General features: G+C 36.5%; 1 protein-coding gene across 1 annotated transcript; it reads left to right on the top strand.

Moving 5' to 3' along the window:
• Nucleotides 1-19,911: 19,911 nt before the first annotated feature.
• LOC145981159 (uncharacterized) lies at nt 19,912-55,598 on the top strand. Its single transcript, XM_083114288.1, has 4 exons — nt 19,912-20,007; nt 31,732-32,156; nt 51,272-52,296; nt 55,462-55,598. The coding sequence occupies exons 2-4, from the start codon at nt 31,762-31,764 to the stop codon at nt 55,596-55,598; spliced, it is 1,557 nt and encodes a 518-aa protein (XP_082970414.1). The 5' UTR covers nt 19,912-20,007; nt 31,732-31,761.
• Nucleotides 55,599-72,089: the final 16,491 nt, after the last annotated feature.

Here is a 72,089-nt window from a genome sequence, read left to right as displayed (position 1 = left end):
CGCTACAATGAAGATGAATAACTAACTACAAGCAGTATTCGAAGTCAGGGTGCAGAAGTACACCCCCCCCCCCACACACACACACACACAACCACCAACTGCACAGTCTAAGTATCACCCAACCTGCCATGATAAGAGACGAACTTTTTCTTCTGTCCCATCTCATTTCGAAATCATTCACTTGTCCCATCTCCTTTTATGAGACGAGACAGAACATGCCTCATCTCGTGAGCAACACTAACATTAACAATAGAAGCATCCCCCTAGCTGACCCCAAAGTCTCGAGCAAACATCCTCCCATGTTACTTTTTGAGGGCTGTACCGTCGAAATGAGGAGTCCAAAAAAAAAAATGAAAGTTTTTTTTTTGTATTTATAATGATAAGCCTTTGCATACGTTGTTAATTCTATATTTTTCTAGACTTGAGACGAGAACGAGAATTGCCCTCCCAAACCGAGACAGATGTTTATAAATTGAGACGAGACTGTCAATGAGACATTTACAAATAAACACGAGACACACATTTACAACTCTCAACGAGAACGAGACCAAGGCTGCCATGTCTCGTCTCGATAGGATCCTTAGTGGAACCAACCAATTAATATGTTCAGGGTGAGGCGGCTTTTTCGCAGTACAAAATTCAAAATAATTATATCGTACCATTTCAGTATGGGATATTGTTATACACATGGGCGTATATATAGTTCACGGGGGGGGAGGGATGGATCAACTTTTGGTATGACTAGGGTTGCTTTATTCTGTAAGTGAAAATCCAGGACACTGCTGGCCGGAAGCTTGTTGGGGATGTGGTGAATCGGGACTTGTTTATCCCGTTTTGCCACATTCTTCCACCCACCCTGTATAGAGGAATTAGACCGATGCGTGGGATAGTCAGTTCGCGGAGAAACTTCGTTTGTTTTCCCAAGAAACCTGGGGGCGATGAGACTGCCACCTAGCGACCTTCTCGGGGTAGAAGTTTTTTCCTTGTTGGGCAAACCAGTGTTCTCCCCGGGCCGATTCCGATAACAGCAACTCCACCAACGATGTTCCACGGCATGATAGCTGGCTGAGTCAAAGTGGCGTGACTCAGCTCTTATCTTCCGGTACACCTGTGAGCCTTGACTAGAACGTGGAAACCTTGCGGATATGGAGTTAAGTATTATTACAAGAATGGTTTATTTTATCGCGTTACCTTAATAGACATTTTTTTTTCAATCTTTCATCTCCTTTTTTTTTTACTTAAAAAATTTTGTGGGAAAAGATCGTAATAATTTCCTATCGCCGGGGTCTAATTCCTCCAAAGTATATATGTAGTCAAAAGAAGGAATGGTCATGGACTTAGTTTTGGTAGCGTAAGTGATGTAAGAGATAGTGGGAATCCGAAGTAAAAATGAATCGATGACGTGGATCATCATAGTAAAAAATGTTTTTGTGAAAATCTGTCAAGAAGGGGGGGTAATTGGTAACTGCTTTTTTCTGGTAAGAAACGACTTATTTAAATGAGAACACGTTGTTAATACTGTTGTAAGAAATTAAATACTCTGCACTTGTTAAAAAATAAAAAGTATTTTGAGAAAATATGTAATCTTACTATTCATGTAATTACGCAAAGCGCTGGGCGCTCTTTAAGATAAGTTCACCCTTTCCAGTATAATTTCTTGCGTAGCAGATTTATTATATATATATTTTTTTTTTTTTGGCAAGGGCCACAAAAAAGGGGAGTTGTATTTTTTGTTGCTCATATACACGTCAGTTCGTCGGGAGTGGGACTAGACGAGCCCGCTATAAAACTCCGGACCAGCTGGCGGTATATGCGAGATCTTGGGGCGACGCACTATTTAATACCAAAAAAAAGTAAAACTGGGATTAGTAGTTTTGACTTGTGCCCATTTTGATTGTCAGATCCTTTTGGTTTTCTCCCTACAGCACAGCAGCCACTCGTGATTGAGAAAGTTAATATATATATATTGTAAGTATTTTCTTTTGTGGAGGGCGTGTTGTTTATTTCTATTACAGGGAGATAGCCAGGGAAAAAAAGCACGTACTTCCAAATAAATAATTAAACAATGGGTTGTGACGGATTGTTCCAAACAACATCGAAATTGAGCAAGACGTCACAAACTATATGGTAGCAGGCACGGCCACGTTTCCCGAGGTGCTTTCGCTCCAGTGTTGGACTTCCGCCTTTGACCAACTGCGTTTAGTTCTGCTAAACAGGTTTGCAATGAATTTTTGGGGGGGAATTGAATTTATTAGTGATTTGTTGCTAACCTAAAGTATTGCCTTGCCGAATTGCAGAATTTTCCTATACCCACTATCTTTGATTATTAATATAATTTTTTTCAGGGTTTTAAATTGTTTAAATTTCAGTTCATTTCGTTGCCTTTTTATTATTATGGCTCATATTTTTGAATCCAGTACCTTTAGTTTTCAGATGCCCACTACCTTGGCTGGTACCAAGCTTTTTAGTAGATCTTTAGATACCATACCTCAAAGTCCAATTGTTGAGACGCCCCCTCCTGCCCCTTCACCGGTGGCCTTTCAGAGTTCGCCACTGCAGCAATCACCGCATTTACTTAATCCTAAACTTAGTCCCTTTTTAGGTTTTGTTAAACAGCCCTTGTCTAACGGTGACCTTTCGGAAGTGCAACACCAACTACGTTACAATACAGTTTTGTATTTACTGCAGGATTTAAAGTACATTGATGGTATGGATTTTCGTCAATTGTTTCATTTCCTTTTGACTGTTGAAAAAGTAATAAAATTAAATATTTTTGATACGGAATCCATCCTTTTAGAATGTCTACCTCATACTTCGGGCATATTACGATCCTGTTGGTTGGATTTCCTTCAAAACAAGTATCCTTGGCCAATTTTTAAATGCGCTCTTTGGCAGCGCCTGGTCACACGCAATGCCTTGCAAGACTTAATTACAGCTTATGTCTCGAGAAATCAACAACAAGCGGAAAGCTTATATTCTTATATTCTTGAGATCATTGAAGCTACTAGAGTTTTGGAATTGGCTTGGAGCGAAAAACGCCTTCTTGAGGAAATATTAAATAATTTGTCTACAGATACTCGCTCATGCCTTCTAGGACAACAGAAACCTACCTCTTTAAAAGCATTTCTAGATATTGCTCGTAATATTTGGGCTATTGAATTAAATGAAGGAATTCTTGGAGCCGGTTTATCAAACCCAAAACCCCCCAATAAAGCAGCTTATTCAAAATGTAAAATTAAACAAAAAAGGTCTATTGCTTACTCTCCCCCCAGTAAATTGTTTGAACACGCCCCTACTACTTGCCTCAATATTGAATTCAATTCCACAAATTCGGGATTTTCTTTTCCTACAATTGTTGATGACCGTAATCCTAATGTGAGTTCTGATATTTCCTTTAATAATACCTTCCCTTTAGAGAAAAAAGGTGCTGAAGGCACTGATTCACTACCCCGCCGTTCTCGTTTTTCTTCGGACCCTTTGGTCCCCTTTTGCCTTGTAGTTATTTCAGACGTATGTGGTCGCTTTGTTCGTACCTTATTGGATACCGGGAGCTCCATTTCTTTAATGTCACGGGCATTTTTCGAGACTTTGAGTTCTAGTTTACCCCAGCCTACACCTAGTTTTCTTATTTTACGAGATGTTCGTAATGGCCTTTTGACACTAAAAGAAAAAGTGCTTGCCCCCCTTAAAATCGATTTCTTGTCCTGGAAATGGGTTGTTTGGATTGCTGATGATCTCCCTTTTCATTTAATTTTGGGAAGTGATTTTTTGGTGTCTCATAATGTTTCAATTTCATTTTCCGGTAATTTAATTTTGTTCCCCTACTGGAATGAGGGCGTTCCATTTTGTACTTCGGTGCATCCTACTTCACAGAATGCTATCACTGTTAATGAATCTTGTTCTTTGCAATTAGATGTTTTTAGTGTTAGATTAAATAAACTATTTGCATTGTTTGATGATGTGGTTGCAGACCGAGTGGGTAAATGTCGTCTTGGTCCAGTTTATATCCCTCTTAAGTCTGATATACCTATCTCGTCCTTATCAATTAAATCCGAATCAACTTACGCTTATGCGTGAAGCCATAGATGACTTGATTCGTGAGAATATTGTGGAACCTTCTCGGTCGGCTTACGCTTCCCCGTGTTTTTTTGGTTGATAAACAGGATGGATCCAAACGTTTGGTTTGCAATTATAAAGCTCTTAATAACTTGATCTCTTATGACGCATTTCCTCTTCCGCGCATTGAATTGCTTTTACAACATTTGCAAAATGCGTCCATTTTTTCTGTTTTGGATCTCAACAAATCGTTCCATCAGTTGGAACTGGATGAAGCTAGTAGGGATGTTACTGCGTTTTGTACCCCGTGGGGTCTTTATCGCTACACCAGGGTTCCATTTTGGATCAATTTGGGTACCCAGTTGCTGGGTAGAGCTTTGGATGAAGTGCTAGGTAAATTTAAATATCAATTTCTAGTTACATATGCGGACGACGTCCTTATCTTTTCCCCTGATAAGGAGTCTCATTTGCAACATCTAACCCTTGTTCTCCAGGCCTTTCGAGAGGCTGGCTTAACAGTTAACCCCTCCAAGAGTGTTTGGATGTCACCACGTATTAAATATTTGGGATATATTATTCAGCAGGGACAACTTGTGAGGGATCCAGACCGCGTTGCGGCCATCCAAGAGTTACCGCCTCCAAAATCAGTCAAAGGAACAATGAAAGTACTTGGTTTACTGGGTTACTTCAGTAAATTTATTCCTGCATATTCTGATCTTACAGCTTTCTTATCTGATAAGCGAAAAAAGGATGTCCATTTTGTTTGGACTGAAGAAGATAATATTAAGTTCCAGCGTTTAAAACAGAGTTTCTTCGACCATACTGTTCTTGCCTTGCCAGATTTTTCTAAGGATTTTGTTTTGCAGTGTGACGCTTCTGGGCTTGCGTTAGGTGCTGTGTTGCACCAAAGGGAATCGGATGGATCCTTGCGTCCTATAGCCTTTGCGTCCAGGAAGCGTACCCCTTTGGAACGCCGCCAATCCATCTATAAGGCGGAATGTAGCGCTATTGTTTTTGAGTTTAAAAAGTTTGAAACCTACCTTACATATAAACCATTTATTCTTCAGACTGATAACCAGGCTTTATCCTGGTTATTGCAACATCCAGACCAGTATGGCAAGTTTGGACGTTGGATATTGTACCTTTCGCGTTTTACCTTTCAGACTCAGCATATTTCTTCCAAACAAAACCCAGTGGCGGATTGTCTGTCCAGGATACATTCCCCTGAAGAATTTCAATTATGTTACTCGAATTTAAGCAGTTCTTCTCATCTGGTTTGTTCTGCTCCCAAATTAGCACTTATTCCTTTCTCTACATCAGATATAGTTGATCTTCAACTTCATGATCCTGTGTTAAAGTGGATTAGAGATGATCTCTTGGCGGGTCAGCAAGTGAAACACTATGCTATTTATAAGAATTTGTTAGTATGGAAGCCCCCTCGAGTTAATCATGCTTGTATTGTTCTTCCTAAAATGTTACAGCACATTATATGTCGTTATTATCATGATTTTCCATTAGGTGGAGCTCATCTTGGTATAGCCAAAACTATGCGTAAAATTATGTCTCTCTTTTGGTGGGAAGGAGCATAGGCTGATATTCGCAACTATGTTAAATCTTGTAATCTTTGTCAACGTGCCAAGTTGGCAGTGGGAAAACCTTCGGGTTATTTATCTTCAGAGATTATCCGTCACCCTTGGAGAAGGCTTTACATTGATCTTGTGGGCCCCTTGGTGCGTTCTGCAAAAGGCAACGTTTATATACTAGTAGTAGTCGATAGTTTTTCAAAATGGGTGTCCCTATCTCCCCTACGTGCTGCTACTTCTGCAAAAGTTATTGAGAAATTACGTACCTTATTTCATTAATTTGGAAGTCCTTGTGAATTAGTTTCTGACAACGCGTCTTACTTCCGTTCTAGTATTTTTAATACATTTCTTTTTGAACAGTCTGTAAAGCACATATACACTAGTGTTCATTATCCAAATCCCTCACTTGCTGAACGGTTCATCCGCAATTTAAAGTCTTCCCTTATCTGTTATCATTCGGCTGATTATCGAAAGTGGGATACAACTCTCCAACAAATTGCCTTTGCCTTTAATAATGCCGTCCATGAAAGCACTAAAACTTCGCCGGCTAAAATCTTGTTTGGAAGGGATCTTGAGGGACCGCTTGGTTTCCATTGGGAACTCCATGGTGAGGATGATTTAGGCGCTAATCCTACTCAAGATAGAGCTACCCTTTGGGCTGAAGTTTTTCAAAATTTAGTTAAGCCTTGGCATAAAAGGAAAGCCAGATATGATCCTCAACGTCAATCTGTTAAATTTAAAGCGGGTGATCTGGTTTTATACAAGGTCTTTCCAAAAAGTAATGCCTTAAATCATGTTGCTGCTAAGTTAATGGAACGATGGGCTGGTCCCGCAAAGATTCTAAATTTTTTAGGGCCAGTTACTGCCCTCTTAGTTGACCCAGAAACTGAGGTCTATCTTCGGAAAATGCATATTATGCACCTCAAGGCTTATCATTCTCGGGAGGAGAATGTTTTGGATGATGTTCTTTCCGAAGCTGGTTCAGATGTGGCTGCTTGTCTTTTCAATTTACCCTTTTCTGAGGATAATTCTCCCATGGAGCGAAAATTTTATAGCGCTCCGCCATCGGATGAAAGGAAAATGAATTCAAATACACATAGGTTAATGGCGACGACTTCAAATAATCAATTGGGTTCAGGCACCAATTTTAGAGGTGGTAATTATAATGTAATTGGTATGTCTAGGCGTAATGTTCAGTGCCGTCGCTGTTCGAAATGGGGACATCAGGCTACTTGTAGAGTTCGTATGCCTAATGAACCACCCCAAAATGTTCGACGATAAGAGCTGTTTTGGTTAACTTTTATGTCTTGCTCTGTAGAATCTTGTCATTTCTATCTGTTCAATATTGTTTTCCAGAATGTATGTTTTTTCTGTCTGTTCTATCTCTTTTCTTCCTTCTTCCCTTTTCTAATTAGTAATTTTGGTTATTTTATTTTTTGCATGTACATTTCCTGGAGAATTTGATTTGTTGATGTGGCTTACCAACCGGTTGTCAGTGACCAGTGCCACTAGATTCTGCATGCTACGCTGCGCCTTCTATTTTCCACCTGCTTCTCGTCGCTGTTATGGATTTTTCTTCAGTACATCTGTACGCCCCTGGTTCCTGGTATACTGCATGGATATTGCATGTTTGGATCTGGACTGGATTTTTGGATCTCCGACTGCAACTATACCTTGGTGTTCATGGATTGCACCAAACAGATGAATTTTTTGGGAATTCAGGTATGTCTTGAGGAACGCCTGTGGTTTTTTTGTGTGAATTTTGGCTCGTACTCTCCTTGGAGTCACACAAGTGAATATTTAGTGCTTCGATCGTGGTGGTGATCCACCTTATCCTGTGTTTTTGGGCAGTACTACTTATACAAAATTTTTGCCCTGGTTCTTGTATGAAGAATTTTCGCATCTTCGTCGTTGCGATCTTCAGTATGGTGTTTTGGAAAGTGTATTATTGTCTTGTTTCCTTCGACATGGTTTGGTCGAAGCTTGACTAGATATCCAGCACCCTTCATGTTCTTCTGAGTGTTGCTCTACGTTGTTTTATTCGCAAGATGACGCTGGACTTCCATATTTATTTACCTTTGCTGCGGGATGCGCGAAGATGATGGAAAGGCAGATAGACTGATAATTTATTCATCCTTCGATGGATTCACCATGGTGTGGAATTCTTGGGACTTGTATGCCATGCCGACCCTGTGGGAATGTTTGGTGGTCACCGCTGGATAGTTATGGGATGTCATTCATGCAGAAACTTTACGGTGCACTGGACACTTATTTTCTTTTTCAGGTGGATCGTGCTACTTTGATGATATATAATATATATGAATGGCTTATTGCAGAAAGGGACCTGAGTCACATTTTTGAGGTATCGGAGTCACAACTTTTTCATCTCCTCTGTCTCTAGCAGCATACTGCAGGAGGGCGCATTGAGGGTTGCAAAATTAACTATTCATTATGCTAAAAATTTGAGCCAACAACAGCACATTTCTTTCTTACACTCTCAATATTATACGATTTTTCTTGTTTTTCTCAGAATTGTGCAAAAGTGACTCAGGTCCCTTTCTGCAATAAGCCATTCATATATATGTGAACCTAGGTATTTTTTTGCCACAATTTGTTGTTCTCCTTTGGAGTTTTTCCTTTTGTTATTGCTGCAGGACTATTATTTTAATCAAAGTATATATTATGCATGTAATCTTTGTTATTATCATCATGTTTTCGTCCAAGTGTCAGTTTTCAGCCTCATTATGTGTTTACAAGGCCTTGCTTCATTTTCATTCATCGTATTTATTGGCATATTATTGTGCTCATTTAGCTCTATTTCTGTCTTGGTATTTTTGGTCTCACCTACCTTATATTAATGGTTCCACTTATGCCTATTTTCATATTTATTGGATATGTATTCCATTATTTATTGTATCTTGTTTCATATTATTTTTTAATTGGGCTAATCGGGATCTAACAAAATATTGGAAAAAACAAAAAAATTAACAAAAAAAAGCTTTTTTGAGGATACATGCTATATAGATATGGGTTTATACGCCTTTTTTGGCTTTCCTTGGTACAAGTGTATTGTTTGCTATTTGGTGCCTGAGTTTTTTTTTCGAAGGTGGGGGAGGTTGTGGTGAATCGGGACTTGTTTATCCCGTTTCGCCACATTCTTCCACCCACCCTGTATAGAGGAATTAGACCGATGCGTGGGATAGTCAGTTCGCGGAGAAACTTCGTTTGTTTTCCCAAGAAACCTGGGGGCGATGAGACTGCCACCTAGCGACCTTCTCGGGGTAGAAGTTTTTTCCTTGTTGGGCAAACCAGTGTTCTCCCCGGGCCGATTCCGATAACAGCAACTCCACCAAAGATGTTCCACGGCATGATAGCTGGCTGAGTCAAAGTGGCGTGACTCAGCTCTTATCTTCCGGTACACCTGTGAGCCTTGACTAGAACGTGGAAACCTTGCGGATATGGAGTTAAGTATTATTACAAGAATGGTTTATTTTATCGCGTTACCTTAATAGACATTTTTTTTTCAATCTTTCATCTCCTTTTTTTTTTACTTAAAAAATTTTGTGGGAAAAGATCGTAATAATTTCCTATCGCCGGGGTCTAATTCCTCCAAAGTATATATGTAGTCAAAAGAAGGAATGGTCATGGACTTAGTTTTGGTAGCGTAAGTGATGTAAGAGATAGTGGGAATCCGAAGTAAAAATGAATCGATGACGTGGATCATCATAGTAAAAAATGTTTTTGTGAAAATCTGTCAAGAAGGGGGGGTAATTGGTAACTGCTTTTTTCTGGTAAGAAACGACTTATTTAAATGAGAACACGTTGTTAATACTGTTGTAAGAAATTAAATACTCTGCACTTGTTAAAAAATAAAAAGTATTTTGAGAAAATATGTAATCTTACTATTCATGTAATTACGCAAAGCGCTGGGCGCTCTTTAAGATAAGTTCACCCTTTCCAGTATAATTTCTTGCGTAGCAGATTTATTATATATATATTTTTTTTTTTTTGGCAAGGGCCACAAAAAAGGGGAGTTGTATTTTTTGTTGCTCATATACACGTCAGTTCGTCGGGAGTGGGACTAGACGAGCCCGCTATAAAACTCCGGACCAGCTGGCGGTATATGCGAGATCTTGGGGCGACGCACTATTTAATACCAAAAAAAAGTAAAACTGGGATTAGTAGTTTTGACTTGTGCCCATTTTGATTGTCAGATCCTTTTGGTTTTCTCCCTACAGCACAGCAGCCACTCGTGATTGAGAAAGTTAATATATATATATTGTAAGTATTTTCTTTTGTGGAGGGCGTGTTGTTTATTTCTATTACAGGGAGATAGCCAGGGAAAAAAAGCACGTACTTCCAAATAAATAATTAAACAATGGGTTGTGACGGATTGTTCCAAACAACATCGAAATTGAGCAAGACATCACAGGGAGCATGGAGGGAGGGGATGTTGGACCGACAAACTTGTGTGTTTGTAGTCATGAAGTATTGATACCTTTCTGTTCATCTTGTGTCACTACGTTTTTAAGAACCAAATTTCTTTACTATGATTCGAGGGGAAAAAATAACTGAGGCGACAGTCTCAATGCAGTTTCTTATCGCAGAAATTCCGAAACTATCAGGAAATTGCAGATATTGGTCTGCAGTCCCATCTGGTGTGTGGAATTACGAAATTTCCTTCCCATCCGTATCCCGTCCCATACATCTCTAATTTAAGAGAATGAAATAAGTCCGAAGGAGTTTTTTATGAACAAGCAGATAGAACAAGGAAACTGGTAATTTTAGTGAACCAAAAAAAGAGGGGGGTTGAACCCATTGAATCCCCCTTAAATACGCCCATGGTTATACACATTATTTCCTTGTAATAATTATACATAAACTAAGTATAGATATGTACTGTGCAACTAATGTAATCTTCTCAGTGTATTTTCTCTTATCTGCACAAAAATATTTGATCATAATTTGCGCAACAGAAATGGAGCACAAACTGAAATTGCTTTACGGAAAAGAAAGTTAAATAGGCTTTATAAATAAAGTGAAGAATGTGAAAATTCCTATTTTGCACTACATAGGTTACGGTAAATATCGATAAATATAAGTTTTAAAAATATATTTGAGTGTCTGGTGAGCAACCAATTTTATAAGCAATATTTTACGCATGGCCTGAGAACACACACGCAGCTGAACCCTTTCATTTATCTTGCACGTGAGCAGCACGGATATTTCATAGAAGAATGATCATTACAAAGCATAGCTTTCCTTTTTCCTATCGCTCCTTCTTCCATTATTTAAATCGGTACAGATTTGTAAAACTGCTGCACGTGTTCGCTCAACGTGGGCTACCCATCCGGAACTGGACGCTCGAAGCAGACGACAAACGAGCTCTCCCTAAGGTGTGACGTAGTAACATGGCGGCGGCGTGTTTTCAGTGCAACTCTAACCTCGCAACTTTGTAAGTCTCGTTTCTGCCTTAAACTGGATGCAGAGAAACGCGAGAACTTGCAGGGGTCATTTTTCCAGGGTGTAGTTTTTAAAATTGTTGTAAAAAAAATTGAGTGGAAATGTCCATTGGTAAGTACGAACCACAAAATATCCGATTTTAAAGTGTCTCCGATATAATGAACTGATACCATGCATTTTTACCTTGTTGAAAAGTTTTGATTTTTTTCTTCTTCTTCCTTTATGTTTCATTATTGGGAGGAATATTGTACAAATTTCACTTTCCACTAAAATATAAGGTCTGTTGATCACTACCCCCCCCCCTTGCTCTTGAAGGTCTGGTCATAACAGGGCTTTTTTTCATCTTCCATGTTTACAACCCTGGCAGGATTTCTGTGTACACCTACCTATTTCCAACATTGCAAAGAATGCAATTGCTCTTGATTTTAAAAGGAAAAATGAATATTGAAGAGAATGGTAACACAACTTACATAGAATATATGAATGTAATTGTGCACACAAAAATATATAAGGAATATGGAATTATACTATTTATATTATCATGTATGAAGTATTCACTATATGCTATTATTGTGCCTAAATGATCATTAATCGGTTCTGTATATATATTGCATTCTTCCATGTTGTATAAGTCACATAGTTACTTTTACATCTTATTTTTACACTAAAAACAATCTTTGCTTATTATTGTCCTCGCATTAAATATTGTATGTAATTTCACTCCAATAGCGTATTCTTCCTCTATTTAGATTTCCTTCATGCAGAAGTTCTTCAAATCATTGCTGTAATTCTTGTCTATAATTGTATCAATATTTTATTAGTGTATTTGGTTTTCCTTCATGTAGTAGTTCTTAAAATCATTACTGTAATCCTTGTCTAAAATTGTATTAATATTTTATTACTGTATGTATTGTTATATGACGATTTCCATACCTATGGACATAGGTCAACGGAAGTAAAGAATATGAATATGAATATGAATAGTTAGCACGTACATCAATTTATCCATGGCTAATGCTGGAATGAAATGGAAAAAGAACAGCTGTGGAGTACATATTACACAGGTTTGTTGCACCAAGTTCCGATTGCTTAAATAAAAATTTAGCATAACACACAGGAATTTTTTACATGATTTGATTTCTAATTATGTCCGGTACGACATACTTCAGAGTGTTAGTAAATACTTACTCTGTATTTCCTGAATAATGATTTCTTCCTTACATATAGTCCAATATGATTCTTCATTTGTGAGCAGTCATTCATTTCCTGTTATCTTAGATATGGACTGTTGCTGCCATGTAGCTACTTCAAGTGCGTGTGTTGCCAAGGGGTTTATCTCTAAATGCTTTTAGGTTAATTTTACAGAGCAATTAGGATAAACAACACCCTGAATGATTTAAACAACTGAACACATATCTAGACTCAAGCACAGAATCCTATTCCACCATCCCATAAAAATGACCGAAAACTAGTGTCCTAGTCAAATGGAAACCAAGAACATCTTCTCACGTAAGCTAAATTTTAAATTTTTATATTCGAAAATTCTCCTGTAAATAATACATAGTAAAGCTTTTAACGGTCTTAATTAGTTTCTCCAAACTTCGAAATTACCTTCGCAAACCTTTCCAGTATTCTAATTCAATTTCGAATATTCAACTTTCAAAAAATCATTAAACATTCACAACAGTTACCGATTTGCTTACAATGCCACATCATCTCTATTTCCCTCTGCAATTTCTAAGAACAGAAAACACAATTCAGTAGTAAAAATTACAGCTTCCATAATTCACTAATCTGATGTCTAATTTCGACATAATTAATGCTTCCTGCGGCTTCAAACCAACACATTACGATCTATAACCTTTAATCAATATATTTGCATATTTTTTAAACATCGTCCACATACATAAGTCAGGCCTCTGTTTATCATTCTCTCTAATAAAATACCATTATGGTAAATTTCTCGTATCGGACAAATGGCTTAAATTTGCTAGTTCATTTAATTTGAATATTCGTACTTATGTATTCTGCATTGAGAAACATTGCTGAAGGTGGCATTTCGCTTATTTCATGGAAATAAGCTCTATTTGCGACATATCGAGTAAGTTTTCTTCGTTTCTTTTTGCCTTTTTGCAAAATGGCAGTCACGGTAAGGTTAGGTTAGGTTGGGTCACGTTTAGGTTAGAATAGTTAAAAATTGGTATCGAAAAAAATATGTTTAGCCCCACACACCATTGACGCATAGCCCCACGAACAATTGACGCATAGCCACACGAACCATTGACACATAGACCCACAAGCCATTTGTGGAAACGTACCCAATGGTAGATTTCGCTCCGGTACACTTTTCTAAACCCTCGATTTTTCGCACATTTCAAATATTCTCGTTACAAAAATTAGTTCTTCATAATAAACGATGTTTCTAAATAGCATGGAAAGTAATCTAAAAAGATCTATGTGCTACGAAACTTACATTTTTTATGAAATTCAAATTCCTTGCGTAACGTCAAAAAGGTTTTTCAGAACTTTGTAATGGCGAATGATCATAGACATACTACTACAAGATGTTACAGTTGCGGGTTAAAAATGGTTGACAGTATGGTGGCACTGGAAGGTCGTTTCCTTGCGACCACCGACGGCAGCACCGTTGGGGAAAGAACAGAGGATGAATGCTATGCGCAAGAACTCGCACATTGCTCAAAATGACAAAACACTATCGTGTGCCGTACCATTCGCTCTCCATGCAAATTGACTAAACGTAGAAGTGGTGGAAATTAATTGTATGCAATGCTTTCGTTTAATCACAAACTTTTCGCATGAAAATTGATTTCTATCACAAAAATAAAAGTATACGAAAATTATATGAAAAAAGTTCTATTACCAAAACTTCCTGAAATTGCATTCTTACTTTAAGCGGAAATATATAATTTCCTCTAAAGGCATTTTTAAAAACATTCATCATACGAAAATGACCGTCTTAAAATAGGTGACTTTCTTTTCTTGGGTGGAGAAATGGAATGAAATAAGTATACAAGAATTCAGAACGATTCATGTCATGCTAATCCATATTTGCAAAAATATTTTTTTTCCTGGTTGATCCTATACAGGATTGTATTGCAAGATTTTACATCGATCAATAAAAAATATTTTGTTTGCTACATATTAAAACTGAAAAAATGACTGCGTACAGCAACTACAGCCCACCGCTCAGGAGAAGATCCCTGATGGAAGTCAAGTGACGTAGCGGCAGGTGACTCAACTATTAGGGTTGGGGGAGTGCACCCTGGGTCAGAAACAAGCGCTGTGGTCTCGCTGTAAGCTTTAAGGCTTGATTCACATCTACGCTCAAATCACTGTCCGCGCACGGTCAGGGGGTATCCACATTAGTGGCAAAGGTATATCATCGTCAATCTGGTGTTGATTTCTTGACGGAGTACACCGATTTTTCTATGTTTTAAAATAAAGAGCCTGCCGATTGTACTAACTACAATCTTTAAGATATTTTCAACGACGGAATTGGCTGTTACAGTACTGGCGTTCGAAGCAAATTGCAAAGAGAAAAAGTTGCGAAAGCGGAGAACGTTTATTTGCACTTACAATGTGCAAAGCTACAAATGTCAACAATGGTTTGGCATGAGAATTCTCGGAATGATTGTTTCATATCGTCACTGTTGATCATTTCTTTTATTCGAACGTTTCCGACACAACAGGCTAAATAATGTACAACTACCATAACTCTTACAACACCATGAAAAACACGAAAAATCCCAAAGAAATCACAAACACCCGTGCAGAAGCACTTCCACAACGACAATGACCGCAGTGGAAGACTTCCTTCTACCCCTAAAATCTGCAAATAGACCAGTCTTCCCCCGTCCCTCTGCACGCCTCTCCCCTCATTTGGGGATCTTCTCGTGAGCGGCGAGCTGTACACTCCATTCGATAATAAAAATTTCAATACTGTCAGGGATCAGTTCACATACCTTATGGCACTGATTAGAAATAGGTTAGTCTGCACAGAAAAAATATAATAATTACCAAGAGAATGCTCGGAAGTTTTCTCAAAAATCAAATACATAAAAAGTAATAGGTTGAATGCTACGAAAAAGTTCAGCCTTTAAAACAAATGTACTGTAATCACACTGACCATTAAGATGAAGTGAAATTTAATACCTTATTATAGCAAGTGCACCAGCACCTACTATACACATATGCTTTTTACACTGAAAGAAAAGTATGAAAACATATTTTTGAAAATGAATAGTTGTTCCCTGAAGATTTATTTCAGCATTTAAAGCAACTGAAAGAATGAAAACCCGTAATATTGAAAATTAATATTTCTACTTTAAAAATACACAGAAAATATTAACAAAAATAATATCTACAATATCTCTTACATAAAACAGCTTATTTAAAAACCAAATACTCATCATTTACTAAATAGCTGAACATGAATGAAGAAATGTTGATTTATTTCCCTCCACGATGAACTTTGTGCCAGCTGATACGAGACTTAAACAGAGAAGTGCCATATTTATTACACTTCCCACGTCCAAGTCCCATACCGGACTTTGCATTTGCATCTCTTCTATCTTGATGTGTGCATAAAATATGCACAACGGTGGATAATTCCTAGAAATTAAATAAATGCTCTACAGTGCCGTACGGTGGGATTAATTTTCTTGCATTTTCATGTTCAAATACTATTAAAAAAATATGTACTGGGAACTGCCCAATGGGTAACATAGTTATTTCAGTAGCCAACATGCTAGAGTGCTCACTACATAAATGAGAGTACACTTTGCAAAAATAAAGTTGACCGAAGCTATGGCAAACAAAAATAATGTACTTAATGTACTCACTTTAAGAAATGCATGACTTCTTTATCAACTTTGGCTGCTTTATCCTAGGGACATACGAGCACCATTACAAAATGAAAAATTCATATTGGACCTTGCTACTCCATACCTCCTTTCTGTAGTTATTACGCATAGTTTTATAACATGAGCAACTAGTATTTAATGAAGTACAACATAAACAGTGTGCAGCAGAGACTAATTACTTTCATACATCTCACTGGACTTGATTAATCTGTTATATCAGTAACTACTGTACTGTGTGTATTATGATACATGCATGTTACTGAACACAAAAATGTTCATCTTAAAATAGATAAATTGTGGAAATTATCACACTCTGAAGTGTTTTTTTTTTTCCAGAGAAAGGTTTCCCCGAACTGAAAAGTTATTCCCACAGTTGTTTGCAGTACTGAAAGCACCTTTTCATTCTCTTGTATAGCTCCTAAAAAAAAACTTCACACAATGGGAACCATGATTTTCAGTAATTATTCTCAATGTACAATTTGCACACGTGACGAACACGATAGTAGGTATTTTTCGGTAAAGAAGGTTGGAAAACACTGATATTGGAAAACAAAAGAAGCGATATCATTCACAAAGTAAGTTATATCGCACCGTTACGTGCATTCGATAGCACTTAGATAAATGCATTTTATTTTCAGTAGAAAAAGTGTTTGTTTTTGTGTAAAAAGCATAACAGCACCTTGAACTATGTTCCGCAATACACAATTGGTAGGTACGAACCATGCAAAACACAAAATATCTGATTTTAATGTGTCTCCGATCTATGAAACTGGTACCTTTATTATTAAGTACAGATGCTATTATATTTCACACATTGTCAATTTTTTGCAAGTTAAATCACTCAACTAACCATAGAGCTTAACACAAATTAAAAATGCTGATTATTGATTATTATTACCACTTTTTAGAGAGAGCAGTGATATCACATGGTATAGATGATTATTTTTTGAGACATAGAACCTAACAAGCAATGCAAAACAAAATCTTACAAGAGAACGTGAATGTTTTATAAAATAATTCCCACATTGTGAAGAATCATAAATTTAGGTGAAAATAGCACAAAAACTTGGTGAAAACAGTAACTGAAAATATGCTACTTTCAATACAAAGTTGCATTTACCTCAAATGATCCTTAAGGATTAGCTACATACAAATAAATAAAGGCTGAGACTATTTTCACCAGGTGGTGAGAATAGCATGTAGGGTTATTTTCACTAGCAAAATAGGTATAATTTAACAATACAGGGAATGGTAACATTATCGTATGGGTAAAACGGATTCCTTCAAATTTACAGGAGAAAGTACTTACGGAAATCATTTTCTTGAGCGTTTTGGAAGTTCCTGAATGTAGATTTGATCCATTTTAATGTGAATGCGTTTTGTTTTCTGCGAAAATCTCTGTCCGACACGCTGTTTCTGCTCCCGCCATTTGCTTTTTGCATGAGAGTGCAATGTTCCGTGTGTTAAGACGATGCAACCCCGTAGCCAGTGTTTCAGCCTCTCCGTATTTTCACTAGAACCACCTGTCGAGTTCGGAACAAGCCATTTTTCCCCGAATGGGTGTCACTTATCGCACAACATTGTAGCAACATTGTGTTCGGACGTCACAGGAGAGAGCTGTTTTTACAATTTTTCTTTGTATTTATGCTAATGGAACCTAACCTAACCACGTAGGCATTCCTCGTCTGACGTCAATATTCAAGGTTGCAAGATTGTTGTGCGTAAAGGAAGAGAATTAACGAATTACGAAAGAAAGATGGTCCCGACCCGAATGGGGGGTCACTTATCGCACAACACTGTAGCAACATTGTGTTCTGACGTCACAGGAAAGATCTTTTTCATGTTAGGCAATACAAGCTAAAGCGTCTCTTAGCGAAAATAATAATTTTTCTTTGTATCTATTCTAATGGAACCTAACCCAACAGGCCTAACCTAACCACGTAGGCATTCCTCGTCTGACATCAATATTCAAGGTTGCAAGATGGTTGTGCGGAAAGGAAGAGCATTAACAAATTTCGAAAGAAAGATGGTACCGACCCGAATGGGTGTCACTTATCGCACAACACTCTAGCAACATTGCGTTCTGACGTCTCATGAGAGACCTTTTTCATGTTAGACAATACAAAGGTAACGCGTCTCTTAGCGAAAATATTATTTTTTCTTTGTATTTATGCTGATGGAACCTAACCTAACCTAACCACGTAGGCATTCCTCGTCTGACGTCAATATTCAAGGTTGCAAGAGTGTTGTGCGTAAAGGAAGAGCATTAACGAATTGCGAAAGAAAGATGGTTCCGAATTGCTGTGTATGGACAATGAACGTGGTAAATCGCAAGGTTATTTTACAAGTTCTACACGTAAATGCGACGTATTAGCATAATTTCAAATAGGGGCATGAAAATAGATATTTTCCGGTGAACGAGGTTGCACCACTGCATAAATCAACAAAACACTCTCAGAACGCCCCCTAAACCAGTATGCTATCACGGCCATAATGTGTTACAGATTCGAAACAACAAGTAACAGTAAGTACTCGTAAATAGAGAAAATAAACATTATCTTAGTTAGAAATGCATTATTTCGCCTTAAGAAATGTTCCACAACACGTTAGCAATGTAAAGAAGTCCGAAATATATGATTCGTAGGTGTTTCACCCATACGATAATATCCAATTTGTTTAAAATTTGGGATACTTACTAATTTGGGCCTCGTAATCACGAATCTGCACTTAAAATTTGGCGCTTATTTGGGAGCAGGTGAATCCGGCCAATTTCTAACATGCTTTTAACAGGGACTCTATAGATATAGGCGGGGCCGCGATAGCGGTTGGGGGCGGTAGGTCAATTACCCCAGGGGCGGAGCCCGGAATCGGCGGGAAATTTGGAAATCGAGGGTGTGGAAATAAGAACTTAATTTAGATTATTTTGCTATTTCCACGTGTGAGCGCCAAATTTTGACTGCAGATTCGTGATTAGGGGGCCAAAATTAGTGAGTATGCCGAATTTCAAACAAAATGGAGAAATTCCCGGTATTGTAAAATCGCTCCGCAAAATAATTACCGGAATCATAACATATGTAGGTTAGGATCGTTAGGTTTAATCATCTGATTATTTCCGTGTGTGTTTATAATTATAAAAGTAAGAGAACCAAACTAAACCATTCACGCAAGCAAATATGAGAGGAATTTAGTTATTGCAGAAGCATAACATCAGAGATTAAGTTATACACATGGAACTTGGCCCTTACAGAACAGTATATAATATTATTACAATTTCATTAAAATTCCTGAGTTTTTATTTTACACAACAAATGATACACAATTGCAATCAGAAAGTTCGATTTCGATACTGAATGCAAGCCTGTACTGATGTATGAAATGAACGGAATTTGGTTCGCGTTTGGCGATACTTCCTTATCACTTTTGAAAAAAAGCTTTGATACGTATTACGCAGTGATTTCATACAATGTTAAATTACGATTTCATTAACTACATTAGGCAACACTTATCGCATCCCCAAAATAATATTCTGATGACAAGAATCAGACGACACAATTTCAAAATTTAAACAGACTGGTCATCCCATAGACATGGTGCATTCATGTCACAGGCGCAAGTCTGAAGATTTCGGATGATCGATTTATGTCACAGGCGCACGTCTGATTTTTTTCTTTTTCTTCTTATGTTTGACTTGTGCAATAGGAACATTTGCGATTGCGATATGGTATTTGTGTGATATAATGGCGAATTGGACATTTCAGACATTGGATGTCATTTATGGGACTTCAGAAATTGGATTTTTTTTTTTTTTGGCAACTGCACGCCGTAAAGGGGAGAGTTGTTTTTCTAAATGACTTGTGGGATGGGATAATTTGCGACTTCTAGTTTTTATGATGGGAAGGGAGTGGAGGTTGGTATTCTGTGGAAAAGGACAACAAGGAGTTTCAACGTAGGAGTTACTTCATTTTTGGAATTACAAATTGAACTTCGACCCACAATTCAATACCTGGCTTTGGTAAAAAGAGGTAAGTTACCTTCTTTGGTTTAATTTTAGCCTTCGTTTTTTGTATCTTCATGTGTCAATGCGGAAAACAGTGAGAAATAGTGTTTGGGGCAGGTGACTGGCCAATTTCTAACATGCCTTTTAAAAGGGATTCTATAGATAAAGGTGGGTAGCCGGAGCGAAGCGGAGGCGGGGCCGCGGTAGCGGAAGGGGGCGGTAAGTCAATTACCCCAGGGGCGGTGCCCGGAACCGGTGGTAAATTTCGACAATTACAAACGACAAAATGGCAACTTTAAACGGCTGTACAGTTGTAAATACTTCTTTCCGCGCTCTAATTTTTTTTAATTCACAAATAGGATCACATAATCTTCATAATGAAATTTTTTTTTTTCAAAATTCGAGGGTGTAGATAAGGTTACCCGACCCCCATCCTGCATTCCGGAACACTTATTTAGGTGAAATAATTTAATTTGTTAGGAAAGTAATGTATATTTCTTACATTTACGAGTACTTACTGTGCTTGTTTATTTCCACACACAACATGGCGATAGCTTACCGTTGATCGTTCCTTGAGCCAGAAAAACCATTGACGTTAGCCCAAAAATTCACGATAGCCCCACAAACCATCACGGGGACAAGGTATGCCTACTAGGTTAGGTTAGCCCTGTTAGGTTTGGTTCCATTAGCACTCCTTTCGTTCAATTAAGCATATACGGACAATACAAGAGCGTATTCTGTTCTCATGCAGGAAGCAAATGGCGGCAGCAGCAATAGCACATCGGAAATAGATTTTCGTACAAAACCACATGCAATCGCATTAAAATGAATCAAAATTACATACCCGAACATCAACAATGCTACAGAAAATGATTTGCGTCAGTACTTTCTCCTGTAAATTTGAAGAAATCTGTCTCGGGTATAGTAAAGTGTTACCTGACAGATGAATGTACGTACATGTGAAAGAAGTAAATTATTATGAAGGCTACAAAAGAGTGGAAAATTACCGAACATTTTGGAGATGCGAAAGAAGACATGATGATACATATCTGAATTGGAAGGACTACAAAGAGATACTCCAAGCAAATAATTAATGGTCAGTCACCAATTGTAAGTGATGTTAACATGTATTACAGAATTAAGTAATAATCATTTCAACAGTCTGATGGTAAAACAGTGGTGTTACTTCTGTATGTTGAATGGAGGCTTGCCAACTTTAATGGAGAAGTAAGGGAATATATTTGAATACTTCAACATTATTTTCCCTACACCATAAACTGCTGGTAAATATTTACCAATCAGGTAAGACATTTTCCAGTTTCGATAGTTTTCTCTCGAATCAATTTATTCTGTGTTGGAATGTATGTATCGCCTGTTACATCAATTGGTAATTATCCGATAAGGCCCGAACACCTCTCACTCGTATATTTCGTTAATTTTAGCATTGATACTTACCTATTCTGCAATGCAAAAAATTCTTTAACGTGAAGTTATGCCTTTTTCCATAAACTTTTCATATTACGAGTCATTATTTGTCTTCCTTGTTCTGCTTGGGTAACAGACAATATGGCGTGCACTCGTCATGGATCATCGTGCTTGTGTTTTGTCGGTGGGTATGCAGTGCTTCAACATTCTTAACCAAAAAATACCTACTTTCGGGTTCATTAAGTCATCACAAATCATTGACTGATAGCCTCATGAACCATTCATGGATAGCCCCATAAACCATTGATGGATATCCTCAAAAACCATTCATGATAGCCCAAAAAACCATTGACGGATAGCCCCAAAAACCATTCAGGATAGCCTCACGTACCATTTCCGGGAAGGTTAGGTTGGGTAAGCATAGTTAAAATAAAGTCTCGTAAAAAAAGGCACGTTTGGAAACGCTGGCGAGATTGCGTGACTTTCGATGCTCGCACCATCTGCACGTACATAATGGAAACAACGGCATAATGTTTAAAGAAAATTCAAGTTCCTTACATAACAAGTGATTATTTCTTGTTTTCAAGTTTTCAGTTTCCGTGAAAGAAAATACCTCCAAGAACTTCGACAATGCTACAGAAACTGATTTCAGTAAGTAGTTTCTCCCCTAAATTTGAAGAAATCCGTTCGGGCGATATCGGATATTTACCCATCGATTCAGGAATGGAGCATACCTATCACTAAGTTGCATGTTTTGTATTATATTGTCAATGAGTTTCATTTTCCAGGTGATCGTAAATCCCTATTCATAAGCATAAGCTTGAATTACTGTTAGATGATTTAAGATTGGTGTTCTTAGCATCTAGGTATTGCAAATAGGTTAGGCTATTACGTTTGTTGCTTTAGTATTTGTACACTTTCTCTCTTTGCTTGCATGTAAGATTTTAATGCAAAAAATGATTTTGAAAATTTGTAACCTACAACCAAATATTTACCAAATTCGTAAAAAATTAAACATTTATTCAAATTTGACACAGGAATTGAGTTTCCAGAGTTCAAATGCTTATTTAATATGAAATTCCAATCTTACAAGCTCATTGCTCAACCTTTTGTACATGAACTTTTTCAAAATTATCTTGCATAGGATGTCCATGCCAAATCAATACAGATATGTGCAGTTTCCAACCTGACCATCTCCGATTTTCATGAAATTTGGGGAGTTTGAACTACGCATGGAACTTAGTAACTATGGAAATTTTGAGTCTCGTTTGTCTTGTAATTGTTAAATTATTCAAGGTCAACGTTCACATAAATTGCTCTTTTTGAGCCCGCTTAGCTGTACTAAATGTGGTGTAACTCCGCCCCTATTTTGCCTAGGAAGATCAAATAAAGCTTATTGTGCAAGGAATTGAACAAGCTTGCCAGTGATATATAACAAACCTACCTTTGGATAAAAAATATAATTTTGTCACGTGACCTTGACCTTTGACCTTGAATATCTCAAAACATGCCATCACCAAAAATCATGAAAAAAATATATTTGGTCCCTCATTCCATACTCTAAAACATATCAAAATATGATTCTGGGACTGCAATGGGATCAGAAGATACAAAATAATATGTGTAACTATGTGACTGGTAAAAGCCTCATTACATGAACTATGATGAGTCAAATTTCCCTTAACACCACCCTACAAAATGTGAAGGAGTTATCCTGGGTATAATTGGTCATGAAAGAAATAGGTTAGGCACAGGGAGATCCCTAGCCGTGTGTGTCAAGCACAGGTCCGGCATATTGTTGACCACCTTATTGAATTCAACGAAAAATTTCAAAGGAAAGGGGGTGATGTGATACATCAAATCAGGCTAGTATTTCGCGAGAAATGAAGCGACGAAGGTTTTTCAACATGTATTTAACCAGCAAAAAGTTATATGCATATCTTTGACTTACGATATATTCACATTATAATGTTGTCAATGTTCATGTGAGCACACTCGTTGACGTCTCTCACACTCACATAGAACATTTGACAATGTAGCAGGTGCAACATCATCACAAACAGCAACTATGCCTTCTCTCAGATGGTCAAAATCATGGACTTTTAGTGCATGCACCATTCTCTTCAAATGTTTCTGAAGGTAAATGTTCTCCTAAGATGATACATCTGTGGAATGTGCAGGCCTTTTAATAGATCCCCGTCTACCCATCAATCTACCTAGAAATTTACCATGAAGAAATTGCCACAACGTCCACATAGTCCTGTTTCAAAACTCTGGAAAAGTGCCATGTCCCGTAAGCAAAGATGAAAAACCTGTTCACTTAACAAATCCAAGAAGCCCTCAAAATTTAAGGTTCCGTTGTTGAATATGGACCAACCAGTCCCGTTCTTCGTACACTATACCACATCATTAGCTCACCAGCAACAACCATTCGGCTGGGATCTGTCTACTGTAGATTATCAAATCACGGGTATTTGCATATTCTTTTTATTAACTTCACCGTGAACATAAAAATTAGCCTCGTCACTGAAGATTTTTTTCATTCCAAAGGAAGTTTTTGTTTGAGATACTTTTCCCAATATTCTTCACTATTCAACTATTTGGTGAATGTCGCTGATTAAAATCACATGCAGTGGTGCGTACCTAAGTATACTTCTTTCTCTTCCGGGATGTCAGCGTGATCTCGATGAGTGCCTAACACATTAGGAGCATTTTAATGATTTGATTTTAACACCTCGATAAGGAGAAAATGGTTACAAGCAAGCAGTAATAACTTTTTGCTGGTTAAATACTTTTTGAAAAACCTTCGTCACTTCATTTCTCGTGAAATACTAGCCTGATTTGATGAATCACATCACCCCCTTTTCTTTGAAATTTTTCGTTGAATTCAATATGCTGGACCTGCGTTTGACACACACGGCTAGGGATCTCCCTGTGCCTAACCTATTTCTTTCATGACCAATTATACCCAGGATAACTCCTTTACATTTTGTAGGGTGGTGTTAAGGGAAATTTGACTCATCATAGTTCATGTAATGAGGCTTTTACCAGTCACATAACTACACATATTATTTTTTATCTTCTGATCCCATTGCAGTCCCAGAATCGTATTTTGATATGTTTTAGAGTATGGAATGAGAGACCAAATATATTTTTTTCGTGATTTTTGGTGATGACTTGTTTTGAGATATTCAAGGTCAAGGTCACGTGACAAAATTATATTTTTATCCAAAGTTAGGCTTGTTATATATCACAGGCAAGCTTGTTCAATTCCCTGTACAATAAGCTTTATTTGATCTTCCTAGGCGAAATAGGGGTGGAGTTACACCACATTTAGTACAGCTAAGCGGGCTCAAAAAGAGCAATTTATGCAAACGTTGACCTTGAATAATTTAACAATTACAAGACAAACGAGACTCAAAATTTCCATAGTTACTAAGTTCCATGCGTAGTTCAAATTCCCCAAATTTCATGAAAATCGGAGATGGTCAGGTTAGGGGCTGTGTTGATTTCGCATGGAATGACTCATATGTAACTTGAACCGTACGTTTTTATTCCACATCAATTTAATAGCAATTATATACTAACAATGAATGTTATTTACGAACCTACAATAAGTTCCAAATGTAGGATGAAATTTTATCTATATCGCTTTTTTTCAATTGGTAATTTGAAAAATAAAGGTACATTATCCATAATGGTAAAGATTTAATTTTACTTTTATCAATATTATTTACTACATATTTTCTAATATCATATAACATTTGAAATGTTCTTTAGGTGAAAGCAACGTTCTGAACAAATAAGAGAGGATTATTTACTCAGAATACTAAATACTATACTTGTCTAATCCTGTGATGTCACAGAAGCTGGTGTGAGGCCCGTATCTAAGTATCTCAGAATCAACATTCCACGTCAGTTCAACCAGACCATGGTACCGATGCTATCTGATTTGAAGAAACTTGACATATTTAATCCTTCCATGGAGGTCAGAAACCACAATTTTTGTTTTGGTCTCAAACATGACTGGTTTCATTCTTATAGCCTCTCATACTTTCAGTGATCCCTTATTTCTTCCATCCCCAGAGCTTCCAAGAGGGCCTGCACTGTCTTGGAAAAATAATTTTATCTCCCTCTAAATTATTCTATCTCTTTGAAACTTCACAACAATGTTAACCAAACAATAAGGATTCCACAAAAAATATTCCAATATATCACATTTATATTTTAGTACACTAATAAATTAATAAAATAATATTATCTGATTTTTTTGGAACAATACCATGGTTTAATAAAATTTGAATTATTGTTGATAGAGAAAGGTACAACACCAACTGAAGTATTTTTAAAGAAAACTTAGATAAATGATCTAACTTACCCATAAATAACTTACCCGTAAATAAAATTGATGGCTTCTTCATTCCTTCTGAAAATATGACCACTTATTTCTGAAAATATTTAAAAATGGGTACCGTATTTAAACTGTTTTAAATTAACTGAAAATCTAAGAATCTAGCTTCAAAGTATCATTGAAGCAAATTTTCATAGCATAACATTATACATAATTTTTTCGTAGATATTCAGAATGTGGGGTAAGGTGGTTCGTGTTCCCTTCCCTGGAAAACAAATGCCGACCCAAGAATGTTATTTCAGTCACAGTCGTTTGTGTTTTATATTTCAGGGACGTGATAACATATTGATAAAGTGTTTCTTTCAGGAGGTGACACTATTATGGGGAAGAATATGCCTATTTTACACCATGTCTCCAACCAAAGTCAATGCTGTGAATGCCCATAAATGTTTTGTTCTTAATTATTTGATTGAAAGCACACACTTATAATTTATTTTATTAGTTTATTTACATTTATTAGGAAAAAGGCTTATTTTAAAAAGAAGATGATACACTTTTTAGTACATGGAATTAAATTAATGATGAATGTACTTCATATTATAAGTTGTAGATTTGATCACTTTGGTGCCAAAATAACTTAGTTCTCTTTGCCATCCACATTCATTTCTTTGCATACGAATATTCCAAAAATCTATCCTGTGACAGTTTGTGATTATTATTGGGTGAGTATTGTTTGTTGCTGTATGCTTAGATGGGATAATAGGAATAATGTTAATACTAAGCCAATGGTGGAGGCTCGTATGATTCTTCTGATTTTCTTGTATTACTATTCATATATTTGTTTAAATTGCAGCATATGTTGCTTTTTTTATGAATTATGCATATTGTTAATGTAGTTTGTCCAATGGCACAGATTTTTAACCCATGCTAGTTAATAGCTGAAGGGGAAGAACTAGCTTCCCTACCACCCAGCTGCACACACAGATATAAATAGAGGGGGGCTAGTAAACAACATTGTGAAGATCCCACTATATACAATTTCAGTTAAAGTCTTGAAACAAGTTTTTTTCAGATAGTCATATGTTATGAACACATTTCAAATGTTTTCATTTGTGACCAATTTTTCCTCAACTGATATCCTTTGCAGAAGAATTTTTGGTCCTGTACAGCAATGGTGCTGTGAGATAGAATTTCTTTTAACTTACGTGCGCCATATTTTTGTGGTCAAATAACACATTTTATATTACATCAAAGTCTAAATCTATCAATAAAAAAAATGGATGTAATTCTCAAGGTGTACTGTCAATCAAGGGACCTAGACATACAACTACGAAACCACCCACTCACATACCAATATAAGGCATAGTCCAGATCAATTCAGGCAGGGGTGTTACCTTCATAGTCTCAGATGTTATTGAATTAAACATATGTTAAAATTCAGGACAAAGTAAGAAACACGTATTTTTTTTTTTGTTTTGTCGAAAAAAATTCCTGGCCCGAGATACAGGTCGCCAAAAATGGCACTTCGGCCATCGTTTCTCACATGCGATTTTCGGCAAAATATGAAAATGCGCTCTATCTCGGGAACGGTTTAAGATATTTTGTTGCTGTTTTTCTTATTTGAAAGAGAACAATTTTCTGATTAAAATGATAACCTCCATTTGGAAATAGTTCTCTTGTTGTAGCCTTCTGAAATTGTTTTTGAAAAATCAAAAACAATTTCTTTTTTTCAAAAATTTCAATCCCAAAATTTTTAATTTTGTGCTGTTCTCCTGAAAAGGAGAACTTGCACTTTAGAGTTTAACAGGTTTTATAAACAATGTTCATGTTTTAACTTCCATGGCTAATTTCTTTATTGCAGTTTTTTTTAACTTTTTTGTCTCAAGTACAACAATCTCAAAAATTCGGAGAATTTTACAGGAGTTGTATATCTAAGGGTACTTCATATCCTGAAAAGGAGAACACACCACCTTGGTTCTGGAATTTTATATGTTTTATTAAATAATCCACTCTCGGACCAATGTGCTCAATGTGATAGAATAAAAACAATAAATTAAACAAAGTTGAAACTGGTGAAATGTTTTTATTCTTCTGGATTTTCTTTACGTAGAACCTTGTAACGAACCTGAGAGTTTAAGATTTTATATTTGTAAGAAGTTAAGATTTTTAAAATGTTTTTTTACTTCAAATAATGTGCAAGTTGTCACAGACAATATTAGTTAGACTGACAGTTGTAGTTGGAACTTTTATATATGTTTATCAATACGTCAAAATCTGTTCCTGTTGACGTCACTTTCTCATCTCAGCCGAGGAAGTGAACCCACCTGAATGTTCCTCACCTGACGACAGACTGAGTTTGAAAAACAGGTGAAGGTGAAGAATAATTAGAACTTGGAAACGGAGAGAATTGAAGTATAGATTTTGGGTTTTCAAGTTTTCTTCTTGCCGATAAGTTGAAAGTAAACAATTAATTATATAATTTGACTTTCGCTATATGTGAGTGAATTGCCTAACGTTAGTATTGAATGTTCTAGTGTTTTATTGGTAAGTGATTTTGAAATATAAGAGATTGTAACACTCCGTTTAACTTTGAATACTGTGTTGTGTTTCTTTTCTACCCAGCAAGCCCTGATGATTTGCAAAGATTCTCATGTTCCCGACTAAAGGAGTAGCGGACTAACTTTGTGACGACTGGTGTACAACCGGGGGGACATTGCAACCTTCCAAATCATTAAAGTCTTCTGGAACAATGTGGAAGCTTGAAGATAATTCCAGAACAATCTGGAACATCCAGATTATTCCAGAATGTAAGAGAACCTTCTAGAACATTCTGGAACCATCCAGATAATTCTCTGCCTAACATATAAAAGGGAGGACACATGAATTCACAGTTCAGTTGTCAAGAGGAAAAGAAAGAGAGCAGTCTACCAAATTTGTGGTCCAACAGTACCAGTAAGCTTTTGTGAGGATTCTGCTGATTGATTGAGGTGTAGGGTGTTTTGTGGATAGGACTGAGTTTGAAATGTCTTCTGACTGGGGTCACAGGAGAGTGAAGTGTGCTGACTATTTGCATATGCATAAAAGAGTGATATATAAGACTAGCAAAAAACAGACTTTCTTTCAACTCAACAGCTGTGCCGCTTACGATGTGTTTGTTACTGCTGATCACATTTTTCCAACAGTCGCTGCAACATACTCCCAACAGGGTACGGTAGAAGGCATTTGTTCTTCCTTTCCTCCAAATAGGCAATTGTTGAATGTTTTGTTTAGGGATAAGACAGTTGTACAAAATATTTGATATCTTGTCAATAATGGGACCAAGGAAGGTGCTCTTTAAAAAAGGAAAAAAGATGAATATAGGCTAAAAAACTAGTCGATTAGAGTACCACAAAGATAAATGTTTCTAAAGAAGGGAATGTGGACTGGAAAAGGGAAAAAAAGGGAAGTCAAAACCATGTTTTTTTGTTGTTGAAAGATAATTATCAACAATGTTGTTATTTATTCCATGATCCGTGTTGAAAAGAAGGAAGGAATTTCCGGTCTCTAATCATCAGTACAATTCACTGTGTATTTCATACCTTAAAGATAGTTAAAGGTTTGGGAGACAGGTGTACACCACATGTCTATGCATGTTACAGAAAATGGTGTGCCTAAAGGATCGTTAAAAATAAATTGGTATTTAGTATTGCCCTGTGGCCACCACAGTAGAACACATTATGTGGGAAAAATTAGCAGTAGTGTTGCTAGCTTATGGGAAAAGATTCCAAAATTTCACTTCTGGCATCGGCCCTATAAAAACTCGATGGACCAAATTTGCAGGGAAGCATGACAAAAACACTCTTTGAGGATATGTAATGCCCAGCTCCAATTTTGAAAAACATTAAAAAGAAATTGGAAATCCTACAAAATTTTTAAGCCATGGCAGTCTAGTCTGTAGGGTGTGTGACTGCCACTTGGGAGACCCTGGTTTGATTCCTGGGGTGGGTGATCTAAAGTCGGAATTTTTCTTGCCTTGTCCCAGCATAAAGTTGCTCTGGGGCTTGCTCAGTTTCAAGTCAATGGGTACCGGAGGTAGGGGGTAAAGGCAGCCGAAGCATAGTTCTGATCACTTCACCTCTAAAATTGTCGAGATCAAGAATGTGTGGGGCTCTACTTCCATACCTCTACATGCGCCTTTATGGCATGGTGCTCTATGCATGCACGAGGAACTTTACCTTTTACCTTACACAAACACAACTTGATGCCATTAGCAGAATCTTACGAACTACCTCCCCCCAAAAATATCCACTTTAGTAGGATGTAGTGAATATTTTCTTGGGAATAGATATCACATCATCCATATTATTTCTAAATTGCAATACACAAACATTTATATCCAGGCCAGGGGTTGACGGATACACGGTTCAAGTCGCCTGAAAATTTTCACCTGGCATTGAATTTCCAAGTACAGTTCATTTCTTTTTAATAACTCAAGTTCCCTCTGGAAAGTTTTATTGTCCTTTTTAAAAAATAGCAAGTGCAGCATATGCTTTGTCATGTTTTTGTGCTTTCTGTATCACGTGTATCATTAAATCAGAATAATAAATATGCCATTATATTTTTTTTGTACTGTTGGTAGCCAAATTTTAAAATTTACAGTGATGTGGTAGAATCACCACATATTATAATGTGCTGCATAGTTAGTCATACTGTTACCAGTAGAGCCTTCTTTAGGAAGTCCACTCTGTCACAAGAATTAATTATTGTTATACCATTTTTGTATTAAATGATAAAAAGTAAGGAAAGTAAAGTGCTTCCCTGTGCTTTGAACCACGCCCTGAAGGTGTATAGGGGTGTCGAGTTAGGCACCCGCACTTAATTGATCATGGTCAAAGGTGAAGGTGATGTGATCAGCACCATGCCCCTGTGCCCTTTACCCCCCACAGTTTCCTCCAAGTACCCACTTTATAAGATGCTGGGTGGGTGCTGGAGTTGCAAGCATTACTTCTTTATTTTCTTTTATATTCTTTAAGTTTTGATTGGAAGCTTAATAATGACGTGCGAGATCACAGTTTAATTTCAGATAGTTTTATTTTCCATTCTTCTGTTAAATCAGAATGTAAAATTAATATTGAAGTAGATGGTACAGACTTAGGAATCCATGAATGTGGTGCAAAATTCTAAAATCCTCGGTTCGATCGCCAGTAGACATCTTCTCTTTCAAAAGCATGTGTGTGTGTGTGTGCTGTATGGTATTTTGTATTCAATTTTAACAGCAGGGTGGATGAAAAATAATTTTTATTTAAAAAATATATTATTGATATTTTTTTATTTCAATTGATTCTTGTTATTTTTAAGAGAAACATAAAACATAAAGATATTACAACAGTTTGATTAAAGCAAATAAATTACATGTAAATATACATTTTTCTGTTTCTGATACTGTACATATGAGCCTACTATGGAAATGTTTGTTGAGTGTGTTAATGAAAATATAATTATTTCAGTAACTTTTCTTGCAGTGAAAATAAAACATTCTGGATTCTCTATAATTGTAACTTAAGATATTTTTATAGTCTTTGTTGCTAAATTTGCATTTTTTTTAAATGATATAGTTTGGGAGATAATGATGACACTATTTTATGGTTTTACATGATTAGTATTTTGTAAATTTTCTACACAAAATGTTTGCTATTTTTGTCTGTAATAATTATTGAATTTTAAATCAAGATAAATTTAAGTATGTTTACAGTTTACTTATTACATTTCCTTTTGTATGAGTTTCACCCCATTAGTACATATATTTTTTTGTTTCTTTTCTTACAGCCTAATAAACACCATTAAATGGTTATGAGATTAATGTACTTTCACCAAAAGTGATTCTGGTATCTACAAAATCCATATGTACATTATTCTATAAATTATTTTTTTCTTTAAAGCAATTTAAATCAAACCAAACACCATCTAAAGTTTGTGTGTAAAATGTATTTTCAGATTTCAAGTGCCTCACGCTCATCATCACAAATGGAGTCTGTCCCTTTGACCCCACTACTGAAGGTAGATCCTGATCTCATGACTTGTTCAATAAAGAGTGAGACCCAAGATATTTCTCTTCCTGAAGAGTCAATTGAAGTTAATCAGTCATCAGTTAATAAATCTGAACCAAAGGAGGAACAAATGAAAGTCGAAGAGCCAGGTAATGTTTCTGGTAGCTACTTTCACATATATTTGCACTCCAGTGCTGAGATGAGTGATTTTTTGCCAGAGGATAGTGAAGATTTGGATACGAGTGAAGACTTCGCTCGATTTGATGCTGTTGCATGCAAAAGTGATGAGGGATACAATGTTAATGTGAAGTCTGAAGATGTGAAGAGTGAATTCACAGTTGAAGATGAATATCCAGCTGCAGAGACACAAAGGTGAGTGCATGAAGTATTTTGAAGTGAGTGCCACAATACTTTCATCAGTAAAGTGAACCGAGTCGCCATGGTGCCTGAAAAGTTTTACCTAGCACCTGCATTTTAAAATTAATTTCTAAAATAATGTATATTTTTTACAAAATATTTTGAGTTCCCTTACAGAAATTTCCATTAACTTTTTTTTTTAAAGGACGAGTACAGTATGTGTTTTTTTTACCCATTATGCCCTCAATCCCTATTTTCGGGTCACACATATATTGCTTCACTGAGAACAATATATAGTTCTTTGCACATGAGCACATGATTGACGTTTCATCTTGCATGATAAACAAAAAAAAAACCTTAAACATACATTTTAAATACATTCATTACATTCATTTATGTTCAAAAATGTAATATTTTTGTTCGTCAATATTTCACGTTATAAAAATAATTTTAAAATATAAAGTTTTCAGTTTTGCTTTTTTTTAACATAGCAAGTTTATTATTTCTAAATAACACCTTGATCAAGATCAACATGTATATCAGACGCCATTATGTTCTACAACGTAATTTGTCGTGACATGTAAAAAAATAAACTTTTTCTGGGGATGTAAATTTCACTTCCCTGTAAAAATAAGAGTTTGGTCTTTTTTACAATAGTGAGAAAAATGCCTAGCAACTTGAACATTTCTCCCCACAGTGTGTATAATGGACTCTTCCAGAAAATCAACTACTTGCAAAGTATTGCACAATCACATTGTTAGTCAATGAATGTGGCAGTGGTGTTTCTCGGCTGAGTCACGTTAGACAGGACAATGAGTCGACACAGGTGTCTGACCTTGAATCAAGCTCTAGATCTCTTGGAAGACCCTGACTTTGGTGTTAGTGACAGTGATTCAGATGAAGAACATTGTGGTACAATAGATATTGTGGAAATTCTGCCAGAAAACATAGACATTATTTCAGACTTAGAAGACGTAGATGACAACATAATTGAGGACGAACTTCCCCGCGATGTTCCTGCAGCGGTGGAAATTCAGACAGCATCATCACGTACAAGTGAAAATTGTTCTTCACTAAGCAAGAAGAGAAATCACGTGAATAATTCTACATGGAGGAAGGTGGAAGCAAACTACAGTGAAGTAATCCCCCCAAATGACAACTGCTCTCAACGGCAAGAAGACATCAAGCAGCAACTTGCAGGTAACTGTACCGTAACTACAGTAGAAATATTTGAAGAGTTTTTTGATGACAATTTGTTTGACTGCTTATCACGTCAAAGTGTCTTGTATGCATCACAAAATAATAATGACGGTTTTGAATTGTCAGTGCAGTGCCTGAGAAAATTCATTTGAATTCTTCTCTTTACTGGTTATCATGAATTACTAAAGGAAAGATTGTATTTGGTGTGAAGATGAAGATCTTGATACACGTTGCATACGTCAGTGCATGAGCAGGAACCGGTTCTTAGAAATTAAAAGATTCTTTCATGTGAATGATAATTCTCTTTTGACAAACGTGGTTGGCAATTGTGACAAGTTATTCAAAATTCACCCACTGATTGATATGTTGAATACACATTTCTTAAAATTTGGAGTTTTCTCGAGCCATCTTAGTGTAGGTGATCAGATGGTCCATTACTATGGACAACATTTTCTGAAGCAATTTATTAGAGGGAAACCAGTGAGGTTTGTCAGTGGGCATTTTGTTGCTCACAGACAGGTTACTGCTACCGCATAGACATTTATGAAGGAAGATATTGTGATGAAGAATCAGCATATACACCAGATGCAACTGTCGTATTGAACATGGTGTCTGTTTTGGAGCACCCTCTTGACCACTAAATCTACTTCGAAAACTTCTTCACTAGTTTCGACCTCATGGTTTAACTGAAACAAATGGGAATTTGTGCTACAGGAACTGTTCGTATCAATCTAATGAGTAAATGTCCAGTAAAAGATGACAAAACAATGAAGAAAGAACCTTGCGGTACATATGATTTTAGATTTGATACTTACAATGAGGTCCTTGCTATTACATGGAGAGACAACAATGTGAAAGTGATGTTAAATCATCAGAGTGCATTCACTTTCGCAAGTGGTAAGATGGTCAAAGACAGAAAAGAAATGCTTGGCAATACCTCAACCAAGCAATGTCTGAATATAACAAGCATATGGGGGGAGTCGACATGCTTGATTGGTGTGTTCAGAAATATCGGACAAGAGTTTGAGGAAAAATGGGTATTTCCCTTTGATCACAAATGCAATTGGCGTAGCTATAGTCAAAAACATGTGCTGTATTCATTAGTTCATGGCAAGATTCCACTTCTCACCTTCCGTCGGATGATTGCTCGAGCATATCTGACCTCTTTATCTGACAGAAAAACCCCAGGGAGGGCATCCTACCCCAAAAGGAGCAAAATGTGTTCTGCAGGATATTCAAAAGAATCCATTGGGACACTTCATACAGAGGACTGAAGAGGGAAAGCAAAGAAAATGTGCAGTTTGCAAGAAAAATGTCCGCAAAGAGTGCAACAAATGCAATGTTGGTTTGCATGTTGATTGTTTCAAGGTGTGGCACAAATAAACATTTGAGTCAAAAACAAGAACATTTTTGTGTTTGCATAAAATTTATGTGTTATAAACATTTACATATATACATTTATCATATTCATGTTTGTAAAATGTAAAAATGAAAATGTTCAGTTTGCAAGGAACAAATGAAATTGTGTTTAGCATGTTGACTGTTTTAAAGTGTGGGAAAAGTAAACACTTATGTGAACACAAATGTTACTATGTGTTTATGATAATACATCCATATTTTATATCTTTGTCATATATATGTGTTATGTATCAATGGTTTTCATATATGTTAAATGTAAGACAAGATGGGGAATTAATTGTGTAAATGGAAATTGAAATTATGCTAATTTACATGCTATTGCCCATGATCCCCATTTGGGGATCGGCCATTAAAAATATATTATAAGCAAACTCTGATATTTTTCATTCCATTATGGCAATATTCATGCTCAGTTGACCGTGGACAACATTTTTAAATAAAAAAATCAGATAAAAAAATTTGGACATTAATGGGTTAATGTTTCTGTCTTCCCTGTATCACGTAAAACTAAACCATAATAATGAACATGCCATTATAAATTTTTGCACTGTTGCTAGAATGTAGAGTCTGCCATACTTTCAATCCAATGTATTAATAATAAATTAAATGTTTTAAGATCGTATTTAAAGATGTGTAGCTTTATCTTAGCAGGATTCATGGCTTTCTTAAACTGCATTTGAAAAAAAAATCGGCTCCTGAGAAAAAGGGGCTAGCACCTGAATTGTTTTAAGGTCTTTCATCATTCTCTCTGAAGAATTTTTCACCTTGAATGTTTAGTTGTATTCAAAATTTCTTCTTGTATATGGGAAGAGGCATTGAGTTTAATGCAAACAGCTATGAAACAATCAAGTATGGATTCCTTGATTGCTTCCTCTTTGAAAACAAAATATGGAAGCCTGGGGAAAAGTAGCATGATTCTGGTGACCATCCATACCTTTGCAAGAAAGCGTAAAATTTTGTTTTGAACATTTTCTGTCTTATTTGTTACATTATACATTATAACACAGTGAATGGTATTATGTGGTAATATACAGGGTTATTCAAAGAGAATGGTACAAAAGTAAAGTTAATTTATTTTTAAGTGAAAGGAGATACAAAAGCAATTCTGGTGGGAAAGAAGAAAGGAAGGTTGTAAATTAACCTGGGCAATTACAAATGTTGGATATGAACACCCTGGCTAACATGACATCTGTCAAAATGATAATCCATTTCTTGCCAGATGTGTTCCAACATATCCTGGGTTATCAGCTCCACTGCATACCAGATGCGCTGCTTGAAATTTTTCAGGTCCTGTAGTAATGGAGGAACAAACACAGTGTCTTTCACAAACCCCCATAAAAAGATCTGGGGATGGAGTAAGATCTGGGGATCGTAGAGACCAGGTCAGAATTGTCCAAATCTTGATTCCCAGTATGACCAATCCAACGACCTGGTCTGGTGGCATTGAGGTATGCACGAACATGTTGTGGAAGTGGGGAGGAGCACCATCCTGTTGAAAGATGGAATTTGGAATATCTTCCTCCAGTTGTGGCATGAGCCATTCCGATAACATGACCAGGTAGGTCTGTCCAGTAACAGTGGCTTCGGCAAAAGGGAAAGGACCATACACTTTCTGTCTGCTTATTGCACAAAACATATTCACTTTTGGTGAGTCTTTTTCCTGCTGCACTATGGTATGAGGGTGTTCTGTAACCCAGATCCTAACATTATGGTGATTCACTTTCACGCTAACATGAAATGTGGCTTCATCGCTAAACACTAACCTGTCAGCAAATCCATCCTCTTCTTCGAACAGATTCTGCATGCAGAGGGTCTGGCTTTTTGGCATATCTGCATTTTTCAGTGCCTGCATGACTTTCAATTTGTATGGTTCAAAGCATAGACACTTTCTTAGAATATGCCATACAGTGGGTTGTGGCACATAAATTTCTTTACTTGCTTGGTTTGTCGATTTTCTAGGACTCGCTTGAAAAGCAGCTCAAATCCTATCCACTGTCTCCCTTGACGTTCCTGGTCGACCGGGAGTTTTTCTACTGCACAGACTTCCAGTTGATTCAAACTTTTTCACCCAGCATGTAATGCAGTGTCTATGTGGTGGTCGTTTCTTGAATTTTCCCCGAAAGTGTCTCTAACAATTGCCCCTGTTCGTTCAAATTCCATTATGCAATATGCTTGCTCTACCTTCATTGTTGCAATTTTAGCTATCAACAACAAGTAGTGGCTCTAGCGGATTTTACATCAACTACAACCACAGGCTATAAATTTACAACCTTTCTTTCTTCTTTTCCACCAGAATTGCTTTTGTATCTCTTTTCACTTAAAAATAAATTAACCTTACTTTTGTACCATTCTTTTTCAATATCACTGTATATCATGTTGTGACATCTTTTACAACTCCATGTGATATGTTGTGCATGTCAGCCTCCCTGATGGCGCAGTGGTTGCATTGTGACCTTGTAACCAAGGGGTCCCGGGTTCGATACCCAGTGGAGGCACATAGTGGTTTGAATCCCACTTTAAAATGTAGGTCCAGTCCCAATTAGCCTTACTGTGAATAAAGTGGACTTGAAATATCAACTCAATCAATCAATCATGTTATGCATGTCATAGATTATTATATGTTAAAATTTAGATTGTTGTTCTTGCATCAGTGACCTTATTGTGGTACGAGCTGGCCTCCATGGCAGAGTGGTTAGCACATCACTAGAAAGTCAAGGGCTCAGGTTCGAATCCGAGCCTGGGCATGGATGTTTGTGAGTGTCCATTCATCAATTTCATCACTCATCCCTATCTTCGCAAATTAGCCAAAAGTGGAAAAAGAAGCAAAGTAAAAAAAAAGAGCAAATCAATCAATAGATCTTTCTGTGATGCGAATTCCATGCATCAAAATGTCTGCATTGCCAATAATAATTTTATGTTTGTTAAAAGAGTAAATTTAATACTGTTAAAATTTCCATGTATATTTTGGTTTCATGTGTGCACATACCAGAATATTTTGTTAAAAGGAAATGTGAAAGTTCTCTGGGATACAATGAATTGGGCAAGGGCTTGTTCCATAAATACTGACACATATTCATGGAATTCCTTTAACATATCACTGAAGGATAATCTGATCACCAGGAAATGGATTCATATGCAGTAAAAATGTGCTAAATATGTAAATACAAATTTAGTTTTTTTTCACCAAAATATAAAATTAAATATGGACTTAAAATTGTAAATAAAATATGTCTTTAAAAATATAAGACACTATGTATGTAACTCTTTGAGTTTTAAAAGTATTGATTTCACTTCTATCGACATTGTGACTGTCTTGAAGAGAAAGCAGATGCAAATCCCTTTTGTGTGCCACAAAATCGTTGCTTCTGGTGCTGCTGTCGGCCATGCAACTATATCGAGGGTGGAGTTAGCAAAAGGCTGCTCGACATGGGACTCTCTTCCAATGTTGTCAAAATAATGTTTGTAACAACCGGAAGCCGATCCTTAAGTCTTCCCTCATTCTCTATTGTACGAAACAGAAATTTCAAGTTGTTATTGTTCGGATGACAGAAAACTTGCAATTAACACAATTGTAGGGTGTAAAACAAATTGTAAACTTTGCTTTGTTTAACGTCACTTTGGACTTTGTCAGTTACTTTCAATAAATTCAGCCAACCCTTTCAGTTACACGGGGACATGAAGTTATTGTGCGAATATTGAGTATATGTTGAGAAATGTTCTGAAATATGGAAATAATATGTAAAAATAACTCAAATATGTAAAATATAAGCCAGAACTTAATCTAATTTATAAAAATGGATGTGTGTGTGTGTATATGTGTATGTTTTTTCTGGCATAATTCTCGAATGCCTGGAGCGATTTTAACCAAACTTGGAACACGAATCACTTGCAATCTCGAAAGAAATATTGGGGGAGGGTAAGATCACCCTGGGGGTGGGGGTGGCGAGGGGTGACATGTAAAGATAATTGAAAACAACCGATATTAGTGTGGAATGCATAGTTTTCGGGGTCTCTAAGGTGAATAGTGACACCCCCAATGCCGTTCCACTTTAAGTTCATCACCTATCGGAATTGGGGTAAGAGGGGGTGAAAATTAAAATGCCAAAAATGACCAAGATTAGTGTTGAATCCATATTTGTTGGATTCGGTAAGCTAATTGGTGACCTTCACGATGACCAAACTTGTACACATATGACTTACAATGTGAAATGAAATACTGTGGGAGGTAAGACAACCCAGCCACCCCTAGAGATGGGGGAGGGAAGGGAGTGACATGTAAAAATAATCGAGAACGACCAATATTAGTGTGGAATCCACAGTTTCCGGGGTCGCGAAGATGTATAGGGACACTCCCAATGCCGTTTACTTTATTTATTCTTGCTCTTGAAGGTGAAACTAAAAATGTTGTTCATAAATGGTTGTTAAATTTATATTATAGTGAATTTGTAAAATATATTACTTATAATTTGTATACTGTTCTTTTACTTTTAAATACCTGTAAATAATATTAGTTACATTTTACGCTATAGTGAGAAATGATTATACACCCGGGAAAATTTCCAAAGTCCAGAATTCGTAGACTTAGTAACAATGCACTTCAGTGCCAGCTGAGAGTAGCGAACTTTGAAGCAGGTCCCTCAAGTAGATAAAAATGCTGTAGTGAAAGGCTTCCAATCCTGCACATTTCATGAACTTGGAAAGTGAGAATTGCTAATAAAATAAGCTGTCAAAAAGAAATAGTAAAATGCATCAAGAACCTTGGAGAATTTTTACGATTCTGCATGCTCTATTTGAAATCACAAATTTATGTAAGGTTTGAAACACTGAATCGGGCTTTGCTCCACCTGTAAGATATAACCATTTGAGCATAAAGAGGCAAAATTCTGAATTTATTCAACATTTGATTGACAATTTGTGGCACGATTCTAAATTATTATTTTTTCTATAACCTGTACAGAAAATGTGAAACAAGCGGGTTGATGTATTTTATTCTGAGGCACTAACTTTAGGGTAAATAGGGTGCAGTATAGTACAGAAGGAGGATCTACTACGCATGGGGTCATTCCACGTCAGTTCAACCAGACCAGGGAACCCACCATCTCAGATTTTTATGAAACTTGGTACATTCAATCCTTCCATGGTGGTAAGAAACCTCAAAATGTTTCGCCTCTAACTCATCTGGTTTCAGAGTTATGGCCTCTCAAGCTTTCAGCCAACTCTAGTTTTCCTTCATTTCCGAAACCCTCATTGAAACCTGCAGTGCTTTATAAAAAAAAATTTATCTCGCTCACACATGATTCAATCCTTTCATAATTTCACAACAATATTAACCAAACAATAGGCATTTCAGAAAAAAATATGACATCACATGATATCAATATTTTAGTAAAACAAAAAATTAATAAAAAAAATATTAGCGGGATTTTGTTGCCGAAAACATGCCTTGCTAAAATTTCAATTATCATTAAAAGGGAATGAATTAATACCAGCATAAGTATTTTTGAAATTAACCTGGATATGTATTCTAACTTACCCAGCAATAAAAGTTATGGTTATTTTATTTGTTCTATAAATATAATATACTTATGTCTGATATTTGGATGAAATGGCTTCCGGAGTATTAAAATATTTTGGTTAACTCAAAATCAATCAAATAATGTGTTATAAATTAATCAGTGAAGCAAACTCGAAATTCTACACTTTTGTTTATTCTTTGAGCATTGTTGTATTATTATTTCCTTGCTTATTTATAAAATAATTCATCCATATATAAGCAAAATATATATAATTCAAAAAAATCTTTGTTTAATGTTGTGTTCTTTGTAAGCAGCAGTTTGATGATATGCCAACATTACCTGAGACAGAATAGCAATGAAGATGACAATAATGATAATAATAATAATAATTTATATTATTTTATTAATATGAAATCATCATTGAACAATATCAGTTATTATGGTATCCCCTCCTGCTTCAACATTTGGTGTTTGATGATTTATCCATATAGATATTTAAATGTGATTGACCAAAACACAGGTTTAAAAATTACTGAATATTCCATATATTGCCTATATATATATTTCTTATCTTTCCATATATGTGCATACAACATATACAAAATTTTACTTTGTGACACAAGTTGTATACTTTGACACGTTGGATTATCTTGTTCATTGAACTTAGAACCTTATGCCATCCAAATGTATGATTCTTTCCTGCACTGACACCATGCAGATGTCTGAGAAGTGGTATGTCCTTCTAGATGTTGTTTCTGGTGGATCAACAACAGCCAGCACATGGGGAATTGGTACTGCACATGTATCTTCATATCTTGGCCAATAGAATGATGGGGAAGGAGCATGGGGGTGAAGAAACTTTACAACAACATCTCCTTGATTTTCATCCACTTGAGATACCATTCCAAAATACCACAACTGATCATACTTAGGAGCAATGTAACATCCAGGAGAAAGTTCATCTACGGTTACAATAAAAGATTGAATCCAGTCTTTTACAATCCCAAGATGAGGCCCAAGGTTACCACTGGACTTCTGAGTCATGTACTGTACATCCTGTGGTAGTCTACTGTAAGAACTCTGTTGGGGAAAATATTGTTTCATCACACTGCATCATATATAATGACCTGAAGCATGATGTGAACATGGTTTACAAAATTCAAGGAATAGTCGTGAAATTTCTGAAAGAAAAATTTTTTACATGTCAAGAAAATACACTATTTTCGTGACAGGAGTGCTGCTCAATACAAATATATAACTTCCTCAACTTGTGTCTGCATGAAGAGGACTTCCAGCTAGAGGCATAATGGTCATTTTTTGCAACAAGCCATGGGAAATCAGAATGTAATGGGATTGGCGGAACAGCAAAACGCTTGGCACGAAAAGAGAGTTTACAGAGACGATTTGAGAGACAAATCACAACAACAGGGGATTTTTACAATTTCTGTGTGGAAAAAATTACAAGTATTGCATTTCACTTTATTGAGAAAGGTGAAGTTGATTCAACCCCTTTGACACTTCAAAACCGGTTTACAGCTGTACAAACAGTTCCAGGCACTAGAAGTTTCCACAATTTCAGACCTCTGGATTCTGCAGGCACCATTGTGGCTAGAAGAATCAGTCATGATGAGACCCCATCTCTTGCATACAGTTTGAAACAACATCTAGAAGGACATACCACTTCTCAGACATCTGCATGGTGTCAGTGCAGGAAAGAATCATACATTTGGATGGCATAAGGTTCTAAGTTCAATGAACAAGATAATCCAACGTGTCAAAGTATACAACTTGTGTCACAAAGTAAAATTTTGTATATGTTGCATGCACATATATGAAAAGGTAAAAAATATATATAGGCAATATATGGAATATTCAGTAATTTTTAAACCTGTGATTTGGTCAATCACATTTAAATATCTATATGGATAAATCATCAAACACCAAATGTTGAAGCAGGAGGGGATACCATAATAACTGATATTGTTCAATTATGATTTCATATTAATAAAATAATATAAATTATTATTATTATTATTGTCATCTTCATTGCTATTCTGTCTCAGGTAATGTTGGCATATCATCAAACTGCTGCTTACAAAGAACACAAAATTAAACAAAGATTTTTTTGAATTATATATATTTTGCTTATATATGGATGAATTATTTTATAAATAAGCAAGGAAATAATAATACAACAATGCTCAAAGAATAAACAAAAGTGTAGAATTTCGAGTTTGCTTCACTGATTAATTTATAACACATTATTTGATTGATTTTGAGTTAACCAAAATATTTTAATACTCCGGAAGCCATTTCATCCAAATATCAGACATAAGTATATTATATTTATAGAACAAATAAAATAACCATAACTTTTATTGCTGGGTAAGTTAGAATACATATCCAGGTTAATTTTAAAAATACTTATGCTGGTATTAATTCATTCCCTTTTAATGATAATTGAAATTTTAGCAAGGCATGTTTTCGGCAACAAAATCCCACTAATATTTTTTTTTATTAATTTTTTGCTTTACTAAAATATTAATATCATGTGATGTCATATTTTTTTCTGAAATGCCTATTGTTTGGTTAATATTGTTGTGAAATTTCAAAAGGATTGTGTGAGCGAGATAATTTTTTTTTTGTAATGCACTGCAGGTTTCAATGAGGGTTTCGGAAATGAAGGAAAACGAGAGTTGGCTGAAAGTTTGAGAGGCCATAACTCTGAAACCAGATGAGTTAAAGGCGAAAAATTTTGTGGTTTCTTACCACCATGGAAGGATTGAATGTACCAAGTTTCATAAAAATCTGAGATGGTGGGTTCCCAAACCTCTTTTTTTTGGTTGAATTGATATGGAATGACCCCATGGTTGGTTGATTTGGTGTTTTCAGTCCACTTTATGCACAGTAATGCTAATCGGGACTGGACCTACAGTTGAAAATGGGATCCAAACCATCACTTTTGTTATTGTTGTTGTACTAACTAGCCATGAATTCTGTTTAAACCGATGTTCATGGAATAATGTTATTGATTGATTGAAAATTTTGTATGCATCTGCACTTAGGCCATTTGCATGTCTGTAAAATTTCCTTAGCCAGAGTATCAATCGAGGCTGTATTGAGGCACTCAGCACACATATGGGCAAAACACAGGACAACATGCAACCATACAAAGGCTTAATGTAACATGATCGCCTTGTAATCAAGGGGCCCTGGGTTTGTTACCCTGTGGAGGAACATAGTGGTTCCAATCACACTTTAAACTGTAGGTCCACTCCAGATTAGCCTATCTGTACATAAAGTGGACTAAAAAAAAACTGAAATCAAACAACCCTACAAGGGATTATGCTAGCCATAGGTTCAGGTGTCAGAGCCTCGTTGGCCTGCAAGATTGCATCTGCTGAGGTGAAGTATGTGGAAATGAGGTTAACATTTGTGTGTGCTCAGAAGAACATAATAACATACGTGCATACTCTTTATCGTTTATTACAGTCGAAATGTTTTCTTTGAAGAAAGTAAAAATCTGTAAAAAACCAAAGACAAACCAGAAAAGTGTATTACAAGTGGGGGAAATTGTAACTATATATCACCAAATATCGTGACGATATATTGCCAACATGATGTATATTGCCAAATGTCATGATGATATATTGCCAAATATTGTGATGATTTATCACCAACATGATATATATCATCAATTACACTGATCGGCATGAAAATCCTCCCACGAAGATGAAAGGGTGTACCTTATAGATTTAGAGTAGCTGATTACGAATATCGCATTGAAAAAGTTCCAGCACGTAAGGTTTTTTTTAGGGGGCATTTTCCATAAAAAATTACCGAAAAATTGTATTTTTGTAATGAAATTGTATTTTTTATGCTTGGAATGCATAATTGTGTATTTTTACCTCAATCCAAGAATTGTTATTATATCCTAGGAACATTCTTTCCCCTGCCCCCACAACCCCCCCCCCCCTCCCGAAATAGAAAAAATTCCAAATACACCCCACCCACTCCAAAAAAACAGTGAATTCTGCCACAACACACATTTTTTTGAGAATTCCAGATAAATGTCAAAACAAAAATGTGAATAATATTGCATTTTAACATTACTACTGGAAGAAATATTTTCACGATGTCCCATGAGCCATAAGTGACTGGCTCTAAAATGAATGGTATCTTACAGTTTTTAACTATGTGATAGGCTTATTTGTGTACATTGGAGTTCAACGTTTTATTATCGTTACACTCTTCCTACACTGTCACCTCCGCTTCCTTCAAGGTAAAACGATTCGTAATCAACTTGTGGTCATTCGTTGGCACCCCCTTGCCTAGACGACAAACAGGATGTGGCTGGAAAAAGGTGCCAAGACATCCACTTAGTTGTCCCATGAAGCAGATATTTTACTTCCGAGGTGATCGTGGTGTAAGAGAGTCGCGTTACTCTGTGTCTGTTTATATTGTTAAGGAAAAATATTTCTGCATGAAATATTGACATTTGTGTTAAACCAACATGCCACGAACTTGCAAAAACTCGGTAGATTCATTCTGCTACATATGTGGGGAAGTGGTCTTCAAGGGACAAAGTAGGGCATTGGCACCGTTCCTAAAGACAGCGTACCACCTGTACTTTGGGTGTAAAGTCGGCGACCAGGATCGCGATTGGGCTCCCAAACAAAGTTGTAACTCGTGTGCGCGTACACTAAAAGGATGGTTAAAAGGTACACATAAATCGATACCATTCGCCGTACCTATGGTTTGGCGCGATCCCCGGGATCATGTTGCAGACTGTTACTTCTGCCTGACCAATATTACAGGTTTCTGAAAAGGCACGAAGCATAAAATACAGTATCCTGACTTGGATTCCGCCAGGAGACCTCTCCCACATGTTGTTGTTCTGCCTGTACCCGTACCACCAGACTCATACACACTGAGCAGTGTTTCATCCGACGAAGAACCTGCGACTTGTCAGGATGTTGCACAATCTTCGAGTACGCATTCAGATCCCAATTACGCCCCAGTGTCTGACACTAAGGAACCACATGTGATAAGTCAGGAAGAACTGAATGATCTGATCAGAGACTTAAACCTTCCGAAGACCAAGGCCCTGTTGCTTGCATCGCGACTTCAACAATGGAATCTACTTGACCGAAATGTGAATATATCGATGTACAGAAAAAGAGAGGTGAGCCTAGTTCCTAATTTTACAAAGGATGGTGATTTGGTGTATTGCAGTGACATTCCGTCGCTTATGGAACAACTGAAATTTGACTACATCACTGAAGAATTATCTCGGGAATCATAAGTCACCTAATTACAAAGACATTGTGGGCAGGTTAATTACTTCATTTCGTATCATAGGATTTAATATTTCCCTCAAGTTACATTTCCTTCATTGTCACTTGGACTTCTTCCCTCAACAGTACAGCTTGGGTGAGGTCTCCGATGAACACGGTGAAAGGTTTCATCAACAAATAGCTACCATGGAGAGGCGCTACAGTGGGAAATGGAGTGTCAATATGCTGGCCGACTTCTGTTGGAATGCGACATGCAAGACACCCTGTACAAATTACAAGAGGGGCAGGAACACCAATTGACATGCAAATGTTGAACTTTTACTCTTTATGTAGTTGTATCTGCTTGTTTTATATTAAAATTCTGATGATAGCATGCAATTTTATATGGGGGGGAGAATAGCACCTTTGCGTGGTAATTAAAACCCGCCCCCACCCCCTCCCTCAAAACTGGTACATCCTGGAGAAAAACTGGTTGCGGATTCGAACTCAGGAGTTCCAAATCTATAAGAATCACCTAATTTGGTTCATGGGAGCAACAAAAAGTTTAATTTTGCCGAACAGTGTTATCATCATGATATATTGCCGACATGATATATATTGACAAAATAACATGATATAACCTTGATATTTTTCAATATTGCGATATATTTTGTATTACTGATGTATCGCCCAATACTAGACAAAGCATGTTTCCTCCTCCAGGCTCCGACAATGCCACCCAATCAGGTTGATGCAAGATGTGGATGGAGGGTTACAGAAGTTACACAAACAATGATATTAATCTGTAGTTGATGCGACAACATTGGGATACCAAGCACCAGTAACTTTAGTTTGGCATGCAATGTTATTTGGACATTATTTATTGTCGAGTGTTTATGACTATACCTATTCTAATACTGCATTCGAGAAAGATGCTCTTCTATGCTTTTAAGGTGAACAAATTTACTTTGCTCTTAAATCACTGCCTCACATTTTGAGTACATGAAGAACGTAAATAATGTGGGACTCACTCTTCATGTTACATTTGTAATTTTGATATTGAGTCTCACGTTTGTGCTACTTTTGACTTGTTGCTATGATACAGTTGAGAGATGATTGAACAGAACTGATGATGGGATCCTCACAAGGAACAATCATGCACATGACGGTTCTCGAACTCCATGGTGAGATCGAAAGATATCACTTAATGCACTCTGCCACTGTGCTGGCCATTTTCTATTTACCTTGAGCACCTAGTTGTTTACTGAATAATTCATAATAAACCTTATTGTAAAATTATTTAACATTTCTTTGTCTCCCGGATGGTGTAGTGGTAACGTCGTTGCCTTGTTACCAAGGGGTCCTAGCTTCAGTACCTGGCAGAGGCACATCATGGTTCAGATCCTACTTTAAATTGTAGGTCCAGTCCCAATTAGCCTATCTGTGAATAAAAGTGGACTTTAAACAAAATCTCAAACCCAATTTCTTCTTTGTTTTTGTGACTGATAACTGGTACATGTGTAGCAAAAAAGAATGACAGATATTTACTCACTGGATGAGACATTTTAACATGCACATTGAAACTTATTGAAGTTCAACATAGAAAATACTGACTGACTGCTCCTGGACCTTACACTGAGCTAAACATAAAAACATATTGCGGACACAATTCGAGAGAGAGAGAGAGAGAGAGAGAGAGAGCAGACTTGTAACACTGTTAAGTACTGATGAAAGGGCGCAACTCACTACCCCACTTGTAAAAGCCAAACTCCCTTCCCCATTGGAAATATGAAGGGGCGTACAGGAGGGGACTGTGAAGAAGGGGAGTGACCTTGACATGGGCAGTCACGGAGCCTTCCGCTTGTAAAAATAAATTGAAAAATCTATTTTCCATGTAGCCAGCTGGCATCCTCAACAGTACAGCCTGGATTCACCAGGCAACAAAGTTAAGAGGCCATCTCTCAGGCCAAAATCCATGCAAAAGCATAACCTCCTCGGAGCCAAATATATATATATTTTTTAAAATTTTTCATGAAATCTTGTTTCTACACTTTTAAGTGATTACAAAAATAATCTTGTTTTGTTTGTTGAATATTCAGTTATTGCAAAACACCATGTGTCCTGAGACACTGAGTCTCAGACTCCCTAAAATCCCCTCATAATACATGAATAAAATTTAAATTTCTTCGGAACACCCCAAAGTATTTTGTTATTAAACATTAAACACATTAAACACATGAACAATAAGTTGTGAAATTTGCATAAAAAATCATCGAGACTGTAATGTTGAAATCACATATGATTCCATTCATAAATAATGATTCCAAATTTGGTTTCTGAGATAAAAAGGAATAAAAATATAAACAATATGATGGGGAACAATAACATATAACAACAAATAATTTGTAGAATTAACAACTTTTATGTTAAGATAAGGGTATATCCATTCCATGTGAATTGCACTTTGCCATGATGCCATGAAAATGTTTTGGAAGTAGGACTTCAGACATTTTGGATATTGGCCAACGGCAATAGTTAGAATCATGTGATCAGCACCACCCTTCAGTTGATTTTACCACCCCCTCCTCATCGCTCCTAGCTATTCATTCATGATAGGCTGAATGCAGTGCAGAAGACAATTCTTCTGGGGGAGAAGAGATCCGCTCAAGGCAACAATCATATTGTTTAAAACCCTAAAATTCCAAAGGTGAAATACATATTTGAACTAATAAGTGTTGAATTATTGACTCTTTCTTGTTTGTTGGGGAATGGAATAGGGTCAGTCTGTGATGATGCATCACCCTACTGTGGCATCCTTTGGGGAAAGGCCCAGAGACATTGTTGGTAAAATTAGTACATCAGTTCAGATATCCTCTGAAAGTCAATCCTGCGTCTCCTATGCATTTTTCTGTGACTTTTACTGTTCAATTTCAATTTATAATACATAATATAATGTTCTCATGAAACATAAATAAATGTTATTCAAATTTAGATTAGACTCCAAAATATACAGCTGCGTAAAATCGAGCTTGAGACCCATTGTGTCCACACTGTCTCATTGGTTGGCTAGAAAAATTAAAATAGTTGTAATTTTGAATTCAAAACTGTTTCACTAGTTATTATAGTTACTAGTGTGAGTTATTATAGTTACTAGTGTGAAATATATAGAATCATAGTAATTGCAAGTCTTAGTGAACTTTATGTACATAGCACTTAGTGGACAGACATCATTTCGCATAAAATGTAATGTATTTTGCAATTTGTGTTTGGGAAGGTTTTATAGTTACTACTATGTTTTATAAATCAACAGACAATTCCAAATGTACAGCTGCCTGTAGGGGGGTGTGCGGGATTGTATAAAGTGAGTACTGGGATCTGGAAGGAAATTTCCTGTCCCAGTCCTGTGTTTGGATAGTAATTTCCCAACTTTCAGGATCCTGAATGGTTGGGAAATTCCAAGTAACAATTTTTAAAATTAGTCCATTCTCAGTGTTCTCTGAATTTTAAGTGTATGAAACTTCTCGGAAATTGTTTGTTCTTATTGTAGAAATGCAAAAAACAATACTTTAGAGAAAATTGCATGTATAATTCGTGATTTTTACAGTGTCGGGAAATTTCAAACATTTCCCATCCCCAGTGTTGGGATGAATAAGATTTTCCATGCCAGTCTCATCCTGACAAAAAAAAAATATCTGTACTGCACACCCCTAGCTGCCCGAGAGCAAGCTAGAGACCCATTGTGTCCTACGGAATAACAATGCAAATTTGCAAACAATTAATAATATCATGGAATTTTTAAAGCACTTACAGTAATATCTAGGTGTTACTAATACACGTAGAGATAATTAATAGGTATGTTGGAAAAACATAAATTACCAGCGCAATTAGCATATTTACTATGGCCTGTATCACTTGTCATGATCACAGTGCACCACTATGTTTTCAAAGAATAAGATAGAACAAAGTTTTTCCACTACTCCTTTCCATCTCGGATTACTGCTTTATAGTAAAACTTCTAACAATATTCTGATGTGTTGTCAACAACAGCAGATCTAAAACAACAAACAGTGCATGTTTTGTGTGTCCTCTAGAACACACGAGGACCAAGGTGGATAAAAACTCGGTCTTCAAAATAGAAACTCTACACCCTTTTACTTGAAATACAATTCCATATCATTGTTTTCATGTTTAACTAAAGCTCTAAAATGTAGTTATCAGAAATATTTGATTTGAATCACGTGTTTGTTATTGGATAACAGTGGAAATCGTATGTGGTTTATTTATAGTTTATGAAATGCAATAGACCAGTGGAGCAATAGAAAGGCCAGGTTGAAAGATCCTATGTGACAGGGAATCAGAAAGTATGAACAGTTTTCATTCAGCAATGCTCATGTATTCTAGTGTAATGCATTTAGCTGGAAATTCCAAATATCACTCAAGAATATTCATGGACTCCTGTCCTTACAAAAACATGAACATAAAGGTAAGATGTATTATTTATAAAATACTCATCTTGTTGCCTTCTACAGGAGCACCTTTTCTTTTGAGATATCATGTTGTATTACTACAGGTTACAAGTACACAGTACTTGAAGTTACTTTTGTTGTTTTGCAAAAAGTACTATTACTTGGAATTAATGTTTTATTTCTCAGTTGTAGAGTGTGTCCCACTTGTAAGGGGCCCTGGAAAAAAGTGTTATAAAAATCTTAATAAAAGAGGATATGAAACCAAATTTATACATGACATACCTTTATGGTTGAGAAATGAAGGTACATTACAAGAAGTGCTGGAAGTGACCTCCCTCAACCTGTATACACAGTTCAACACAGTGCTGCTGTTCGTGAATGTTCTCCCTTAACTTGTCGACGTGGCACAGTGATGAAGCATGGTTCCACTTGTCAGGATATGTGAACTCACAAAACACGTTTATGGAATAGTGACAACCAACATGCAATCGTTGAGGAACCCCTTCATTCACAGAAGGTGGGCGTGTGCTGTGCATTATCACAGCGGCGCATCATCGGGCCAATTTTTTTTGACACTACTGTCAACAATGATGTGTACCAGTCATTGTTTCATGAATTTGTGAACCAGTTGGATGACGAGGAACTGACACTTGGCTGGTACCAGCAAGATGGGGCAACATGCCACACGTTTGACATTAGTATGGCTGCGGTGGAATAATTTTTCCCTGACCGAGTGATTTCGAAAGGATTATGGCCCCCAAGGTCACCGGAGTTAACCCCCTGATTTTTTTCTGTGGGGTCACCTTAAAGGTAGTGTGTACAAGAACAAACCATGCACCATCGACGAGTTACGTGAGAATATCTGGCGTGAAATCCAGGCAGTGACGCTGAATACTCTGGTAGCAACATTCACGAACATGCAGCGCCGTGTTGAACTGCGTATACAGGTGGGGGAGGTCACTTCCAGCACTTCTTGTAATGTACCTTAATTTCTCAACCATAAAGGTATGTCATGTACAAATTTGGTTTCATATCCTCTTTTATTAAGATTTTTATAACACTTTTTCCGGAGCCCCTTACGAGTGGGACACCCTGTAGCATATGAAACTAGAGGAAATGCATTGTAGTTGCTAATTGGTAATATGCTTAGAGAAAACTGTAATAAATTGATTAAAGCCGAGTACGTTAATCTAACACATTTTTTCTGAAATATTCCTGTGTAAATTTTCTTAAACACGTCTGTCTTCTTCCAGGTTATCACTGGAATGCCCATCCATTAGAAGTAAATTTCAACAGATAAAAATGGATAGTGATATAAATTCATATCTTAGAGAGACTAACTTTGGTGCAAATAAGAACTCTGGATCCCAGTCACTACCAATGAAATCTCCTATCTGCAGCCCAATACTGCTGACAACACTCTGCTCTGGGACAAAGAATAGTGGAACCAATTTAGAATCTACAAGGGAAACAGAATATACAAAACCTTCAAACTCTAAAGGTTTTACTGTTTGCAATGATGGCAGCAATTTGTTTGATCACAAATGTGAACTTGTGGTTCACATGCAAAATCATAATAGTGAAAAATCTTTTGTGTGTTCAACATGTAACAAATCATTTGCACAGAAAGGAATTCTTAGACGACATTTAGTAATTCATACTGGATATAAACCCCATGTGTGTTCAACTTGTAACAAATCATTTTCACGGAAACAAGACCTTAGACAACATTCAATTATTCACACTGGAAATAAACCCTATGTGTGTTCAACTTGTAACAAATCATTTACACGGAAAGAACGCCTTAGACAACATTCAATTATTCATACTGGAGATAAACCCTATGTGTGTTCAACTTGTAACAAATCATTTTCACAGAAACAACTCCTTAGACAACATTCAATTATTCATACTGGAGATAAACCCTATGTGTGTTCAAATTGTAACAGATCATTTACACGGAAAGAACTCCTTAGACAACATTCAATTATTCATACTGGAGATAAACCCTATGTGTGTTCAACTTGTAACAAATCATTTTCACAGAAACAACTCCTTAGACAACATTCAATTATTCATACTGGAGATAAACCCTATGTGTGTTCAAATTGTAACAAATCATTTACACGGAAAGAACACCTTAGACAACATTCAATTATTCATACTGGAGATAAACCCTATGTGTGTTCAACGTGTAACAAATCATTTTCACAGAAACAATACCTTAGACATCATTCAATTATTCATGCTGGAGATAAACCCTATGTGTGTTCATCTTGTAACAAATCATTTTCATGGGAAGAACACCTTAGACAACATTCAATTATTCGTGCTGGAGATAAACCCTATGTGTGTTCAATGTGTAACAAATCATTTTCACAGAAACAACACCTTAGACAACATTCAATTATTCATGCTGGAGATAAACTCTATGTGTGTTCATCTTGTAACAAATCATTTTCATGGAAGCAAGAGCTTGGACAACATTCAATTATTCATACTGGAAATAAGCCCTGTGTGTGTTCAACGTGTAACAAATCATTTTCACGGAAACAAGACCTTAGAGAACATTCAATTATTCATACTGGAGATAAGCCCTATGTGTGTTCGACTTGTAACAAATCATTTTCACGGAAACAATACCTTAGACAACATTCAATTATTCATACTGGAGATAAACTCTATGTGTGTTCAACTTGTAACAAATCATTTGCACAAAGGAGATATCTGAGACAACATTTCACAATTCATACAAGAGAGAAGCCTCATTTGTACTGAGCATGTAACAAATCATTCACAACAAAAGCCAATTCTTCCACGATATTGTAGTAATCATACTAGGGATGCACTGTGTGTGTTCTAGCATGTATCTGACTTGCAGTAAATAAATTTTCATAAAAGATTTCATAGTGGAGAGAAGTTGAATGCTCCTTAGAAAATAGTTCCTTTACTTTACTGGATTGCCGTGTAACATATGACCAATATGAGTAAACTCTTTCTGGACTCGCATTCCAGATTTGCTCATCCGGCATGTAATAACAATGACCACTTCTCAAAAACGATCTGATTGATCTAAAATATTTCTAAGTCCAGAAATCGTTAATGTGGCAACCTAACACTTTAGCATCAGCTGAGAATAGCAGCTTTACAACATGCCCTGTAGTACAATTACGAACACTGTGCTGAGATATTTTCCTTCTCGAATATACCGTGATGTTTAATATCTATGAACCACCATTATAATGCAGAATAAAGAGAAATCTTTATTTGGAATAATGGTGTTATATGTTTATCTGCACATTGCATATTTCATTGATGACTTAAACAAAAGTGCAATTCCATTCTTCATTTCATCAGTGGAATCCATCATGGATCCATCACGGTTCACCACATTCATCACACACAGGTGATGGATTTTTTTTAAATTTAGGGGAAATTGACCAACAAATTAAGTTTAGGATCTAACGAACATGAATCTCCCACATATAAGGTAGAAGTACTTGTGATTAATTTATATTCTTTTGGAATACCATGAATCAGAGGGCTGAGTTTGTATACCGTCTGCCACTTTAATAACCATAAGCTAATTATTGAGAAGTATCCCTGATTGAAAAATATTTGTGGAAGTTTAGCAAGTCGGAGAAAGGATTTGGGGAAAATCCACGACTTCATCCAAGCCAGAGTCCCTTCTGAGGCCTTACAGCCTCCACCATATCCATTCTCATCCCTGAAAACCCCCACACCCCAACTTTTTATCTACTGCCCAAAATTCACAAATCTGGCAACCATCATGTCTAGCTACAACTCACTCATGAAACGAATTTCAGCCTTTGTTGACTTCCACCTCAATCTTCTTGTGAAAGCTCTGCCCCCTACCTCCGTGACACCAACCACTTCCTATAGAAAATCAACATCCTCCCACCACTGCCTCCAAACACCATCCTTGCCACCATTGACATAACTTCCCTCTACACCAACATACCTCACTCCCATGGCCTCGGTTCCATAGAATCCTTCCTCAATAGCAGACCAGAGCCCCAGCTATAATTTCCTGACCCACCTAGCCCCATGTCTTCCCGTGCAACCATTTCACCTTCGAGGACAAGCACTAACTTCAAACCTTTGGCACAGCCATGGGCACCAGAATAGCCCAATCCTATGCCAACCTTTTCATGGGAAAATTCGAACAAGAGTTCCTGAAAACCCAAGCCCTGAAACCTCTCCTCTTGCTCTTTTTCATTGATGACATCTTCATGCTCTGGACATATGAAGAGCCATCCATATTCACCTTACTACACCAGCTTAACCGCTTCTGCTCCATCAAGTTCACCTGGCCCCACTTCACCAACCAAATCACCTTCTATCCATATGACAGCAACCATTCATATTCAATACTTACATGTCTCCAGCTCCCATTCATTCCACACCAAGAAAGCTATCACATTCTCCCTGACCCTCTGGTATCAACACCTCACCACCTCCTGACAGAACCACAACCTTCACCTACACCAAGCCTTGGTCAAACGTGGATATTCTTCCACCGTGTGTGGTGTTTGCTCTTTGTTACTATTTTCAAAAACCCACCCCACCCTCTTCCATATATTACGAGGAGGTTCTTGCGTCAGTGAGATCGTTTATATTGTATAATTCGCGATGCTCGGAAGTTGCAATCTGGCAATGTGGTATCCCCTAGCGGGACAAGCATGTACGGTCGCTGAGAAGCCACACCCCCTTGCTCCCGTAGCAAGCGAGCCTGGTTAGACAGACGCAGTTGCAGTGGTATTTCTGATAACAAAAGGTAAGGAGGTTTTTCCTGTAGGTAGTTACGACCGTTGGCAGGTGATCGGAAACATTCGAGATGCATTGAATTTGACTATACCATTTTGACTCGCCGTTTAACTTACATGGAATGTTAATTGCTGCTTAATTTGATGTTCTGGTAAGGCTTGCTTTAACTTACCTAAGTTTAATTATAATTTAAAATCAATTATTAGTTTATCTATAAAATATTCCTTGTCATGTTGATTTCGGCCTAGAATTAAATATGCATCTAAAAAGAATGTTTCGTGTTCATCGATAACCAAATGTTTCCGATCATCTAGGCCATCCTTTTTGTAAATGAATAAAAGTGCATGTGTCAGACTGATTCAAGATTTTAGGGTTGTATTTATCTGCACCATGTCTTTACTGCATTTGTGATTTTTAAACTGTACATAAATTTGCAAATATGTGTGGAAAAGGGTTTCATATTTTGAGGGTAAAAATATAAAGATTGTAAAAGGAGAGTTATGGGATTTTCCCATGAATGTATACAGTAAAAAGTTATAAGGGATTTTTAATCCGATTGTATTTTACAATTTCTGCTTGTAATAAAACTATCACTTTTACAAATCTCAACTGGGACTATTTTTGTGTTTGCCTAATAACAATGATAAATTATCAGGTGTGTTTGATATGAAGGTGCTTGAATATGAAAGTATACAAGTTCCTATTGGATTACGTGTAAGAGACGGAACAAGTCTTTGGGAAGGGGGCAACTATTTCTGTATTTGTGGACCTGTGAAGGTTGTGACTAGATGATCACGTAATACCTGGATCGGATATCCACCAATACAGAAAGGGGAGAGAGATCTGTAATTTAGGGAATTGGTTTCTTATATAAAATATTTACGTTAATTATGAGTAGTCAACATTGCGGGCTTAAACTATTAGTAGTTAAAGAAAAGGGGAGGGGAGCAGGTTTTGAGTAGGATTTTTTTAAAGGTTAAGATTTCAACCTGTTTTGCTCTCAATGCTCAATGTTTGTGTGAGGTGGTCGTTAATAGTAACTGTTTTTGGAAAATTTAATATATATATTTGTTCTTAAACATTTTTGTTTAAACCTAATGACCACATCACACGTGATCACCAAACAAATATTCCAAGCTGCTTCATACACCTCCACCAAGAAACCTGCCGCCAATCCTCCTGTACTTGTTACCCAATATCACCCTCACCTCAACAAAATCACGCACACATTATGTTCCCTCCCTCCCATCCTCCACAGTGATTCTGTCACCAGAAACATATTTTTGAATAAACCCAGTGTTATAGTTTTTCTTGTATGTACTCATTGCTTGCATTATAGAATTATTTTCCTGTAGTTTATGGTTATTACAAGCATAAGAAAACAGTTTTTCTTTGTGACGTTTCAGGAGAATGTCTGATGAAAGGAGCGTGTGTTCTCCTGAAGCGGCACAAAGAAAAACTGTTTTCTTATGCTTGTAATAACCGTAAACTACAGGAAAATAAACCCAGTGTTGTTTTCAAACGCTCCCAACCTCCAAAACCTCCTGCGCCACCATACCCCACCAACTCACAATCAACCCTCTCCCTGCCCGCAAACACAACCACCCAAGGTGTAAAACCTGCCCCATTTTTGTCACTTCCCACACCCTCTAGATCCACACTGCCACTGGCAAGTTCACCCTTTACCCCCCAAAGGAACCTGCCACAGCCCTAACCTCCTTTACATCCTCACCTGCAATATCTGTGGTGGCTTTTACCTGTGGGAAACATCCAGAACCCTCAACCTCCAAATCAACAATCACTGCTCCTCCACCCAAATCCTGAACTTCACTGTTGCCATGCATACAAACTACCATATTACCCCCTTTAATGAATGCTTCCAGATAGAGATCATCTACTCCTTACCCCAATCCACTAACACCTGAGTACATAAGAGCCAGGGGAAAGCCTACATATCTGCTATGGATGCAACCACATTCCCTCACCTTCATCACCACTCCCCACCTCTCCCACATTACACCCACTCCCACCCCAACAGTTTTCAACAAGCTTGGCAAAAGAACCATGTTTTTTTGGTACCATCTATTTCTTTCTGGACTTGGTAACACCGCAGGTCACACCATCTCAGGTCTTTGTTACCAAGCTCTACACTTTGTTTCTACACTTGAAGATACAGCTCGTGGCTACAAAAAGTTGAATTTTTCCTGTGTCTGGTGAGTGTTTCATCTTTCCTTTGTCTGGTGAGTGTTTCATCTTTCCTTGAAAATGAAAAAGAAAGAGGAAACACTAGAAAAACTTAACCTTTAGCATCTACTAGCCACATCATCAATGGTAGAAGGAAAAGCAGAAATGGAAAGTAGAGGCCTACAGCTTGCAGTATTTCCTCTTCTTTTACTTTTTTAGCCCTAGTGGAACTTCTCCCTTTTTCCAATATAAACAGTGATCGATTTGAGCTGGTATGAGCTGGTATCGCATACTGGTAGTAAATTAAGATGCCAAAAATCATACCGGCAGTAATTTTTTTTAAAAAAATGCTTAGTAAACTTACTCACTAGTATATTTACTTATTTGTTTATTATTACCTATTTACTAAAACATAACACGTCCATGACTCATATTGCCTTAGGAACTTCTGGAGTGTTGTAATGAAATAGAGAGAATGAGTGAGAATCAATGGATTTTTTAAAAAATCACCAAAAAAAAATAAATTAAAGGATAGGTCTGTGCACATGAGCATACCAGCAGTAATTTATTTCCAATTCAACCACTGAATGCACACGTACATTATTTGTTGTTCAAAAAGTAATGCCCCACATTTTTTTTCATTGAGAACTATTTATTCATCATGAATACAATTCAAACTGAGCAAGGCTCAATACCTGGTGGAGGCACATAGTGGTTCAGATACCACTTTAAACTGTAGGTCCAGTCCTGATTAACCTTACTGTGTGAGAAGCAGACTTAAACTCCAAATCAATAAATCAAACTGAGCAAAGGTACCAGTACATGTTTCAGCTACATACGTTATTTTTCAACGAATTCTCCGTTCAGTTCTATTGCCTTGTGCTATCATGGTATGAGGGCATGCAGAGGCACAGTAACAAATTTTTGTCTTGGAGAGGTGCAAGTACCAGGATAAATGTGCCAATAATAATAATGATAGTAATAATAAGAATAAGAATATTACTACTAGTAGTGGTGGTAGTAGTAGTATCAAATATGTGATTATTATCATAAATTATGCCAAAAGGGGGTAGAAGTCTGTGCTAAAGCATTTGTTCTAAAGAAATATTTTTTCAACACGTTCAATTTCACATTAGCTAATAATGCAAAACAAGCACACAAATTGCATTTTTGAATGGCAGAAAATGAAATAATAAATGCATTCAGAAATTAATTTCTTTTTTACATAACATGTATAACTTTCATGTACAAGATATGTTTTACACATGCAATATGGAGTGACATAAAATAAGAAAATACTTACGCAACATGCAATCTCTAAATTGTGTACGTATTCAAAGTTTTTTAATAGATATGTACAACAAATATTATTCAAATGCATTACAGAAAACAATGACATTGCGAGCGAAGTGAGCGAGAAAATTTTTAGATCGAATCTTTGCAACTGAAAACAATATTGATTTGATAGGGCGCAAATAATTTCTCGGGAATTCTCATGGCATTCTCTCTTTTACATTTTTTTTTTCATTTAGAACACTTGGCGTCCATTGCTAATTCCCACCGCCCCACAGTGTGGTATTTTCGTAATCTAGCTGGACAAAAGTCAATTTTTGCATTTGGCTACATGGGTTAAATACTTGTTAATTTGCAAAGGAATTGAACCATATTACATGAAACTAGGCTTTGTATTCCAAGAAATCACACTGAACAATAGAAAAAAGGGTCTCACTAGCCAACTACCTGAGTTCTTCCTGCCAAGTGCTGCAAGCAATCGCGTCTTTCGTCTGAGTTTGCTCGATGAATATGGTCTGTTTCTGTGTGCTAGTACTGGTTGTGTGGTGTTCTTATTTTCTTTTTTGTTTCAACATAAGGTTACATTTTTGGTGTATTATTATATGTTTTAGTTTAAGCATGAACACCATCAGAAAAAGTCAAGTTTATTTCTGTATGAGAAAACGTATAAGTCAGTTTGGACTAGAGTTTTAGTACATTATATCGCATTATACAGATCTGTTATCCTAGTTTTCTGAAAGAGTTACTTGTTACCTACACAAATTATATTAATTTGTTTGCAACTGGTTGAAACGAGTTGTTATCAATAATTAGATTTTGATTATTACCTAACACTTGGTTTTGACCTGTAAGCATATATTTAGTTTTCTCTTTGCTAACTTCCAAACCAATCTCTTTAGCTGTTTTGAAAAATATTTTAGCATTATTCTTAATTGTATTTATATCATCCCCTAATAGGTCTACATCATCTGCATATGCTAACAACTGACTCACATCATTTAATTTTAGTCCTTCGTTAGTTTCTTTTACCTTCCTAACTGCATATTCTAAGGCAAAATTAAAGAGCAATGGAGATAATGCATCTCCTTGTTTTAACCCATCATGAATTGTAAATTTGTCAGACACATTAATACCCACACGAATTTTACTTTCTGTTTCACTGGTGCATACTTTTATCAATTAGCAAGCTTCTTAGGTATTCCAAACTCAACTAATATATAATTTATCTCTTTTATTTGACCGAATCATATGCTTTTTTTAAATCAATGCACGTTTTTATTATATTCCCACTTTTTCTCAAGTGTCTGTCTGATGTGAAAAATTTGATCTGTAGTTGATCTGTTACGCTTAATTCCACGTTGATAATCACCTATAATTTCATTAGCATATGGGGTTAGTCTTGTTAAAATAATGTTAGATAATATTTTATATGTTGTCGAGAGTAGAGAAAATCCATGGTAATTATTGCAGTTCATTTTCTCATTTTTTTTAAACACAGGAACAATTATGGATTCTTTCCACTGTTGAGGGATTTCTTCTTTATTCCATATTAAACAAATGAATTTATGAATTTGATATATTAACGAATTCCTACCATATTTAATTAACTCAGCTGGTATTAAGTCAATGCCAGGTGCTTTGTTATTCTTTAGCCTTTAAATATCATCTTCAACTTCAGTCAAGTTAGGTTCTGGAACTAAAGGATCTGCTGTGTGTACTTCATTTACTTCTGATTTATCTCCTACATGAACATTTAAAAGGTCATTAAAATAGTTCTTCCATCTATTTAGAATATCGCTTGGGTCAGCTAGAAAATCACCATCTTTATCTTTTATCCAGTTTATTTTAGGTTGCCACCCCTTTCTAAATTCATTTATACCTGTATATAAATGTCTGATATTTTTATTTTTGCTGTTTGTTTCAATTTTTTAAATTTTGCTTTTCAAGTAATCTCTTTTTTTACTTCTAAACATGCCGTTAACTTCTCGTTTTATTCTATTATAATTGCTTAGATTTGTATCATCCGAGTTATTTAACCATCTAAGTCTAGCCTGATTTCTTATTACTATTAGATTATGACATTCATTATCAAACCATGGCTTACTTTTTCTTGGTTTATGGTATCCTATACTTTCTTTAGCTGCTGATTCTATTACATTACATATGTGCTCCCAGTTCTTATCTACGTCTGTTTCATTTATATTTTCATCATCATTTAAATCCTGCAAAACATCAAATCGATTTGACAGTTTAATTTGGTAATCTTTCTTAACTCTTTCATCAGCAAATTTTCCTGTATTAAATTTTATATTCTCTGGTATATGGAAACTTATGAAAACTGCTTCATCATCGGACAAGGCTAAAGGTAAAATATTTGCGGAGTGTTCAAAAAAATCTTAAATAATTATTACTTGATCAATACATGATTTACTTGTTGGCTTTATCCTTGTTGGTGAATTTATTGTTGCAATCAAATTATGGGAGGTTAGAATTGTATTTAGTTCATTTTTTCTGGACTGGGTTTTAAAAAAAAATCTATTTTTATATCACCAGTCACTATAATGGGCCGTTTTTTATGTAATAAAATGGACAACATTGTTTTTAAGTTTTGAAAAATGTGCCTAAATGTCCATTTGTGTCCGGTGTAAGCAAATTACTGTTACTTCATTGTGTTCTAATTTTAAATTCACTACTGTGTGTTCAAAATTGGATTCTTCATTTAAATAATCAGTTTTCGTTATGTTTTCGAATAGTGGAACTACAAGCAAAAAAACCTGTGCACCGAACTCCCATATTGGGGGGGGGGGGAGAGTGAACCATGCTTCCTTATGGCCTGAGCTGAATGGAAGAAGGGAACGGGGACTTTTCATTCAAGGTTTGTTTTCCTTGTGGTCGCTCTATAACTAGTATGGCAGCACCACCTCGTTTGTGGTGTTTACTGCAATATGCGTTGGCTAAATTAGAATTTGGCGTTTGTGTAGAAGAAACCTCTTCTTTTCACAACCAATGTTCAGTGGCACAAATTATATGTGGGACTTTTTGAGGGATCCAAGAATCACATCCAGCTCATGGACCTTGTTCCTTAATGACTGAAAATTTTGACTCATCAACCTAAAAATATTTTTTTTCCCGAGATAAGAAGTTGTTCATTTTTGTTTATAATAACTGGATGTACATTTGCACTGGCATTCAGATTTTGTAAACTGATTACTTTGTCTGCAGAAGCTATTTGGGGACTGTTTGAATTTATCATAAAAAATCAGTGCTTCGATTGCGCGAGATGATTTTTTTTGTGTCAGTTTGTGTAACCCTGTCAGTTCACAAATCATTATCATTATGTGTTATATTGGTGGAATCTTGATCATCTACTCTTACAGTTGAGTCATTCCTTTGAAAATTCCCCATTTTTATATCACTATCAACACTGCATTCATCTGGTAATTTATTATTATTTTTCGCATTGTCCACCCTTTTTTCTTCATGATTTTTGTATTCTCTTTCACTTCCTTCTGTAATGTTGGGTAGCAGCACTTCACAGGAGGAGTGGGGGGTTGAACTGAGATTGATGGGACACTGATACTCAACACTATTTATGCATTTAGCACTGTGATCACTAGAGCCCGGAAGTTCAGGCATTTATTTTCGTTAGAATAGGCAGGCAAAAAGGCATTTATAATGTGGTAAATAGGCACTAAAATGGAAAAAAAGGCAAAATAAACCGAAAAAAGGCACATTTAGAAGTCGCTTACTTTTATCTATAATTTCTGGCAAAATGTTAAAATCTAAATTGGGAAGAGCATTTCAATGTCTTGATTCCACATAAATACAAGGTGCTTTTTAAGTTCTAAACATTCATTGATAGTCGTCTGTCAGAGAGAATGTTTTTCATAATAGAAAATGATCTTTCTACTTCGACAGAAGTTATTGAAGCATACATATAACAAGCTAATGTAGCTGGACTCATTTTGGTAACAGCATTTTCACCTGTTAGAATATCACAAATTGTTTTCAATTGTTTCAAGTCCTCGTTTGCACTCACTACCCGTTAGCACTTTTCCGCAACAGCTCACCCCTTTTCTCCTGGCACTTCCATCATCTTCTGCATAGATTCCTCGAAGATTTTCATGAATGCTATAATTGTAATTGTCTCTGGCAATGCACCATAATGTGCAAAAGTAAACTTGAATAGCACAGGAGTTTTTTCACTTCACGAATTGAAGCCGCTTCATTTTCTGGAAGAGCATCGATCACCTCACTGATTTTTTGAAGGTTGTTAGCATAATATATAGCTGCTGATATCCAGGTTCCCTATCTCGTCAAGACTGGTTGCTGAGGTAAACTAAGCTCAATCGCAACTTCCTGAAATTTTCGTGTTCGAGAGGGAGATTTCAGAAATATTTTCTTTGTGTTCGAAATCAACCTGTCCACTTCAGCAGTCAATCATGCACAAGAAATGTTAACCGAAAGGCAATATCCTGACTCAGCATGAAATACTTTTTTCTCACACTTTTCTCCTTCAGCAATGTTGAAACATGCATGAGTACAATATTACTTAAATAAGGCGAAAATTATTCACATAATAAACAGAAGAAAAATAAATGCCAACAACGTTTTTTGGGAGAAAAATAATTTATATACACATTTTTTTTAAAAAAATGTCAAATTTTATTGTAAAAGGCAAAAAAGGTATTATAATTAAAAATAGGCAGTGGGGTCCCAAATAGGCAAAATAGGCAAAATAAAAAGGCTTCCAAAACATTCGAAACAACATAAGAAACGTATATCCGGAAAAATTTTATCAATATATGCAGTAGATAAAAAGAGGCATTTTGCCAAACTTCCGGGCTCTAGTGATCACTATGGTCATTTTCATTTATCTTAATTTCACCATGTAAGGTATAGTCACTTGGTTTCCAAGGAAGTTGGACATTGCAACTGTTTGTTTGGCCTTGATTTGTGAGATCCATGGTCTTCTGATTGATGAAGTTTTTTTTCCCTTTTTTTGAAATGTAGTCCATGTTGTGTATAGAATTTTCTATCTATGGAGTTTACATACAAAATGTTGACATTTTTGTAAGATTTACATACTTTTCTTACTTTTCTGTTTACATCTTTAATTTCCAAATTTACACACGGTGGCGAATGTTAGCAACAATGACATTTGTGTGCTTTACTTTTGGTAAGGTGTTTAACAGATTATGAATGGTAGCATCGCCATTATTTTTTTAAACGTCATTTCTGCCGCCAATTATGACGACATGATCTTTCATTACAAGGCGATGACACAACCACTGTGCCATTGTGGAGGCCCTGTTTTAATCTACTTGAAATGTTCAAATTGTTTACAATTGTGTGGGAAAAGCTATTTAATATATATTTTTTTATTTTCTAAGAAAATTTCAGAATTTGTCAACAATTAAAGGAGCAAGAATTAGAAATATCACAAAAATTATTGACAAATTAACAATAAATAAGTACTTGATTACTTACAAGCATTTCATGTGATGGACGACCAAAATTTATACTCTAGTGTAGGGTTATCTGTGTAAAATATGTTTTCGTTATGTGCACTCGAAAGTGGAATTCCTGAAGGAGTGTGTTGCAATGGATTTTGCCATTGACAGTTTTGTATAGATAATTAATGTCATTCAGCAAATGGTGCTGATAGGGAACCTCTTAAGTTTAAACACAGTGTTGAAATATTGTGTAATGGGAGAACCCTGCAACGAACTTTAGCTACATACAAGTGAACCAATTCAAACAATTGTGATTAGTGACATAGGACTTTTCTTTCCACTACTACTCAGTAGCACATGATGCTGAGATGTTAACGTGTCATCATTAAATACTTGGGGGAAGACCAAAACCCAGATGCCTGGTATGATCGTCATTGCACTCAAAGTGAAGGTGTAACAAATATATTCATTCTAAGCACTTTTCAATGTGCTTGTCTACATATGAACAAATTAATTTGCTTAAAAGCTCTCTACAAGTAATTACAAAGTTATACACAAATTCTTCCACATATGATTGTTTTAAGACACACCTTGTTTTTTTAAACTTTCTCTTCTATTATGAAGTGTACACTGGCGAACTTTAAAAAAAGATCTCCCTCCTCTCAGTTAGATTGGAAGCAACAAACAAAAACCGATATTGAGTTTGAAACACTCCAGCATCAATGCCGAAACTCTATGCAAGATAAGGAAGAGATGCAGAGTTGTCAGTCGTGAACACCACACAGAAGAGCAATGTTAACCATGAGTCATCAAGGAATTAGCACAGCGTTTCTTTCTGTGGTCATTCGGCCTCGGAAGAAATATTTGTTGTCCATTTTGAGCTTTCAAGAAATCAGGTTCTGAGCTGGCGATTTATTTTCTTCATGAATGAAAATAAGTTGTTCATTTTTCGTTTCTTTTCTCTCTTTTGTCATTAGCTCTAAAACAAATATAAAAAGAAAACGAGCAAAGAAGGTCGGAAGGCCATTTCTTTCAGCACGTGACAGGCATATGTGGTAACTTTGCTATTTTTACGACCATATTATATTCCTCTTGTTTACTTTCAACGATAAGGACGAATGTTGGAGTGACCAGAAAAAATGAAGGAACACAAAAAGCTCTTAAATATTACCCACGCTTCGAAAATAGATTCCGGCCCCAGTGGCAGAGTGGTTATCACGTCACGCTACGACGCCAGGCATCCCGCATTCGAATCCTGGCCTGGGCATGGATTTGTGAGTGTGTATTCATCAATTTTATCATATCGTCACTAATCCCCATATTTGATTGAGTTTGATTGATTGAGTTTGTGTTTGAAGTCCACTTTATGCACAGTAAGGCTAATCGGGACTGGACCCACAGTTTAAAGTGGGATCCGAACCACTATGTGCCTCCACCGGGTATCGAACCCGGGAACCCTTGTTCACAAGGCGACGATGCTACCACTGCGCCATCGGGGAGGCCTCCTCCATATTTGCAACTTAGCCAAAAGTGGCACAAGAAGCAAAGTAAAATAAAGCAAATCAATCAATCGAACATAGGGTCTCCGGTTTCATAGAGCAGTATGCAAAGCACTCGGTCATGAAGACCCTCAAAATTGAAATAATAAGTGGAACAAAATAACCTGATATTAGAGTATTTTAAGAGTTTAGGCAGATTAACAGTTCACGTCAACCTACAACAATTTCACCTGTATTGTGTGATATATGGTTCTGCCCTAATATAATTGAACGTGCTCTTGCGATAATTGTTACACATTTCCGTCTTGCAACACACAACCTCGACTCGGTACAATATGTGCAATTCCTTGCCCCTTTTCTGTATTTTTTTTCTATTTAAGATATATTATGTTGCCTTTTTGCCTCTTGGTTAATTCGTGGCGATGAGAATGATTGACCAATTGATAACATGGATGTGATGGGGCAAACATGCCTTAATCATAGTTCGAACTTAAGACCTCTATCTTCAAAGCACATTACAATCTGCCACGTGTGTCTTTTCATCTCCAGTCAACATTAATTTCAAGAGGTAGAAACGACGTTACCCAAACAAATTGTATAAATAATTTCCATGACCATAAACATTTGTTGCACTTGTTGAGAGAAATCCATACCCTCGTAACATTATAAGTAAACGTCGACCTAGTTGATGTCCCAGGAACCCCCTCCTTGCACGAAAATCACACTGTGTCCACAGGATTTACGACTGGGCGCTTACTAAAGTAATAGAAATGTGCATCCCCATTTGCATTAATCGTTCACTCTTGGTATATTTTGAGGTCAGCGAATTCGAACATACGACCCTAAGACAGCTACACACTGCCAAAAATCTGCAGTGTCAATAAAGTAATTACTGTATATTTATATATTTTATTTTTGGTAATGGAATATTTTTCCCTTCAGATTCTTATTTATGTTTGATTTGGTTTATTTTACTTGGCTTTTCTGCCACTTTTGGCTAAACGCGACGATGAGGATGAGCGATGAAATTGATGAAGGGACACTCACAATGAACACCGAATGAACACAATGCCAAGGCGGTGTTTAAGCAAGCTGTGTTAACCACTCTACCACGGAGGCCAGAATCCTTTTTAGTTAGGAGAAATCGTTCCTTGACAGCGAACTAAGAACAGTTAATATGCGTCACGTCAGAGTTATAATATATTAAATTTCTAACAATCAATTGGGATTTACTCTTAACCATTTTTTTGCCTACATAAAAACTTCCACAGTTAAGATCGCTTACACTAAGGACAACAGCGTTAAAGTCTATGCTTGAAGGAATGATTAAGCACACTATGATGACGGAAAATAATAATTCACATGACTATATTGATGTATTACATCGGTAAAACATTAATTTTCGTTCAGGAAGAAATATTGAAAAATGCAGGGACACAATGACCAATTGATTTATTTATTTTACTTCGCTTTTCTTCCACTTTTGAGTAATCACATAGATAAGGATGAAATGTATGTTAAGACGAAATTTGTGAAAGGCAGTCACAAACGTAGGACACAGCCCAAACTTCACAGACCATTATACTGGCCTTTTGTCTAGACGCCAGATCCTCGTTAGTCTGCAAAATATACTACATTGTCACAATGACGTAAGCATTCGTAGAATAAATTTGTATATCATTCTCCCCCCTCCCCCAAGAAACGTGAGCTACAACTAGTGTGCATTCTGTGATATGTTCATTACTTCTCAGGAACCACTCGTGGCCTTCAACTAGTTTATCCTGAAAAAACTGCGGGTTAGGATGTTAACAGATATTTCAGGGACAATATCCAAAGAATACTGTCACATACGCAGAATGCAAAACATTTCTATTTCCTCATTTCTACTACAACCCTGGCGGAAAAAAGGGTGGCTGGAGCTCGGTGCTGATCGTATCACCTCCAAAATGGCCAAGCTCGAGAATATGCGGTGCCCTACTACCACTCCCCTTTAATGTGTCTTCATGGCACGTTGCTGTACGCACGAGGAACTTTACCTAACCTTTACTACTACTAACTACTCATGCCAGGAATTTTGGTACTTTTTATACTTTTTTATTTGCCCATTGCTAACCTGGTTCATTCCCAGCCATAACAGCAATTAGTCAATGCAATAAAAATACGCCAAACTTAAAAAGAAACGGGTGTCGGCGTGCACGCGCGCATGCACACACACACACACATACACAGAGAGGGGGGAGGGGGTAGGAACACAAAAATCTTCCACAAACTGACCAGATCATGCCTGATAAGACTCCAACAGAAAGCTTTCCGGAAACAAGTTTACGTGCGCATAAGGTAGTGATGGCCTTGTCTGCAACTGCCTTCCCCCACTTTCTTATCCAATACAGGAGTGTTGAAGTGTTTCCAACTACCTTCCAATCTAACTAAGATGAGGGAGATCTTTTTTTAAAGTTCGCCAGTGTACATGCCATATCATGATTAATTATTGATATTGTGATTTGGATATTGAATCAGAAAAAAACAATCAACCCCAACTTTAAGAAACTATAACATCACAGTAGATAGGGATTTAATTACTTGATATTTGGGCAGGCTATTATTTCATGTTGGAAACCGTAATTATCTTTACGTAGAAATTTTCAGTAAAAAATGCAGACTCGACTAGGACTTGAACCCAGGTCTCTGGCATACCGTGCCATTGCTCTACCACTAAACTACGAAGCCAGTTTGGCCACACCTAATTTTTCGCTGTTGTTGTTTTACCTGCTTCAAATCGCTAAAAATTTCTACATAGTACATCTCCTGTATGCTTACATTTTCAAACAACTGGTAACATAAAACAATTAATGTTCATGTTTGCAAACATATTATCCTATGTCATACTTAGGACAAATAAGAGATGCATGTAGTATCCGAGGCATCTCATAGACTGCTTCACAAAAAGAGTACTTGCTCTAAGAAGGCTGTTGTGTTGTGGAAGTTTGTCTGACTTTTCATCACAATTTTCTGAGTCAGCTGATGCATCATCATTGGCTTTGTCATTGATTCCCACATATAATGGTTAATTCATATTTCAGAGCAGATTAAAAAAGCGAACAAATCTGTTCGAGCATTACATCACTTGAAAAATATTGTAGGCATTAAGGTTAAAAAAAATGAATTGTGTGAGATTCTAGTTTTATCACGATTAATCTACGGAGCCACGGTTGCTTACAATGCAAGCAGCTCCATGACTAATAAGCTACAAAAGCTACAAAATGCATGCATAAGATTCATTTACTAGCTGAAAAAAAAAGAGACCACATTTCAAAATACTTATTCAGTTTGAATTGGCTTAACACCAAGAATTTCATCAAATACCAACACATAAAGTAGTAGGCAACAAGCAGCCTGCATACCTCTTTCAAAAACTGAACACAAATTCGAGCAGACATGAACATGTAACACAACGAAAACCTTTATTGTCAGTCCCAGTATATAATATGACCACCTACGGAAAATCACTTACCGTAACTACCACTAAAGAATTAAAGTCCCTCCAACCTCCCTAACATCCATCAACAGCCATAAGCTATTTAAAAAGAATCTCAAACAGTATCTACTGGCAAGGCAGCGAAATACTTAATCACGAGCAACTTTTCATTCATAAAATTACTCACAGTAATATTTGGCAACTGTGTGCATATAAATCTTATAATATCAATATTTTATTTCACTTTATTATTATTATTATATTATTCATTGTTCCAGATATATATGATATATATGTATGTGTGTGTGTGTACTAAAGACAAAGCAACAAACATGAGATACCTATGTTCAAAAATGTATAGGTGAATCTGTTTTTGTTTTTCATTATATGTACTATACATACCTATATATATATATATATATAATTGTTCTTACTTGTATTAATTTGTAATCCTTTTCATTTTTTTTTTTTTTTTTTTTTTTTTTTTTTTAATGTACACTCTTTCAGACAAGGGTATGTTGTAAGAATGGCCATAGAGGCCGAAACATGATTGCTCTAATAAAGACAATTTTATTATTCTTACTATCAAACACACCCTGTGTACTGGAATAATGTGAATGCACATTCTGCCAGAAAAGATGGCCTGTCACCACTGCTGTTGTGATCAGCTCCTGTGCACTTGTTACCATTTCCGATGCTTCACGGCAATACGTGGAGTCACCAATTGTTTTGGGATAGCTTGTCTGTCATGAATGTTTACAGTAGGCAGTTTCTTTTGGATAGTTTTCATTGATGCTGTGTTCTGGATTTTAAAGTTCATCTCAGAGGTTATTTGCGACACTTTTGTCTTCGTACTTTCTGGCCACTATTCAATTCAATACTCAACTATCCGTGTTGGTGAGCTTCTAATTTTGCCTGTTGTTCTGTTCTGAGGATGATTATTTAAAATTATTACTGTAGAGGCTGTCATCACAGTTGACACCATATACACCATTGCAATCACCATACGTTTCGCTGTTTTTGTCCATGAGGCCCAGCTAGGGGCAATCCAATGATCATGTTTCGTTGGAAGTTTGAGAACTGGGACATAAAGGCGTTTGACTTGTAGCAGAATGTTTGCATACAACATTTGCGACTTCTGCTCATAAACTGATACCTCTGCCTTCAAAGCCACCAGGTGATAAACTTCTGTACCAGGTGGGGTGGCTGTACTGAGAGATCAATTACGATCCATTTCTGTTTGGATGTTCACAGTAATTTGTCCACCACCTTTACATGTAACCAACAGACAAGTAAATACTAGATACTATCATTAATTTGTATGGCACTTATTATAGTTTCCTTTAATCCTATGTCTTTTACTGCTGGCTAGAAGCAGCTTTAGTCTGAAACTGCAATGTTTGTACTCCTAGTCAACTAATTTCTAAATGGGTAACCAAGACATGACATCTGTTATGAACTTTCCTCTCTACCAGTTGGCATGCTTTCGTCCCTTTGCTACTGCACGGCAATATTTCAAAATCTTGGAGGGACTTATGAAACATGTTGTACTATGTAATACCCCGTGGAGTCACATAGGTTCAGATCCCACTTTGAATTGTAGATCCAGTCCTGATTAGTATAAGTGAACTAAAAACACAAACGTAAACACATACTCTGTGAAAAACAACAACAAAATAAAAGATAAAAGCTTTGGATTCAAAATGAATGAATGAAGTAAATCAATCAGGACATTTTTGTTGAGACTAGTGAGAATTTTCTTACCACAGCAACAATGTAATAGTAACAAGGCAATAAATATTTTCAGAGTCTGACAGATCATATTATTATCTAATGTCATAGTAACAATATGCTTGGATTGGAAAATTAGAGAGCTTACATCTTAAAAATGAATTTTGAAGACAGTTCGCCATAATTATATTGAGAACTGCAAGGTCAGTGATAGTAGGACTAAATTATAGTTGAAATATTGCCTTAAGAAATGTATTGTTTGAATCCTTACCTTCGGCTACGTACAGTATAATAAGTGTTCCTCTTCAATAATTACAAAATGTAACAGACACTTACTTTGTAGCATTTACCACTTTCTCCAACATCCTGCAAGCCACACAAAGGTTTTTCAATTTCCATCCACTAATGACCATATACACATTTATCAATATTTATCATCCTTCTTTCTTGTCTCATCCCAAAACTAACATGACAGGCTACTATGCTACAGACAGCTAGCCTGACAGATAGTTCTATCATTCTTCATCAACCACAGGTGAATGTTGGATTCGCCTTTACAGATTCTTCCCACCAAATTTCTATCCTGACCATTCAGCAGGTGTCCACCCATCTTCCTCATTGTGGTTGAGATACTGATGCAGAAATGCAATGAATATTAAATTAAAAAAGAACAAGCAAGGATCGAGGAATTCACGTTGAAACTCATAATTCCCTTAAAACTTTCAGTGTTCCACTGTGCATTTGCACCATGCCATGAAGGCACATAGGGGGTGTGGAATTAGGGCCACACACTTTCTTCATCGTGGCCGAAGGTGGGGTTAATGTCATCAGCACCAAGCCCCTGGCCTCCTTGACCTCTCAGGGTATCCACTAGGTACCCACTTTATATGCAGTGGGTGGGCCCTGCAACTTCTCGAACAAGTGGAAAGAATCCCAGTTCTCCCCCTCCCGTGCCGGAGATCGAACCATCTGATAGTCAGATGCCCTAATGACTAAGCTACCATGGCTGCTCTTATAATTAAAAAAATAACGGATACTCATTTCATACCATTATCAATTTTCTCCAACATTTATTGGAGAAGATGCTTACCTGCATAGCTCTATTGTAGGCATTACAACGGTGAAATCCTGAACCATTCTTGTTTCTCTCTCCTTGTATTTAGTCCTCAAACATCGTCTTTCAACTTACTGGTAAAAGAAATAACTGTATAGAGAAACCAGACACTTATGCTATTCAGAGATATATGCCATTGTTCATTGCTTTATTGTAGATGTACTGCATTTACAAATAGGCTATCATCATGTAAATTCGGTTGATATGCTGTGGTTTTTCATACATTTACATATAATTTCTGTTTACAAGGGTCTATTTTGGTAGTGAATAATTTGTTTGTTCAATAAGATATTTGAAAATGTATAAGAAATTTGAGTCTCAGTTGGAAATATTACATTATGAATTATGCCTTGCAGGGAGGGAAATTAGTGTTTGTGATACCTGGTCCCTCACCTAACAATTTCTTAATATCTGTATGCATGTGAAAGTTGCAGAATGCACTAGTTTTGTAAAATTGGACTTCCATTTCTTCGCTTCCTTCAACAATGTTCATTATCAACTCTATCTATTTTACAAGTGTTGAAACTGTGA

Source organism: Lepisma saccharinum, chromosome 29 (assembly GCF_977018435.1).
Source record: "Lepisma saccharinum chromosome 29, izLepSacc3.1, whole genome shotgun sequence".
Lineage (NCBI taxonomy): Eukaryota > Metazoa > Arthropoda > Insecta > Zygentoma > Lepismatidae > Lepisma > Lepisma saccharinum.
The sequence above is the reverse complement of the archived record's forward strand: the minus strand, read 5'-3'. Positions and strand labels throughout refer to the sequence as shown.

What these genes read in the sequence shown, in the direction of transcription:
- LOC145981159 (XM_083114288.1), top strand. Translation starts at nt 31,762, where the DNA reads ATGGAGTCTGTCCCTTTGACCCCACTACTGAAGGTAGATCCTGATCTC. An exon ending in CCAGCTGCAGAGACACAAAG is followed by an intron (nt 32,157 to 51,271) that starts GTGAGTGCATGA and finishes GTCTTCTTCCAG; the next exon opens with GTTATCACTGGAATGCCCAT. An exon ending in ACCCTATGTGTGTTCATCTT is followed by an intron (nt 52,297 to 55,461) that starts GTAACAAATCAT and finishes ATAAATTATCAG; the next exon opens with GTGTGTTTGATATGAAGGTG.